General features: G+C 38.6%; 1 protein-coding gene and 1 pseudogene across 1 annotated transcript; one reads left to right on the top strand and one right to left on the bottom strand.

The window, feature by feature from the left end:
- Positions 1 to 10920: 10920 nt before the first annotated feature.
- LOC122661001 lies at positions 10921 to 18689 on the bottom strand (annotated as a pseudogene).
- A 6889-nt stretch (positions 18690 to 25578) lies between these two features.
- LOC122661897 (probable protein phosphatase 2C 55) lies at positions 25579 to 47438 on the top strand. The gene is made up of 4 exons (XM_043857409.1): positions 25579 to 26503; positions 38060 to 38384; positions 39886 to 40035; positions 47044 to 47438. Exons 1-4 carry the CDS (start codon positions 25740 to 25742, stop codon positions 47356 to 47358), a joined length of 1554 nt encoding a protein of 517 aa, XP_043713344.1. The 5' UTR covers positions 25579 to 25739; the 3' UTR covers positions 47359 to 47438.
- The last annotated feature ends 24651 nt before the right edge of the window (positions 47439 to 72089 follow it).

A 72089-nucleotide genomic window follows, 5' to 3' on the forward strand; every position in this document is an offset into this window, starting at 1 on the left:
TATGGAATTATGGATCAATGTGACACTCTTAATTGCAAATTTTAATGGAGTATTCAAGGTTGGTTTTGAACATTAAAAGCAAATTTCCAACTACTGCTAGACTGTGTTAATTAATGCCCTAATTTATCATATTATTGTTGTTTCTATTCATAGAGCTGCAAGGGGACCTCATTCTGAAAGACCATATAAAATTATAAATGCCTAGTTAGCTTCGTTTCCTTATCAGTAATGGCTTCTGTATTTGGCAGTTCCTCATATAGAACAACAATGAAATTCATGCAACCACAAGGACCACGATCAGGTATGGGTGTTAAAGTGCATTTGAATCCAATGGGTCCAAGTTGTGGTAGCCTTATCAGTAATGGTTTCTGTATTGGATGTTTGTATAGTTTTGAATGGAAACATGTAAATGAATTTATGAATTTTTTTGGTGGAAACAAATACCCTAATTGAATACTTATGTCGTGCTTGGTATGTATTCTAAGTCAATTTCGCATTCTCAAATGATTAAAAAAACAAAAAAAAAGTTGTTTACGATTTCAAACGCTTTCAACTTATAGTTGTGTAGTTCATTCTCTTTAATTAATCTCGGTTTAGAGTTGAGATCTTCAAGGGTGAGATGCCTGAAACTCACAAAATGTTGGGCTTGAAAAGATGAGATCGATAACAAATATAAATTAAATAACGGAAAAAGACAGGGATGTAAACGGATAGGATTCGCCTCGGATAGTGCTATATCCGCATCTGCATCTGATTAGCTTTTGGACGGATTTGGATAGTACTAAACAGATACGGACACGGATATGGCTCGGATATTTTATCCGCTTACATGTAAATATAGCTTTTTGGATAGCTATAGCCTATCCGTATCCGCATCCGTTTAGCTTTCGGTTGGATTCGGATAGTGCTAAACGAATATGGATACGGATACGAAAACAGATTTCGACTATTCATTTACACTCCTAGAAAAAGATCTCTACTTGGTGGTGTTTTCTATGCCCTCTCACAGGACACCATGAGATGACACCTCTGCCCCCTAGGTAGATACCCAGACATGCTCACCATTAGCCCAGATGGTTGTGTAGAGACCATGCGACCAAGTAGAGATCTCTTGCCCATTAAATAAATAGTAGTCCCAAATATGTATATGATCATGGATGGAAGATAAAGGCTGTGTTTGATATAATTACTTCGAATGCATTTCAAGAATACATGCTAAACTTAGCCTAAGTATGCTTTTTAAAGAAATTAGGTTGAAATTAAACAAGGACCGACCTACAATTCTGACACCCTCCAATTCCCTACAATGCCTCACATGGCAATGGGTAAGTGGTCATTTCACTCCCATGTGAGGCATTGTAGGGAATTGAAGGGTGTCAGAATTGGAGGAGATAAAAATTCCTTGGTTGAGAGCAGAGACATGAGAGGCATACAAAGTAGATTGGGTCAAAGTCAAACACTCTCTCCAAGCATATATGCCCATGACCTCTGGCCCATTATTATTATCTACCCCTACCAAAAGTGCTTCTTATTGGTATGAGCCATTAAAAGCTCCAACCATATCCACCCTTTTCACGTATATATGTTTCGAATCTGGCGGCATTTTATAGCTGCTACAAGTCTACAATGAGAGGAGCAATTTATTTCAAATTCTTTCAAAACTTTAGATGGGTGTCTTTAATGGGATGTTTCTTCCCTCAATTTCCTCAATTCCATATAATAAGAGGTGGAAATGATCACCCTACCCTCTATTCGAACACACTGTCCGGGTGGAGTCCACCTCCCTTTATTAGAGGGAATTGAGAAAATTGATGGGCAGGCAATTGGAGGTAATAATTTTTCGTCTTTAATGAGATCTCATGTGTGCCCCTCATCTCCCGGAGAAAAAAAAAACACACAAAAAGGAGAAAGAACTTTGCCCTGTTGTGTGGCCCCTGCATCAATGCGGGTCAATGAGAGTACATGCAAGGCAAGGGCATCAATATATGTGAGATTTTCGATTTTAAGGGGGTGGGTGGGTTGTAATTTCATGAAGTCCTGTGTAAGGGTGTCAATTGGTTGGGCTCGCTTGGGTCTAGACAGGCTCGTGCTATAATCGAGTAATATAATCGGACCTTATACGGTGCAGAATCGGGCAATATGTCTATTCAGTAAATGGGCCGGAGCGGGCAAGCTCAGACGAGTCTGCCATGCCGTGCCTAGAATTGACACCCCTCACTCCTATGTTTTAGACATGGGCTCCACATGACTTGCAGTGTTCTTTCCCACCAACTGTGATCATGGTTCATGATCTTGGTATCGACTGGATCAGGATTGGATCAGCCGATACAGATCGAGATCGCTCAAACTTAGGCAAATATGACACTTTTGTCCCTGTTTTCCTATTAAAAAGCTAAATTTTTTACATTTTTACCCTTGTCCATACAGCTGGATTGGATCGGTATTGGAATCGGTCTCGATCAATACCGACCCGATCTAACCAAAATTGACTGATCCGATCCAACCAAAATTGACCGATCCGATCCGATACCTCAAACCATGGCTGTGATACACCACAGCACAGAAAGTCATTAAAGTTCTTTCAATACCAATCTCCATTTCCTTGACAAGGTTTAAAATCTCTCAGATAGGATAGTGGACCGATGGGTACCCGAACCGACCAAGATCAATAACCAACGGTAAAATCGTCCCAAAAACCGACATTGGCATGATCATGGGATATGGGCTATTGGCCCGTCAATAAATCCCTTGAGAAATATATGGGCCTATATGAGAGCCCATTAAAGAATTTCCATAAGAGCACCACTAGGCATGATTAAGACCGAACAACCGATAATTGGCCTGAATATGAATTGGACTGATTATATTGTTTATAGCCCGTTTGGTATGAGCCCAATTAAAGACCAGCAACCGATCAACCGATTATAATAAGTCCATGTCGACCTTACGAGTAACGGTAGGGTCAAGGTGCATGCATGGTTCCCAGTATCGGTATCGTATCATCCGTATTGGGCGATACGTATCGGTTTTGCTAGTCACCGATATTGATACCGTGTCAATATTGTATCAGTAGCACGGTACGAACAAGGTGTAAAATGGTCAAAAAACTTATTTTTTAAAGAAATTCAGAGGTAATTTTATCCAATACAGCCGATCCAGGCCAATACCATATCAATATCATATCGGTGTTGCATGTTGCTGATATCCGTTCCGATACGAGCACGCCAAATTTCTTTTTTGGTACCAATGTACCATATGTTTAACACGGCTTGGAAGTTGAAAAGTACTGTAAAAAATAGAGTCAAGCATTTCATGAACGGGAGAGAAAGAAAAATGGGCTAGTACATGTTTTAAACATGGGAAAAAGTTCTCTGTTCGGGAGTGTGGCCTACGCCAGCACTCCCATGAGTCTATCTCTCTCCTCCCCATGTGAAAAGACACTTCTATCCCCTTGTTTTAAGGCGGAGAGAGATAGACACATGGGAGTGCTGGCATAGGCCACACTCCCGTACAGAAAACTGCTTCCCTTTAAACGTTTATATTTAAAAAATATGGGACCAAAAAAATGACAATATGGCTAGGACCAATTCATGTCATATTAGTTAAATAATAATATTTAACATGTGGACCATAACCCTTTATAAAATTAAATTATTTTTTGAGAAAAATTAATTTTTTTTAGGTGCCATTTTTTGCAACAAAAAAAAAAAACGTAATATACGTTTTAAACTCATTTAAAACGTTTTCCTATTTTTCCTTATCATTGAAAGCAATTTAAAAAATAAAAAAATAAAAAAATCAAGGCAATTAGGAAGAAGCTATGTTATCAAAAACGCGTTCCTGTTTTTTTACCGTTTTAAACACGTTTTGTCAAATGTTTTCCAAACATACTGTAAAAAAAGGCAAACATTCCAGTTTTAAACGCATTTAAAACACATTATTGTTTTTTTGAAGCTCTTTAAGATCTTGGACTTATTGAACAATAATTTACTTAACTGACTATATTTCTCTCTCTCTCTCTCTCTCTCTCATTCATTCTGATCGGCCTGATTCTTTCACCAATGTAAAGATGACTCGAAGGGCTACATTTTTCATGATATCACTTTCAACTCAAGGTCAATGCACGGACATCAAAATTAAAAGCATGTATTTAAAATAAAAATTCCTCAATTTATATGAGAATAATGCCATTTTTTTGTTCCATTTTTTTATTTTTTGACATATAAACGTTTAAAACCTGTACCATCCGTTTTTCGTTTTTACCATTTTCTATTTTTTTGACCGTTTTATTTAACAAACCGTTTGTAATTTTTTTACCGTTTAAAACTCATACCGTAAAACTTCGTTTTTTTGTCATAGTACCATTAAACCATTGAAAAACCATTGTTAGTTGTTGACTTCTCACCATCTTTCTGGAGCTCACTCAATCAAATGGCAAACTGTGTTGTAATTAAACATATCATGGGTAGTTGGTGGTGTGGACAACATGATGATAAAAATTAATCATCAAATAAATTTTCATTCGATCGATCGATGAAACCCAGCTGGTGATAGAGGAAATGAACAATATTGTTATGAGACATTCATTAGAGAACATTTTATGAAAAATGTTTTTAATATGTGGAGGAGAGAGATAGACTACTGGAATATCGGTGTAGAGTCATACTCGACAGAGTTATTTTCACATAATTATTATACATGTGTATTCTTATCAAATTAACTATCGCCAACGCAATTGTCTCCCACTATTGCTTATTAAATTCTAAATCTAGATACTTGAGATACATATATAATATATGTTGAGATACATAGTATATACTTATTATTCATATGTATTCTCCGTCCTTCGGTTCGGAAATAAATAACTCAATATGGTTCGGTTCGTACCAAATGGTTTTGTCTTAGATACCAAAATCGTACCGTACCGAAGAAGATTCTATTTCTAGATACCAAAACCATACCGATCCTTTTTCGGTTCAGTTTGGTGAGATTTTAAATGGTCGATTCGATTTTGATATTTATAGATGAAAATGCCCTTTCCTAGTCTAATCCAATGCTTAAATATCATGGTTAAAGAGGTTCTCTTTTCACTGTGGGTGAAGAAAACCCGATCCTCTTAAGATTTATATGAGCTTGATCCAAATTACATTTAGGCATGGGCTAGGCTGTTAACATCCTTGTGATGGTTTCAAATATCGATATCAGATTGGTCGATCCATATCGGTGGAACGGTTCTTAATAGAAATAAATTTGTCCAAAATTTTAATTTAATTAAAAAGGAAATGACAACATCTCATGAATAGCCAAACTTCCATCCCTCCATGGTTTGGTAAATCGGATTAGAAATTGAAGAAATTGGCTAATTCGAAAGGGAATCCGCCGATTCCTATTCAGGTTTAGGAATCGTTCATGAATGCAATCTTTACAAGAATTTTGAATTAAACTCTCTTAAAAAATAACAATGGGCTGCTTCTAGGGTTGCAACCGGGCTGGGCCGGATTTCTTATGACCCCAGCCGAACCCAAGGGCAGAATTGGATATCGCAGCCTAGGCACAGTCCTATCAAGCTCAACCCAATCAAACCCTGCCCTGATTGACCTTGGCAACCCCAATTTTTGCCATTTCAGGGCTAAGCAAGGCTGGGCTAGCCATGTTTTTGACCTTATGTATGATATTATTACATATAACTGCAAATTTTATAGTTTTATATACAGGGTCAGGCCGGACCAGAGTCAACCCAAGGCTTTAGCGCAGACCCGGCCCAGTCCTACCTGGACTTGCAAATCTCAATCCTAGCCCAGACCGCATGTTGAAAAGCCCAACCCAGGCCCAGTCAGGCTCAGGCGAGCTTGAGCGGTCTCAGGCTCACCAGGCCAAACTTGCACCCCTATTTGAGGCCAAGCCTTCTATGATTTGAGCTTGGCCTTTGGGGCTCATTACTGATCTTCTGTTGAAGCCTGAAAACCCATATGGAGCTATTTGTGGGGGCCAAGGCAGATGAGAGATATTCATTGTAAGCTCTTCCGGAAAATTATCATCTCAATTTGCCTGCCCGTCAATTTCCACAATTCCCTCTAATAGAGGGAGGTGGACCCCACCCGGGTAGGAGGTAGAGTGGTCATTTTCAACCCCCTATTAGATGAAATTGAGTAAATTACCGGGCAGCCAAATGGAGGGAATAAAGATCCAAGCTCTTCCCAGTCAAAGATCTTTAAAGCCTTTGTTGTTGCCCTTCCTTGGTGTATTTGATGATTCCTGGCCTAAAGCCAACATCTCCTCAAGGTGAACTCCAATATGGAATTATGGATCAATGTGACACTCTTAATTGCAAATTTTAATGGAGTATTCAAGGTTGGTTTTGAACATTAAAAGCAAATTTCCAACTACTGCTAGACTGTGTTAATTAATGCCCTAATTTATCATATTATTGTTGTTTCTATTCATAGAGCTGCAAGGGGACCTCATTCTGAAAGACCATATAAAATTCTAAATGCCTAGTTAGCTTCGTTTCCTTATCAGTAATGGCTTCTGTATTTGGCAGTTCCTCATATAGAACAACAATGAAATTCATGCAACCACAAGGACCACGATCAGGTATGGGTGTTAAAGTGCATTTGAATCCAATGGGTCCAAGTTGTGGTAGCCTTATCAGTAATGGTTTCTGTATTGGATGTTTGTATAGTTTTGAATGGAAACATGTAAATGAATTTATGAATTTTTTTGGTGGAAACAAATACCCTAATTGAATACTTATGTCGTGCTTGAATACTTATGTCGTGCTTGGTATGTATTCTAAGTCAATTTCGCATTCTCAAATGATTAAAAAAACAAAAAAAAAAAATTGTTTACGATTTCAAACGCTTTCAACTTATAGTTGTGTAGTTCATTCTCTTTAATTAATCTCGGTTTAGAGTTGAGATCTTCAAGGGTGAGATGCCGAAACTCACAAAATGTTGGGCTTGAAAAGATGAGATCGATAACAAATATAAATTAAATAACGGAAAAGACAGGGGATGTAAACGGATAGGATTCGCCTCGGATAGTGCTATATCCGCATCGCATCGATTAGCTTTTGGACGGTTTGGATAGTACTAAGCGGATACGGACACGGATATGGCTCGGATATTTTATCCGCTTACATGTAAATATAGCTTTTTGGATAGCTATAGCTATCCGTATCCGCATCCGTTTAGCTTTCGGTTGGATTCGGATAGTGCTAAACGAATATGGATACTGGATACTGAAAATGCATTTCGACTATTCATTTACACTCCTAGAAAAAGATCTCTACTTGGTGGTGTTTTCTATGCCCTCTCACAGGACACCATGAGATGACACCTCTGCCCCTAGGTAGATACCCGACATGCTCACCATTAGCCCGGATGGTTGTGTAGAGACCATGCGACCAAGTAGAGATCTCTTGCCCATTAAATAAATAGTAGTCCCAAATATGTATATGATCATGGATGGAAGATTAAGGCTGTGTTTGATATAATTACTTCGAATGCATTTCAAGAATACATGCTAAACTTAGCCTAAGTATGCTTTTTAAAGAAAGTAGGTTGAAATTAAACAAGGACCGACCTACAATTCTGACACCCTCCAATTCCCTACAATGCCTCACATGGCAATGGGTAAATGGTCATTTCACTCCCATGTGAGGAACTGTAGGGAATTGGAGGGTGTCAGAATTGTTGGAGATAAAAATTCTTGGTTGAGAGCAGAGACATGAGAGGCATACAAAGTAGATTGGGTCAAAGTCAAACACTCTCTCCAAGCATATATGCCCATGTCCTCTGGCCCATTATTATTATCTACCCCTACCAAAAGTGCTTCTTATTGGTATGAGCCATTAAAAGCTCCAACCATATCCACACTTTTCACGTATATATGTTTCGAATCTGGCGGCATTTTATAGCTGCTACAAGTCTACAATGAGAGGAGCAATTTATTTCAAATTCTTTCAAAACTTTAGATGGGTGTCTTTAATGGGATGTTTCTTCCCTCAATTTCCTCAATTCCATATAATAAGAGGTGGAAATGATCACCCTACCCTCTATTCGAACACACTGTCCGGGTGGAGTCCACCTCCCTTTATTAGAGGGAATTGAGAAAATTGATGGGCAGGCAATTTGAGGTGATAATTTTTCGTCTTTAATGAGATCTCATGTGTGCCCCTCATCTCCCGGAGAAAAAAAAACCACACAAAAGGGAGAAAGAACTTTGCCCTGTTGTGTGGCCCCTGCATCAATGCGGGTCAATGAGAGTACATGCAAGGCAAGGGCATCAATATATGTGAGATTTTCGATTTTAAGGGGGTGGGTGGGTTGTAATTTCATGAAGTCCTGTGTAAGGGTGTCAATTGGTTGGGCTCGCTTGGGTCTAGACAGGCTTGTGCTATAATCGAGTAATATAATCGGACCTTATACGGTGCAGAATCGGGCTATATGTCTATTCAGTAAATGGGCCGGGGCGGGCAAGCTCAGACGAGTCTGCCATGCCATGCCTAGAATTGACACCCCTCACTCCTATGTTTTAGACATGGGCTCCACATGACTTGCAGTGTTCTTTCCCACCAACTGTGATCCTGGTTCATGATCTCGGTATCGACTGGATCAGGATTGGATCAGCCGATACAGATCGAGATCGCTCAAACTTAGGCAAATATGACACTTTTGTCCCTGTTTTCTTATTAAAAAGCTAAATTTTTTACATTTTTACCCTTGTCCATACAGCTGGATCGGATCGGTATTGGCATCGGTCTCGATCGATACCGATCCGATCTAACCAAAATTGACCGCTCCGATCCAACCAAAATTGGCCGATCCGGTCCGATACCTCAAACCATGGCTGTGATACACCACAGCACAGAAAGTCAACAGACCAATCGAGTCACGTTGATTTATCATTAAAGTTCTTTCAATACCAATCTCCATTTCCTTGACAAGGTTTAAAATCTCTCAGATAGGATAGTGGACCGATGGGTACCCGAACCGACCAAGATCAATAACCAACGGTAAAATCGTCCCGAAAACCGACATTGGCATGATCATGGGATATGGGCTATTGGCCCGTCAATAAATCCCTTGAGAAATATATGGGCCTATATGAGAGCCCATTAAAGAATTTCCATAAGAGCACCACTAGGCATGATTAAGACCGAACAACCGATAATTGGCCTGAATATGAATTGGACTGATTATATTGTTTATAGCCCGTTTGGTATGAGCCCAATTAAAGACCAGCAACCGATCAACCGATTATAATAAGTCCATGTCGACCTGACGAGTAACGGTAGGGTCAAGGTGCATGCATGGTTCCCAGTATCGGTATCGTATCATCCATATTGGGCGATACGTATCGGTTTTGCTAGTCACCGATATTGATACCGTGTCAATATTGTATCAGTAGCACGGTACGAACAAGGTGTAAAATGGTCAAAAACTTATTTTTTAAAGAAATTCAGAGGTAATTTTATCCAATACAGCCGATCCAGGCCAATACCATATCAATATCATATCGGTGTTGCATGTTCGATATCCGTTCGATACGAGCACGCCAAATTTCTTTTTGGTACCAATGTACCATATGTTTAACACGGCTTGGAAGTTGAAAAGTACTCGTAAAAAATAGAGTCAAGCATTTCATGAACGGGAGAGAAAGAAAAATGGGCTAGTACATGTTTTAAACATGGGAAAAAGTTCTCTGTTCGGGAGTGTGGCTACGCCAAGACTCCCATGAGTCTATCTCTCTCCTCCCCATGTGAAAAGACACTTCTATCCCCTTGTTTTAAGGTGGAGAGAGATAGACACATGGGAGTCTTGGCATAGGCCACACTCCGTCTAAAACTGCTTCCTTTAAACGTTTATATTTAAAAAATATGGGACCAAAAAAATGACAATATGGCTAGGACCAATTCATGTCATATTAGTTAAATAATAATATTTAACATGTGGACCATAACCCTTTATAAAATTAAATTATTTTTTGAGAAAAATTAAATTATTTTTTGAGAAAAATTAAATTTTTTTAGGTGCCATTTTTTGCAACAAAAAAAAAAAAAGTAATATACGTTTTAAACTCATTTAAAACGTTTTCCTATTTTTCCTTATCATTGAAAGCAATTTAAAAAATAAAAAATAAAAAAATCAAGGCAATTAGGAAGAAGCTATGTTATCAAAAACGCGCCTGTTTTTTTACCGCTTTTAAACACGTTTTGTCAAATGTTTTCCAAACATTGTAAAAAAAGGCAAACATTCCAGTTTTAAACGCATTTAAAACACATTATTGTTTTTTAGAAGCTCTTTAAGATCTTGGACTTATTGAACAATAATTTACTTAACTGACTATATTTCTCTCTCTCTCTCTCTCTCTCTCTCTCTCTCTCTCTCATTCATTCTGATCGGCCTGATTCTTTCACCAATGTAAAGATGACTCGAAGGGCTACATTTTTCATGATATCACTTTCAACTCAAGGTCAATGCACGGACATCAAAATTAAAAGCATGTATTTAAAATAAAAATTCCTCAATTTATATGAGAATAATGCCATTTTTTTGTTCCATTTTTTTATTTTTTGACATATAAACGTTTAAAACCTGTACCATCCGTTTTTCGTTTTTACCATTGTCTATTTTTTTGACCGTTTTATTTAACAAACCGTTTGTAATTTTTTTACCGTTTAAAACTCATACCGTAAAACTCCCTTTTTTTGTCGTTCCCATTTTTGCTAACTATGGGAAGAAGACCACAACAACCAGAGGAAAATATATTCGTGGTAGAAACTTGGTGAGGTTATAACTGGCTATATCTATTATATACGCCATTGGTGATGATTGATGGGCCAGTCTTGGATTAGCCCAGAAGTTGGAGTTGATGGGCCTTCAGATATAGGCTTTAATAAGAGTATAGTAGGCCTTGTAAAAGGTTGAAAATAAAGTCCACATTCTCAAAATATGGGCTTTTGATACATATCAATCAAAGTAACCATACAAGTGCCTAATTCATATCTTTCTAAAGAGAATCTGAGCACCATATTGTGGTTGCATTGTCAAAAACTGCATAGGAGCATGGACATATGATGGAGATACAATAAAAGAAAATTTACTGATTATAATTGCTAAAACAATTTTAGTCTCAATCACAGCTAAATTCTGACCTACACAGATCCTGTGACCAAGTCCAAATGGGAAGAATGAAGCTAAATGCTTCCTTTGATCTTTAAATCTTAGTGGATTAAATTTGTCGGCGTCCTCGCCCCATAGCTCGACGTCGTGATGCACTGCGGTCATGGCTAGATAGAGTTGTGTGGCCACCGGAATTCTGAGAGACCCTGACTTAGTGTCCTTGTTCGTCTGTCGCATTAGCAAAATGGGCGAAGGGTAGAGACGGAGTGTTTCGTTTAGTATCATATTTACCTGTTAATGAAATGGATCATCATTGTTAAAAACTTGAGACCGATAGTTAGATGCAGCACAGTAGACTACTAGATCAAAGAATATAGAGTAAATTACTCCCCCCTCCCCTCGATTATGCTCTAATGACAAACCCCTCCCCTGGGTTTTGAGTAATGACTCTCCCCTCCCCTGCATTCCCAAGATTCTATCAACCGTACCCATTCCGTTAAAAAGGGCTGTTAAGTGATAGGAAAAGACTATATTACCCTTTACAGTTTATCTAAAAACCCTATTCTAACTTCTCTCTCCTTGCTCTATCGTCTCCCACCTATGGAAACGAGAAAGTGAAGATGGAGAGTGCATCTTCCACTCTGAAACAGCCATTGCCGCAACAACCCGCAACGCTTGGACGTGCATCTTCCATCTCCGCTTGGACCCGCAACCAACTCCCATCTCGGTTATTCTCTCACAGCTTGACCAAAAAGATGAGTGGAAAGTGGAAATTTATTGGTGAAAATGGCACTCCACAACATCCACCTGCTCAAATACAGATAAAGATACGTTTATGACTATTTTGAGTGCGTCTCTTTCTCACCATCACTATCAAAAACGTTTCTTTTAGAAGCCCAGACCCAAAAATCAACAAATTAATGCCAGACGATTAGAGATTCCATTCCATGCATGTATGGAGGTAAGAAATTTACAGTAAACTCTTCATTTTTTTAGGAGAATTAATTTAAAGCCATGGCCACCATTTCTATTGTTTGAGTACAAGTAAATGGATCAAAACCCGATTCAGATAACCTCTTAGATTCGTCGTTTATTGAAGATTCGAAAAAACACTTGAGAAGTTAGTTGGGAGCCAAATTGGCGGATTTCCTTTAAATCAGATTTCGACTTTTTATTTGCATCTTTGATTGGTCTCTATCCAACTTTAGGAGATCTGGTTTGAAGTTCTAAACTGCTCTCATATCTATTTGCCCCATTTGTGATGAATTTTTCAAGAACCTCTTACTTCTCCACACACAGTTTTGATTCTATGAATGATCACAAGTGGGTTTTTTGGGGAAGAAGATTTTATCATTTCTGTCCAAACAGAGTAGCAAACGATAACTATGATGCTCAGGACTCAGTAGTTCAATTCCTTTGTTCTTTGGAGTTATCCTAATTGGAAATCCATAATCTTTTCACAAACTCGAATGAAGATTGATATGATCCAGCTTCTCTCCGATTAATGAATAATAACTCATCGTTCTCTCTCTTTCAAATAAAACAAAATCGTATTAAGAAAGCGATTCGTCATTCTGGCTCATACCGTTAGCCATTAGCCAACCACTCGTTTCGTGCACATGGCACATGGCACAGGGCAGTGTCTCCACAATCTTCTGTGGGACACACTTTAATTGCACCTCTACTTTTGCTGAAATGAAAGACAAGGGAAGCTCATTGTGCTAAATCTCTTCAATCAAGAAAGTGCAGATCGTATCCCTGATAGGTTACAAGAAGTTTTGATGAATTAAATTTTCTTAAGGTCGTATGGTTTACCATTAATAGTTCTGTTCAATTGGGGATTAGAACTTATGGATATAATTGCGAGAAAATAATTCACCTTCTTTAAAAATGAATTTTGTGTTTATTGTCCGAGAACAATTCAATTTTAATGGTGGCAAAGCATCCTCAATTGTTTATTTCACTGGCAATCGTTGTTGTTCTTACCATAGTTAACCTCCCCTTGAATTTCCATTTGTTTGTATTTTTTTCTTCAGAGAAATTTTCAAACCTTTATCCTTTTACACATGGTCAATTCCAATCGGGTTCAAACTTAACCCACCTATAGTGGGTGATTGCACCAGAGCTGCCAACTTTGTTTGAACTTCTTCTTCTTATGGACTGGATATGATGATGAAACACCTTACCTTCAACAACTTGGTTGTAGAAGAATAGCCGGAGTGTTCATGAAACGAAGAAGAAGCTCTCGGTTCTCACGGAGTGTTCAACGAGAGGAAAAAGAGGAGAACTCGAACTTCTTGAAGTTCTCTCGGTTCGCCGGAGTGTTTGAACGAAAGAAATAAGATTCGTAATCTCCGATATCGCTGGAGTGGTCGAACGAAATGAAGAATATCTTCGCTGTTCTCACGAGTATTCGAACGAGAGGGAAACTTTACTGAATGTTGAACGAAATGGAGAAGAAGAAGAGATTTTGTCTATTTTTATTAAGGGGTATTATTGGTATATCAGAATAATAAGGGCATTTTGGGGTTTAAATGAAAATATTTTGGGTGATGTCATCACTTAACAGCCCTTTTTAACGGAATGGGTACGGTTGTTAGAATCTTGGGAATGCAAGGGAGGGGAGAGTCATTACTCAAAACCCAGGGGAGGGGTTTGTCATTCGCATAATCGAGGGGAGGGGGAGTAATTTACTCAAGAATATATTAAAGAGAAAAGATATACAGGATTAAAGTCCAGGCATATCCAAAGGGATACAAAATACAAGAAGTTGTAACCTTACTTTTTTTACCCTTATAGTATAACACCTTCCTTTTTTTTCAATGAGGGCAAATCATGTCATTTCCTATAGACAATGGCAGCCTTTAGAAATGAAATAATGATATATCACTTTCAAATTATTTTGAAAATATTTTTTTGAGCCTAACTTAAATAACTTTTGAGATTAAAACAATAAACAATAAAAATAAGGTTACAACTTCTCACTTTACAACATTAGTGACAAGATTCACCCATACTTATTGGAAAAGGGGGTCAACCCCATTGCATATTGGTACTTATCGGGTATAGAATAGATCTGCTTCTCTTTAGTCCTACGTGTTACATTATTACCAACGGAATGAAATAAATATTCACCCTTGCTCCAAGATAATTCAGTGAAAAAGGAAGATTCATAGCATAGTCTTTTCCAATGTGATAAAATTATGTAGTGTCTATTTTTATTTGATAAAGGGATATTTCCATGGGTTTGCCTTGGTATCGTGTTCATACCATCATATTGAATGATCTTGGTCGCTTGCTTTTTGTTCACATAATGCATACAACTCTAGTTTTTGGTTGGGCCGGTTTGATGGCGCTATACGTTTTTATAAGGTTATATCATTATTTCAAAGAAAATTAAGGGCTATAATTATATATGTGTCAAAGAAACTAGGGGTGTAGGTTTGACCCTATCGGCTTGAGCCCGCCCTGAGCCCGAACAAGGCCTGAGCTGGATTTTTCAACCCTGAGGGCGGGTTAGGGTTGAAATTTTCAAGACCTAGGTCAGGGTTGGGCCAAGGTTGAGGCCTCGGGTTAAGCCCAGCTCGACTCGACCCTGTGTTAGGTTATGCTTTACAATTTATTGTTTACATTTTGCAATTTTCGTTTAGTATCTAATTATTTATTGGTTTACAAAAAAAAAAATGTTAATTATCTATTAGACAAAAATATTTATAATTTTAAGATTTGGCTTATTTGACCCAAAGAAAAGTCTAATAGTCAATTTGAGTATGAAACAAACCAATACCTAATCACATGTGTCTCATTTTTTTAATGCAGAGGACAACATAAATGGAAAAAAAGCAGGGCAAGTCAGGGCCAACCCAGCCCAGCTTGGCTAGATCAGGGCTGGGCTAGGCTAAGCTCAGTAAGGTTGGGCCTGCCTAGGGCCGGGTTAGGCTTGGGTTGAGGTAAGAGGACTCAGGGTTTCACCCCTAAAAGAAACATTTATATTTGAGTGTTTGAGTTTTTGAATACCTAGAACTGTTAAGAAATCAAATCGGACTGCTCCGTTATTAAACGGGATTGGATCTTAATTTTGAGACGGATCTGGGATTGCCCCTAAGGAACCAGAGAACCGGTAAGGAACTGTCTCAATTACCCAGAACCATCTGGCCCGTTTGACACCCTTCATGTTGGGTGCATGGTTTAATGCAGTATAACAAATCTTAAGGTGGATGCTAAAGAATAACATAGCAAAGACACCAAAGAATACATTCCTATAACCACCACATATATGCTTTTAATTAAGGTTGTGTTTGGTATGCATTCTAGGTTGATTTCGCATTCTCAGATGATAAAACATAGGAAAGACACCAAAGAATACATTCCTCTACCCACCACATATATGCTAATTAAGGTCGTGTTTGATATGCATTCTAGGTCGATTTTGCATTCTGACATGATAAAACAACTATTTTTATCTAGAATGCCAAAAAATGAGAATCAAAAATTAAAGTATGGAACTCACTAGCTTGAGGTCACTCAAATTCTCTGCAGTTGGAAGGCCATTGTCACTGCAGACAAGATTGATCTCTTCACGTGCTTTGATCTGCCATTCTTGGTGGAGTGCTAGAAGTAGAAGTGCCCATGTTAATAGGTTAGCACTTGTTTCCTTCCATGCAAAGTAAAATGTCTTGCACTCATCTATGATTTCCTCCTCCCTTAGTCCTTCTTCTTCTTCTTCTTCCTGATTCTTGCTCGCAGACATCATTAATCCAAGTAGATTTCTTGAGTATTCATTGGTTTCTCTGTTAATCTTAATTAGCCTCCATAATGATTTTCGAATTTCCCTATCCAGTGCCCATCTCATTCTGTTTTTCTTTGTAGGCACAAACCTATATATCCATGGTGGAACAGAAGATCACAACATATATGAGTCTAAAGCTCTGTTTGGTATGCATTTTAGATCGATTTTGCACTCTCAAACGATATAAACAACTATTTTTATCATCCGAGAATGCAAAATCAATTTGGAATGCATTCCAAGCATGCATACCAAACGCAGCCTAAGTGATTGAGATCATAAATGGGAAAAAAGGGAAAATCACCTGAACCCAGGAAGGTAAAGGCTTTGAAAAGCCTGTGAGACAAGGTGCCTTTGCTCCTCTTGCAATTGGAAGATGAACTTCCCTTGGTCATAGCTACTCCCAAAAGCTGTTCTTGAACTGATGTCAGCACTCAGCAGTGAGATTATGAAACTCACGGTGCACATCAATCTCAAACTCTTCTTTTCCTTCCCTATTTTCTTCCCATTGCTCTAAAATTTTCAATGTGCTGGCCACTATTTCTGGCACCCAACCCTGCAATTCCAATCACCATAACCATGAGACATGGAGATTACACAGAAGAAAAAAGGGGGGGGGGAGGGGAACTTTTTTTATAATTTTTAAGTGTCACAAGTTTTTGTAACATTTCTAGGAGTCATAGTTCATTTTCATATTTTTCTTTGACAAAGTTTTTCTCAATTGCGTGATGAATGTTCAGCCACTATTCTAGGGTTCACAAACTCTTATAGGATTTTAGTATGTTTCCCAGTATATCCTCCCCATAACCCCCATGCGTAATGGATTTCCATTTACTAAGGGTGCCAAAAACCTAAATTGAACCGGTAAAGCCGACCCGGCCCAACCCGTTTGAGTCCGATCTAAACCAAACTGATGCTTTATCGGTTTGGATTCGATTTACGGGTTAGAGCACAATTTGGTTTTGGCTCGATTCGGGCTAAGCCGACGGGCCACCAATTGGCCCGCCTGAACCAAACCGAATACTACAACCAACCCCAAACCCTAAAAACTCTACCTAATCACTACCCAAAACAGCTTATACACGGGTTTCAAATCAAACCGAACCCGAGTCCAACCCGAACCGAAACCGAAAAGCCCTAATTGGTTCGGTTTTGATTTCCCTTAAACCCACACCGAAACCTAAAAACTCAAACCAAACCCAAACTGAACCGCCCGATTGACACCCTTACCATTTACCATGGTTGAAGGAAAACTCGATTATTTTTTCATATCTAGTTCATTTCCACAAATTATAATTTCAAACCATATGTTTTTATTCCTACTTAGAATTGGAAGAATACACAGTAATCACTAGAGGATTGGATCACATGCATGAACATACATGGAAAGTATGCCACTACATAGTCTATTTGATTAAATTAAACTCCAAAATTTGACACGTGGTTAATCTAGAAATATCATTTGTCCTCAAGAATAAGTGTCTTGTGAAGTTTGGAAATTAAATAATTTTGTGGCAATAATATTTTGCCTTTTATTATCATAGTTTTCTATTAGGTCAGTGCTGATTTGATCATTTTGACCATTCGCTAAACCAAATATCTTTGGTTTGGTGATATTAGGGGTATCAAAACCTAAACCGAACCACTCAAAATGATTGAACAATTAAAAAATGCGAACCAAAGCGATTCTTAATTGGACCGACTTCAATTTGGACTATAATGAATCCGGCTGAAAACTGAATGCACCGGACCAATAAAAATCACATTAACCCAAAACCCCACTGAAACCGATATAAAACCAATAACAATCCAAAAAACCATAAACAACATGTTTTTTTCTATAACTATGTATATATACATGGTAAACCAAATCCAAATTGAACCGAGCCTGAAATCAAACCAATAAGAGAGTAAGAGACCATTATACTAAATTGAACCTTCTGTTATCGGGTCGGCTTCAATTTCACCCATTCTAAGCTGGAAATCGATTAGCCTGACCGTTTGACACCCCTAAATATGTGATATGTCCAAGTCAACACACCTTCTTTTTTTTTGGTAAACCAAATGAAACTACTTTATCATGAATTCATGACACAATATAAAAAGATAGGCCATGGTACTAGTGTGCGGTTCCTCTCCCTATGTGGAATCCACTCTTTATATGTGTGGGACTCTTCTCTAGCGAGACTCATATCCCATGAACGGTGAGAGAGAGAGAGAGAGATGTTACTACTTTTACTCGACCTTTACTCGTTCCAAGGTGAAGGCCTGGCTTGTGATCTTTCTATGTCTCACCCAAGTCTCACCTTCCACTGCAGCAAGCCCATCTCCCATTAGTTGTTTAACGAGAGGGTTTAAGCGAACCTTCTCAAATGAGCCACTCGTATTAAAAAGCACCTCTTTGATCATTTTAGGGTCAGAAATAGCAAGCCGAGGTCTCGAACCGAACCAATACAAAAATGTCTTCCCATACATCTCCGACCACTTGTGGTAATGAGGAATGACTCTATGATCAATCTTATGATGGAAGGGCATGGACTTGGCTTGAGCTTCGTTGATCAGTTCACGATACTCTATTGTGTTTCCGGAGATCGGACGGTAACTAGGACCATTTATTCCTTGTTTCTGGAAGTGACGTTGGATTCTCCATGGAACCCAGATGATGAAGTACACAGATCTTACAATAACCCACACCAACAGAAGAACGAAGGAGAAGACGGAAGCAACCAGAAGATTATTCATGGTGAGAAGAGACCGAGAGACTCTGCAAGAGAAAGAGAGAGCTTTATTGTCTATTTATTAAGGGACGTGCAGAGAGCACAATCCACTTTTCTATTTTAGACAGATTTTTTTATTTTTTTTTTCCCTTATTAAGGGACGTGCATGGATGAAGGTATTTTGTAATTTGAATCAGGTCCCCATGTGGGTTCAATTCTGAACCCTCTATGGGGGTGTGGGACCCACCTCAAGTATGAAGGGCTTACACCCCATGGAGCGCGAGATTTGTCCCCACGCGCGTCCCTATGTGAGGACCTGATCCAAACTCGAGATGAAGACAATTCACTTCTTTATTTTAGATTTAATTTTCAAAATGATATAATAAAAGTTCCCAAGATACCTAATGGACGAGATATCTTTATCCCCTCAATTTGTTTGACCTTCAATTTTCTCAATTCCATCTAATAGGGGGATAGAAATGACCATCTGACTCCTTGTCTGAACACACTGCCCGGAGTGGGGTCCACCTCCTTCTATTAGAGGGAATTGAGGAAATTGACAGACAGACAAATTGAGGTGATATTTTTCCATGGACGAGCATTGTGCGCAATGGTTGGGTTGCATTGTTATTAGGTTGAGGGTTTGAAATATGGAAATAGTCTCTCCATGTTAGGGGGTGTCAAATGGTTGGTTTAGTCTGGTTTCGGTTTCGATTTGAAAATGAGAGACCAAAACTAAACCATTCAGGAACTTTGATTTTCGGTCGATTTCGGTTTGGTCCGGTATGTTTTCGGTTTATTTCAATTTTCAATATTGAGTTACACCAGTTTAGATGAGCTTGATTTGTGTTTGAACCACAATGAAATCTTACATTCATTACCTATAGTGAGAAAATATTCGGTAAAATTATCTTTTCTAAATCAAATAAGTAAACAACCAGGAATAAGGAGTTCATATTGTAATTGGAACAAAAAGGAATAAATTATAAGGGGAAGATAACTCATATTGATAGGGGAAGTAGTTTTCTGTCCAGGAGTGTGGCCTATGCCAACACATCCATGTGTCTATCTCTCTCCTTCTCAAAACGAAAGGGGCAAAGGTGTCTATTTATTTGGGGAGGAGAGAGATACACTCATGAGAGTGCTAGCATAGACCACTTTCTCGGGCATAGTTCTTTTTCCCTATTGAAATCAATGGATAAATAGAATTTATAGCAAAATCATTGTTTATCATTGTAAGGGGCAGATAACTAATACTGAAATCAATTGAAAATTAATTAATTAGTGATAAGATAACTAATATTGAAATCACAAAAAGAACCCTATTATCACATCTTTCATTTAACTGCCCAACTTATTTTGTATAGTGAACAAGGATTTCAAAATGAAAGCATTGGTACATATCAATTTTCCTATTCATAGCCTGATACTCATTGATTTGGAACATTTCCCCTTACAAGCAGAAATCTTCTCACTAATATTGAAATGAATGGATAATCTTGATGAATTTTTTATCTGTTTCATTCAGTTCGGTTTTCGGTATAGATATTGGTTGATTCAATGCGGTCCGATTTTCAGCCAGTTCTGTCATACCCCAATCCAAAATCAGTCCGATATGTTTAGATTCAGTCCAAATTTTTGGTCAGTTTTACCGGTTTGAGTTAGGTTTTGACATCCCTAAATAAGGCTGCGTACATTTGCCCCTCACAAAACATTGCGGGAGTCTCGTGCACTGGATACTATTTCTTTCTATTAAAAGTTTTTTCTGGTGAATAGAGAATCTTTTTTAATTTTAGAGTTTCTTTAGATTGTTTGAGGAATCAAGATACATCTAGTATTCTAGTTGAATCATATCGAATAAAAAATTGACTGATTTCTAGTGTTCAGACCAATTCTGGTTGATTTTGCCCTATCCGTTGCAGATTCCACTTCCTCAAACCATGTTTCTTAGATTACATTAGAAGAATGGTTAAGGAGAAATGTGTTACCGACAAACCATATAATTGAGTTCAGCTTTGAAATTTGATAGTTTGCATAACCATATGGTTTCTGATTTATCCAACCGTGAATCAACCTTTTTCAAGTCTAATGGTTTAAAATATAAGGATAAATGATCAACAAGTAGGGCTTGTGGGACTATGTGAACTAGAATGATAGTTTACAAATTAAGTAGAAAACCTCATGTACAGTGGGTCATATGATTGGTCTAGTCACCAAATTTGATATATGATTTATTTAAGATTTTATTACAGATTTTTATGGTGATGGTACAATGCCTTATTTTTTTTTTTTGGCGGGGGGTGGAATTGGGAGCTTATATATATATATATATATATATATATATATCCGGGAAAACTACTTCCCATATATATATCTTACTTTTTTAAGGGGAGAATAGGGAGGGGGGAAGGTACCACCCAGGAGACTTGAACTCGAGACCTCCTGGTGAGCATGGGCATGAAGCGCATCACAGCTCACCAACTGCATTAGACAGTTGTTGATAGTACAATGTCAGCTCAAAAGTGAAATTGCACCCCCCCCTTACATATCATTGTTCATGTTAGGGGGTGATATGTCATAAATGTCTCTCCCCCTGCTGTCAGATTTCAAAGGGGTTCTCTTATTGTTCCAAAACAGCACGAGCATTGTAGGGAACCCTCTCCCTTAAATTATTTTTTTTGGTAATCCATAGCTAAGAGATTAAGTTTACATAATGTCATTCATATTATGAGAAAATGGTTCCTACATTTTTATTTTTGTTTTGATAGAAAAAAAATGGTTCCTACATGATCGTGGTAGGAACCCACTCCCACACGCTTAATATTTTTTTGTCACATGACAGATGATGTAGAAAGTCCAACTGAATGGATAGAGAAGTCTTTAAGAGTATAAGTTTGGCCCGAGTAACATGGAAGCTAATAAATCGAATTCAAGTAACATATAACACTATCGATATTTGTATCTGATTAGTTTTTAAACGGATTTGGACAGTTTTTAAAACCATATTTTTTGTATACATTCCTCTAAACAGATATGAACACGAATCAAACAGATTTTTAATATTAGGTGATAATGGTTTATCATTAAAAGGGTCGATTGGTTCGATTTTGTTCAAAGTGTGAAGGGTATGGACTGAAACCATAACGTTTATTTAATGGTTCAAACATCCCAAATCAAAAACCAATAAATGGTTCCAGTTAAACGGTTTCAGTTAAATTGTTTTTATCGGTTTCAATTTTATTATTTATTCAAGTTAACAATTTCGATCAATTGGGAATGAATCTATTTTTTTTTAAGCTCAATAAAGAAATCTAATGATGTTGAGCTTGAACTAGACATAGACTCAAATTGTGACTTAAGAAATAAAAACACTGTAAAGTAATTTTCATGGTTTAAATCCATTATAAGACATTAGGAAGCACATCTAGAATGGTTTAACCAGATTTTTATTGGTTTAGTATGTACAATCGGTTCTGTTCAATCTTATTTGGTTCAAAACCAACTATTTAAACGTAAAATAAAAACTGAACTGTGAACCTTTTTTTTTACATAAAAAAGAAAGGATGAATCCTCTGCATGTACATTCACCTACACAGACATCTCATGTATTTCATGTGCCAACACGTGTCTCTTTTACTTCCATATGTGTACCCCTCTTCACTGTTTCAATGACAAGAAGTGAGAGGGCCAGTTTGTTTGCAAGAAAAAAGGGGGTGGAATAGTAAAAAAGGTGGGATCCATCTCTAATGGGGTAAGGGAACAAGAAAGGCAAGGGAATGGAAGATGGGAATTGTGGGCCTCACGCCTCACATTTAAAATATTCAATTTCCTTTTTACCCCTCAAAGTTTCATCCAAAATGATTGGACATTGGGGAGGGGTGGGATGGGAAAATGGGCTGCCACTTAGGCAGGCAACCCCCCTTAGATTAAGCATTCTTGTCCCTTCAATTCTTCCACCTGTGTGGTATCCAAACAACAACTTATGGAATTTTATGAAACCTATAAAATTCTCTACCCATTTTTTTTCCATCTCATTTTTTTCCACCTCATTCTTTCTAGCAAACAAATAGAGAGAAAAAAAGGGATGTTTTCGGATCAAGATCATCCCTACGGAGCCTAGTGCCTAGGGCACACCCAGGTGCATCCAGCAATTGAGCTGTAGCGTACACATCTCATGTCTGGATCCTACTGTCGATGTTTTCACTTTTGAATCTGGATCATCTCCTGGACCTTTATCCCCTGAGGTTCGTTGACCGGTACGGTTGTGCGGTTCTTCTCATAGAGGGGGCTGAAATGACCATTCCACCCCCTGACCGAACATGCTGCCCGGGTAAGATCTACCCCCCTTTTATTAGAGGCACTCGAGAACCGTACCGGACAAGAGAACCACAAGTGATAAAAATTCTCATCTCCTCGGCCAAAGAGAATAGTTACTCTTCTGCAACCCTTAATAAACAACACGTGGCAAATCTTACACCGACAACATTTGCTCCCTTCTTCTTCCTCTCTCTTCTATTAGCGTTTTTATTTTGTTTAATCAAATGATGGGACCCACCTTTTGTTTATTCTTCTTCTTCTTCTTGCCCTAGCCATGTCCTCCGGTCTGCAACTCCCACCAGCTCTATCCTCTGTTCCACAACCCGCATCATAGAGCATGTGAGACTGTGAGTAGTGATTTATATCTGATAAATACTGTATTTCCTCAAATGGAAACAAATAATAGCAATAAAAAAAAACCCTTTGTTAATTCTGGAAGATGGGGAAAATATGAAAAGAACTTTGCATAATGGAAAGAATCCATTTCCATTAAAAGGGAACACATCGATTTTCTATCAAATGATTTCCCCTTTCTTTAATTCATAATTTTCACAGACAATGAAATGGATTCGATTGAGATGGCATGTGAGTTTTTTTTCCACCTATCGTTTGCTCTCCCCTTTTCAAACCCTTGTTCCTCTTCTTCTTAATAAAGATTAAAATTTCTAGAAATAAATTTTTTTATCAAAAAATCCTAAATCAGAATTCTTGTTTCTACAGTAGGATCCTGAGGTGAGATGTGTACAACGTGGGAGGGAGATGAGCGAAAAATATTCTGAAAACAATGAGAGTAGAGGGTGGGGGGGAGGTATTGCAGAGGTGGGTTGGGACGAAGAACAAGGGATTGGGGTTAAGGTACGAAGTATGCGTATGGGGGTGGATTGCTGCTGAGAGTGGTGGGACGGGGGCAGATTGGAGAGGGTGAGGGTGGGAGCGGGATTGAAAGGGATGGGTAGTGGTGGAATTTTTATCTTCTCAATTTGCCTGCCCGTATTTGACGTCAAGTACATCTAATAGAGGGGGCAGAAATGACTATCCTATCTCCTGCCCGAACTAGATGTACGTGACATCAAGCACGGGTAGGCAAATTGAGAGGATAAAAATTCTAGTACTTGATGTCAAGTACATCTAATAGAGGGAGGTGGACCCCACCTCGGGCAGTGTGTTTGGGCAGGGAATAGGATAGACATTTCCACCCCCTCTATTAGATGTACTTGATGTCAAGTACATATAGGTAAATTGAGAGGATAAAGATCTATGGCGGTGGCTCCATGAGGCAAAATGTGTTTCAAAAGGAGAAGAAAAAGAAGAAAGGAAATAAACAAAAGGAAATTAGTTTTCTGTCTGATAGCGTGTCTCTCTCTCTCTTTCTTAAAATAAGGGGTAAAAATGTCTTTTCAAATGAGAAGGAGGGAGATAAACTCATCGAACTAGATAAAGAACTTTCTCTCGTTAAAAAATAAAAGGACTGAATAAAGAAACAGGACCAGTGAGGTAGGATCTTTATCACCTCCAGTTGGCTGCCCGGCCCAGATCCCCAGTTCCTCTAACAAAGAGGGGCTGAAATGACCTCTCTACCCATGCCCAAACATTCTGCCCGGGTGGGGTCCACCATCCCCCTATTAGAGGAACTGGGGAACTGGGCCGGTCAGCAAATTGGAGGTGATAATTTTCCAGTGAGGTACGTTTAAAAAAAAAATTTTTAAATTGATGCGATAGAGTTGCAATAGAGTAACCACACTCTTGGCACAAGAGATGATACCAACCGGGGAACTTACACGTGTAGGGAAACTTTTTCGTGTGGTGGAAAGAAACTATTTCCGAGAATCTTAAAATTTTCTCTAGAAAACGTGATGCATTTAATAAGGGTATTGTAGTAAATAAAATTTAATTTGGATTATGTCCATTGCTTAGGGCTTCATGAGAATTGAGAAGCTTACACGAACTTTCCTGGTCAGCACGTTATCCTCGCCGACTATAAATAGAAGAAATTGAAGGTCTCGTGTTTTCTACGGAATCCTAAGGCCCAGACACCACCGTCTGTCGTCGTTGTGTGTTTCTCTTTGTCTTCCACAATTAAAAGGGTTTTGGTATATAAGAGAGGTGATTCGAATTTTTGGATCTTCATCCATTGATGATCTATAGAGTTATTTTGAGTTTCTTCCTTAGGGCTTCCGGCCTACCTTAGCTCTCTGATTCCTCTCTGCAGGTGCGTGTTTGATCCTCTTTTTTCGATCACTTTAGCATCGGAAGTATGCGTTCTGTTTCTTATTTATATGTTTATTTTTTCTGGTTTGAATTCTGTTTTGTTTTTAATATTCTCTTGGAACCTAAATTCGTTTCTTAGCTGATTTATTTGTGGTTTTAAAATTTTTTTGCGAATCTGATTTGAAGTTAAAATTCTCTTTTTTCCTCTTTTTGCTAATTTGTTTCATTTTTTAATACCTTTTTCTTTACTAAATAGTGGTTCTTTTCCGATTCTATTCGATCTTTTGTGTAGAATGTAGATAGATTAGTTTTGGATTTTCGGTATCTGATTCATGTCTTCCTTGTACTTTTAAGAGAAAGGCTTGGCCTCTCACTATTTGGCTCTTGGTGGTTTCTTTCAATTCTCAGTTTGTCAAATTCTCATTGTTTGTTGAAGGGGCGGAAGTAGGGTTTGCTGAGTGCACACTGATAATTGGAGGATAGATGTATAAAGAGTTATGAGATTTTCTGTTGTACATAGTGTTAACGGTCGGGTTATCTGCAATTGTGGAATTCGAGCAATTCTGTTTTATTTGAGAGGGTAAGATGCCATCATCTTATTTTAAGAAGCTGAACCCTGAGCTGCGGTCTGGTATCCGGAGACTGATTGTAGGGCAACAAGTAGAGCTCCAAAGCTCTGTGGAAGTTCTTCTTGGGCAAGGAAAATCGTTGTTTACGAATTCTGGGTTGTCTCTTGTCAGACCAATTTCATCCATTGGTGAGGCGCTTTTATACTTGAGACCTGATGTGATTTCTGCTGTGCGGTCAGATCCTAAAATAGTTAACAAACGGAGGAATTTGTCAGTTGTTGGGGCAGTGTCACGCACATTTTCTATTCCTTCGGTGTCTGGACCATCTTGTCAGGTTTGTGAGTACCATATCGATCGCCTCTTATCAGACTCTACCCCAGTTTTGCTAAGCAGTCCGGTTCGGCGGACACTGATGGCTGCCTATGGTTCTGGATCTTTATTGGGTCAGCACTTCCTGGATAACATAACATCAAGGAATGATCATCTCTCAAACTCCATTAAAGGAGCTGGCGTTTCTTACTGCAATAAAAGTCTTGACTGTTGTAGAAAAGCTACCATGAGTTTGAGAAACCGAGAACCATCCAACAATAATATGATATATGGCTATTTCATTTTTGACGTGGCAAGGAGCTGCTGCTCCAATCCATTAATGAGTCCAGGAACAGAAAAATTTTATAGTTCATCTTCCGCATGTTACTCTACTGGGGCTGCTTCTGAAGTATCATTTGATGGCTCAGCTCGTGAAGAACAGCTTCCTAGTTCTGTGGTTTCACCTGATCAGTATGTCCTTTCTTCTTCTTCTCTACCTTTTTTTACTTTTCCTGGAAATTTATCAGAATGAATCCATTAAATCCCTGATGTTGATTATATGGAATATTTTGCTACTTTATTGGTAAACCTGGTTGTCACAGTTACTATATTCTGCTGAGTATGACCTACAAGCACAATTGAAATTTCACTAATATTTGATTGGGTCATTGCTTTCCATTTGACAGATATTAACCAATTTTATAATTCCACCTTGATGGGATGGCTTTTTCCAATTAAGATCTTTGTTTTAGTATTCTTATCAATGCAAACTAATGTTTCTTTCATCATTGTCATAGCCTATGGTGTTCAAGTTCTCTTGTTAGGGACAGTGATAGAAGAAAAGAATTTGGTTTCCGTTTCTTGTTCTGGTGCTCATTCATGAGGAATATTCATCAAGGGGGAGGAAATAGTAGGAAGCCATGTAATGGGTTTCTAGTCACCTAACTGATTAGGGTTTAGAAAACTGAGGAAATTCCAAAATTGCAGGGATAAGGAACAACCTGATATAGAGAAACTTCAGTAAGTTGAATTAGACAAGTGTGATTGCCCTAAAGTCTTAACCAAGTGGTCAGTTTATCAAGGAGAGTAAGTCTGCTGAATATGATGTGAACCTTATGATTGGATTTCCACTTATGGATAAGTACTACTGTAATTAGGATTGATCAACATGCAGATTCAATAGCCAATTCGAAGGGCTCATTTAGTGTTTAACAAGTAATTAAATATCAGCCTGAATCTAGAAATCAGAACAGGAAAATTAGAAATTTAAAGATCGACAGAAACATATTTTAAGAATGAAATCAGAAATCGATTGGGAATTTGTGTTTGAAACGAAATTCTGATTTTAAGAATTAAGTAGGCAATTGATAGCAAATTCTGAAGAATAATTTAGCAATTAATTCTGTAAACAAGTCTCAATTTAATTTGAAACCTGAAACTAGATGATAGCTGGGAATAAAGTGGAGAAATCTGACCTCAAACTTGGAAGAGCGAAGATAGGAGGAGGATAAATTAACCAGTTTTGGTCCTAACTGAAGGCCTGGAATTCACCAGATCCTGCTACTGAATCGACAGCAGCCCTCACTCAGAATCCACTAAGTTCCACTCCTGAATCCACAGAACCAGCAAAGAAACAACTTTTATTCACTTGAAAAACTTCTGTAGCCCTTTACACTTATTTATAGAATTTTTTAAAGCTGTCTCAGACTCAACATAGGTGAGGCCTAAGCCAATCCTGACCAGAAAAGGAAAAACAAATCACAAACTGACTCTTAACACTCCTCCCATTGACCAGCTGCTTTGTAGGAGTCCTAAATTGACTAGGATTTTGGTAAATATAGGAAAACTGACTTAAAATAAGTCTGGATGTATAATTTCCTAATCCAGTCTTAACTGGAACAGAGAATAACAATGAAAATAAGACAAACCCCCCTCCCCCCCGGATGGACTGATGCAGATTCCTTTCCAATATAAGAAATCTGGAAACTAGGAGAACAGGTATGTTGGAAGCTTAGAATTTCTGGCTTCAGGCTCTAGCTCGCTGCAAACTCTTTTCTTCTTCCTGGTATTACAAAGCTTGGAAAAAAACTCGTCCTCAAGCTTGTAGTGGTGAAGAATCGACATCCTGTGAGTAGCACATCCAGATTCAGCATAAAACAAAGTCCTGGTGGTTCACAATCAATAAGTGAGGTGTTATCACAGGCTCAATGAAATCTTTGACAACAAGTACAGCATATTGACTATTCAGTATTCATGACTTCACATGGATTGTTCTTGCAGTCTCCTTCAATCGTGACCTCCTCTTCTACCATTTCTTCAACCTTGTTTTCTTCGATCTCCTCAACATAGTCTTTGTCTTCATTATTCCTCTTTCTTCCTCCAGAGGATAGGTGTCATACTCTTAATATGTGTCGTCTTTCTCTTAAAGGCGGCTGCATTGGTCTTCCTCTTGTTGGGACAAAACCTGGCAGTGTGCCCCATATTGTGATGTTATTCAACGTTGTTGCTACTGTCTAAAGGTGCTTTGCCCTTGTCTGTACTGGTGACTAAGTGTCTTCCTGTAGTGTCAACATAGGAACTTTTTTGCACTCCCCAGCTTGAGAGCTGAACCTGAGGAGAGCTTTAGTTATCTTCTGATCATAAAGCCTTCTGGGAGCAGTCCTGAAGATCATATAAGTCATGGAAGCTGATCTCCTTTCTAATCTACAACAGAAAGGTTATCCTGTCTATGGGTGCTGAGCTTGCCATGTAGTCTAGCTTTGAATGTAGGGGAAAGATATCTAGACTTTAGCTCTTCCTTCATCTCCTCCCATGTGGTAGGTTCTATTGCTGCAAACTCATAGCCGTTGCTTGTTTGTCCTCCACCACTCCTTGGCTAGACCTACTAACTTGGCTCGTGCTAGCTGTAATTTCCTCTCCTATGATGAAGTCTAGAGAAGTAAGTTGGAGAATACTTGGGGATCGAGTTTCCTGTTGTGTTATTAATTGTTGAATGATGCTTCATAAGATTTGATCCTGTCTCAGATGAGTTCATGTAATGTTATTGTGTTATACAATGAAGTGTGCAAAAAAAAAATAAAAAATAAAAAAATAAAAAAAATCCAGAATTTACAAGTAGCATTGGCGAAGTTTAGCCATTATAGATGAATTTCATCGACACTAGAATCTTTGAATTCTTTACAAATAGAATCCCAATGCATGTTTTGAAGCAACCCTATAAGTTGGTTTGACATTATCATGAGTGACCACTATTCCATTCTAACCTCCCTCTCCATACAACAGCATCTAAAAGTGATTATCATGGTCATTTACTGCTGCATTTCTGTGGCAAAGGTGTTAATGTAGTCCTAGATAGGTAGGAGACCTACTAGGAGCCAGATAACAGAATAAATAGCAAAAAGGGGCTGCTGGTTCACATGGACAGCCTAGGTTTTAGCTTAATTCTAGGGTTTAGGATGGGAATTTGGGAATGGGTCTTATATGGTTTTAATATGCAGGTTTAGGGCATTATTTTGGTATAAAGAAAACTAGATTTGGTTAGGTTTTAAAATTCTGCAGATTTAGGGTTAGGGTTTCGGGTTTTAGGGTTAAGGGAAACTAACAAAACTAGGGTTTCAAGTGGGCTGTGAGAGCTGGGTTTGGGATCGAAGGTAGGGGACTGTGAGAGGAGGGTTCGACCAGGACATGGTCCAATTCTGATGGTCAGAATGGGCTGTGGGCAATTTAGGGCTTATGGGGCTCTTATGGAGAAGAAGGATTTAGGGTTTTGGGGGATGAATATGGGCAGCAACTGGGATCGAGTGTAAACAATGGTGAGGGGGGCCTGTGATCAAAGTTTGGATGGTTTCTGATGGGTAAACAGATCTGGACAGAAGTGAGATCCTCCTAGGGTTTATGCAATTAAAACAAAAAATTAAAGGATCGAATGGGGAATGAAAGGAAAGATAAAAACAGAAAATTAAGATTCAAACTCACATTGGAATCCACCGGTAGTAGCTTGAATGTTTGAAGGATGAAACCACCTTCGAAGAGAGATCCTCCCAGCCGTCATGGCGTAAAGAGTCGCAGGAATCCACCCACCCTTCCACCTTGAAGTCCACAAGGATGCACACTCACACAGGGGAGCAAGGAACAGCAGCAATGGCAGCCACGAAATCTGTTTTTTTAACTTCAAATAATCTGTGGGGGAGCCCTCCACGATCTACTTTATTTATAATAAAGGCCTAAGCCAAATCCTAGTACAACTTAATGTCTCTTCCTTCTAAAATCGTGGAAGGGAGAGTTCTAATCTAACTTAATTAAATTAAAACAGTAAATGTCCTAACTACCCCTACTAACTTAAAAACAACTAATTTAAAGTAGATTCCATATTAGCCAATAGGATATAAAAACCTATTAACTAATAGGAACACTTCACTTAAATTAGACCCATTGAACCAATTGGATGCAACCAATTCTAAACCGGTTCAATCTAAAAACAAGAAAATAAACTAAGTATGGAAAATAATAAATCCTAATCTATGGCTCCCTATTCAAACCCTAAGTTCAGGGCCTCTTCTTCTTCCTCTTCCTTCTTGGAGCTGTATCAGGTGTTCCATATCTTATGCAATAAGAAGACCCAACATTTCGCGTAGTCTGTGATAAGGAGAAACTAGGCCTCATGTCCATAGTGGCAGAATGGCAAACAGTTCGATTCATGTATTATACTTTATACCGACCAATACACATCAGCTAGATTGCAGATATTGGTGATGTACTATCCTCTTCTGATAAAGTGATCTATAATTATGATCTGATCCAGAGCAGCTGGGCATGCAAAGAACTAAGTTTTGATGAGATTCCTGATGTGAACCCGGGTTCCAAAACCCTTAAATTTGGTCGCTATGGGCCCCACCCAAGTGTTAAACAACTCAAATGAAATGTTTGATGGCAATTCTGTAATTTATTGCATGCCACAAAAAGGTTGGCAAGGGCCGTAAATAGGAGAATTTTAAAGGGGTATTTAGATAGATGAAACAGCAAGGATAAGAAAGGAATTAATAATTAAAGGTTAGGGACAAACTGGACATTGAAACAATGAGTACACAATATGAATAAAAGAAAAGGGGAGGGTTAATTTTGGATAATAAGGAAAATGGGGTTAAAGACAGCTCACGATAGAGGTTGTCTTCAACCTCTCGACAACCTTGCCCAACTGTAGAAGCAGACCTGCCTTTGAATGGGAGTTCTTACACATCAAACCACAGATCAATCTAAAATCCCGGGTAAGGAAGCACAACTCACTGCCTTCTTGAATGCACTTGCTAATAATCCCAACAGATCATAGAGTTGAGGATTATACTATTCTGCAACAGGCCCTGGCGATAGGAGGAGAAACATAACCCACTACAGAGAGAACTTGAGGGGCTGCTACTCGAGGGATTGAATTGCCCTAGAGTATTGAACTAATTCTAATGTAAGGATGATCACGAAGGACCTAGCCTCAGGCAGGATCTTCTTGCACAAAATTTATTGCTGGTTTGGTCTTCAAAAGCTGGGCAACGATTGATGAACTTGTAGCAGATATTCCTTAATCGATCGCAGAACTTGTAGCAGATCACACAATGAAAATAAAAAAGAAAACTGAAGATAAGATAGAAGGTGGATAATTTGGATTGAGTATCCCACTATCCCTTGTGTCTCTCACCCACGGCCCCTCACCGTATTTTGGTTTTTCACCAACGACATCTCACCATACTCTCTCACAGAGCAAAGCACAAAGCTGTATTTTTTTTCCAATCTCAATAATCAAATTCGTGTTCAAGGTTGTAGTCCCTTATAAACTTACATAAAAGACTAAAAAACAGACTCAAACACTAAAAAGGAATGGCCTAATACAATCCTTAACTAATAAAACTAAAATAATGAAAGAAATAGACTTAGAAAAGGACTCTGACTAAACTAATAAACTAAATCCCGTTTTCCTACTTTCTACCCATATTTTAGGCTCATTAAATTGGCCAATTACAAAGTAAACACATGGAATCAAAGGCCCAATACATATATAACCCATAAAAGATGCAGATACATCACCAACAAAGGCTTATTTTAATGGGAATAAGTCTAGGGTTGGGTTATATATATGTTGGGCATTTGATTCATTTGGTTTTCTATGTAATAGACCACTTTTATGGTCCTAAAATATGGTTAATTAGGTTGCATATGGGATTCTTTACCTAGTTTATTTTTATTTAATGGGTTTTTTACAATTACCACCCCAAAAACTTTGATATCTACAATTACCCCCCTAAAAACTTTCAAACAACTATTACCCTCCCCTGTTGCATACTAATAACTAACTGGCCCCCACCATTACATTTCCGTAACGAAGAGGGTTAGTCGTGACAGTGTGCCGTTGTCACGGATTTTCTAAGACCAAAATGCCCTTTTGGGGTGGTAATTGTAAAAAAAAAAAAACCACCCCATCACCGTCCCTTCTCCTCCTCCTCCTTCTCCTTCTCCTTCTTCTTTTTCCTCCTCTGCAACCCCAAACCTTGTTTTCTCCACTTGAGGTCCTAATCTAGAAAAAGCGAGCAAGAATCAGAAAGAATATATGGGATGAAGAGGAATTTCATACCTGTAATACAGAGAAAAGCACAGAAAGAACATAACTGTGAAGCACCATGGAAACGTAGATAGTACTCACCATGCAGCCAATGAATCCCAGCGTACAACTTCTATTCAGAGAATCATTGACCACTACCACCAACAACCACTGAAGGTTTTAGTTTTTTTTACACATTTTTTCATACCCAAGCATCTCTTACTGAGTCACTGCTGATATTGTCACAAAACATCTGTGACAAAATAGAGAAGCTGGAAAATTTAGTTTGATCCCTGATCAGCCAGGACTTCTCTTAAGTTCTTTACAACTGCTGTGCCCCCCCCCCCCCCCCTTTTTAATTTTATCATTTCAACAATGATTGAGATTTCATAGAAACTACAGGTATTTAGTTGCCAAAAATCCACAAATCATGAACGGCTAAAGTAATTTTTAACAAAATGTGGCTAAAGGTTCATCCAGATGCATAGAAGATCTGCAAAATGGAAAGTAACTGCAGGAGGAACAGTGACCGAATTATAAAAAACACATTCTTTTCGATTTCCTTAAGGCCATTACCTTTCTTTTCTGTATAAGGTTTCCTTGATCGTTGGACTACAGTTGTGTTAGGCTCAAAGGTAAGACTTCTGCTCGAGTTGAGCATCCCGGATTTCAAACAGGGGGGGAGTTGTGATTCAGATCGAGTCTTCTAAGTAAAATCAACAACGCCAAAATAGCATCAATTCATATGAACTGATAAATATCAAATTATTAGCTTCATAAGAAGGGCAGAGTAACTTTGGTGAGCTTCCCCTCTACTCACGACATGAGTACTTCGTTCCTCATCTCGGTGAGACCCCTTGGACAGCTCAACCGTTGCCTAATTACAAAAGAGGTCGAAAAGTTTAGTCGAGAATGCCGCCCAATACCTAGCGTAGATGGGTAGCCCCACTCTATGGTTAAAGGCTTAAAGCTAAAGGTGCCATTTTTCCCCAATTTGAAGAAATTGGCAGCATGATTTGACATACACATATGGTGATGATGTTTGGAAAATTAGGTTCTCATTGATCATTCAGGCCATTCTCCCATTCTCGATTCTGCTAACATGGTATCAGAGCTGTTGTAACCAGTGATTGATTCTCTTCTGGTTTGGAGTTTTGAGAGTCGTTTCAAAGTTCTCCAATTTATGGAGAAACCCTAGTTCATAGAAAGAAAAGAAGAACTAGGGTTTCCTGCCCATTTAATCTTTATCGATTTGTTTTAAATCTTTCACGGTCGTTTGTTGGTCTTTACGGGTTCACGCTGAAGATTCATTCAGTGGATATTTCTGGAATCCTTTCTGGTATTGCAACTGCTATCGTTTCTGGTTTTCTGGAGTCGATTGGATTCCTGGTATGATGGCTTGATCTGGAGGTGTTTACAAATAGGATTTCGGCCTGGTTATCCCCTTGGTTTTCGCCGGATTTCCCTCCAGTTTTTGAAAGTGGGTTGGTATAAACCCTTTTCTCTCATGATATTTTTCTGCCATTGATCGAGTTTGGGGCATAAGACGACACTGCAGGTGGTGTGGAATTATTTTTCTCCTTATGCGATTCAGCAGATTTGTTATATTATTGCCCTGGTTTGCTGCTGTGCAATTTCCGTCTGGTTGAAGAATCCTGCTGTTGATTTCTGATATTTGTGGAATCAAATTCTGCTTTGATTGCTGCTGTCGATTTGTTTCTGTTTCCCTGTTTTCGACTGCTAGTCTGCGAAGGAAGAAGACCCATCGCTGGTTTTGTGAGGAAACTGCTTCTCTTTTCTCGCAAAGGGGGTGTTGATTGCGTGAAGAGGAGATCCGATATTTCAGAATGGGTTTCCTTTTATGAGTTGGTATCGATTTGAACTACCAGAGCCTTCTGAAGTGATATTGGTATGGTCGATCCCCAGGTTCTGCCTCTGGTTCAAGCTGAAGATGGGAGACCACTGCTATTCTTCGATTTTCAGGTTTTTTATTGCGAATGGGTTTCTTTTTGAGTTGGTTTTCCTGCCATTTGTTTGCTTTGCTGGTTCCGTGACTGTCAAGGAGAAGAAGACAGTCACGTTACCTTCTTGTCTCCTTATGTCCATATCTTTTTAAAGTTAGTTTTCCTCTTTAGCCCCTCACTTCTTAACTTAATCTCCTTATGTCCATATTTTACCATGCCTTCCAAGTATGTCCCCCATCTATAAATATTAATTCCCTCTATGTCCTTTGCTTTTATATATCACATGATCCCTTACTTTTTTATTTACCAAGGGCCCCTTGCAAAATTCTGGTTATTTACGAACTGCCATTACTTTTTAATACATTCCCCTATTTGACTACCCAATTGACCCTTGAAAATTCTTGTTTATTACCAATTTGCCCTTTGGCTTGGTTTGTATTTAAAAATGGATTTCCACCAAATTACAGCCATGCCATCCTTTTTTTCCAACACCGTTCCCTTTCAATAAGTCTAATTCCCTTCATATCCCATACCTTTGGCATATACCCATACACCCTTTGGAAGTTAATGGTATTCTCTAATTTGCCATTTCTTCATTTTTTTTCCATTACCCTTAGCACCTCTTGGAAAAATCTGGAATATTATGTTTTTGCCCCATCTCTTACATCATCTCTGTTATGTCCACGTGTACTACACGTGAGGAGGGGATTATGTACAGTACACCTGCAGACATTGTAGAACGCAGAACTTGCAGGAACATTGGTGCAAAACATAGAACATCAGTTTTCTCCACCATTGCCATTGGGTATCCTTTGTTATTGGGTTGAGTTTGCCGTAAGGGGGAGATTGAAGTATTGAAGAGTATTGAAGCTATTTGGTTATTGCCTATTTGAGGACTTTCAGTTGGGTTGATATAGTTTTTTCCGTTGCCTGATTCAGTTTGTTTCCGCTGCTTGCTGCTCTAGTTATTTCACTTCAAGATTTTGTGTCACTATGACAATCTGAGATTCATCACTGGATAGCTATTGAAGATCGTTGAAAGCTGTCTTTTTTGGAAGACATTCCAGTCCCGGTTTGTTGATCACGCCTGTCCAAGTTTTGAAGATCTATTTTTTCAAGTTCTTGAAGGTTTTCAAATTCTTTAAGGTTTATTTGGGAGCTGCATTCATATGTCAAGCTAGATTCTGTTGCACCTTAGTTTTTTTCCCATTTTGTTCAAGTTGGGCATTAGTACATTGTATGCGCCAACTTGAGGGGGAGTGTTAGCATTATTAAGAGTTCTTTTTTTCTTTAGTTCAAGCTGGATCTTCTTTTTTTACTTATTTGTATAATCCAGCTTGAGGGGGAGTGTTGAAATATGCAATCCAGAATACCGTGGGGGGTATTTTGGTCCTTTTGGGGTTAGTTTATTTATTATGTTATGAGGTACAGTCGGCTATTTGAGGATTACAGTGCCTATTTGAGGATTTATAGTTGGGTTGATTCAGTTGTTTCCGCTGCTTGCTGCCCTAGTTTTTCATTTCAAGACTTTACGTCACTATGACACTCTGAGATTCATCACTGGACAGCTATTGAAGATTGGTGAAAACTTTGTTGATCAAGTCTGCCCAGGTTTTGAAGATCAATTATTTCAAGTTCTTGAAGGTTTATTTGGGAGCTTCATTCATTCGTCTATGTGTCAAGCTGGAATGGAATTTGCTACAACTCTGTTACTCCCTATTTTGTTCAAGTTGGGCATTAGTGCCGTATATGCGCCAACTTGAGGGGGCATGTTAGAATGTTGGAGTGTTAGCATTTTTTTTTCTTATTAGTTCAAGCTGGAGCTTCTTTACTTATTTGTATACTCCAGCTTAAGGGGGAGTGTTGGAATATGTACACCAGAATACCATGGGGGTATTTTGGTCTTTTGGGTGTTTTATTTATTCTTTATTTATGTATTTATGAGCAGGGGTAGAAATGTAATTAGGGTTGTGATACTGTTCACATGAACAGTACATGAACAGTGTCGTGAATAGTGTTTCCCCTTGTAATCTCTTTTATTATTATAAATAGAGAGCTTGACTGATCTCATTGATCATTCAAGCCATTCTCCCATTCTCGGTTCTGCTAACAGGTCACAACAACAGATTGAGAATTTCAGATAATACTGAAACTCAGTGAGGGCTGGGTGAGTCCAGAAAAGACGACCTCTTCCGCAGTCCCAACTCCAACGGAGCAAGGTCAAGCATTGATAAAGGAAACGGAAACAGGGAAAGTTATTAGGGTGTCTGTTACCTTTGTGGAATCGACAGTGATGGGGAAAGAGGGATCAAGGGAAGCGCTGATGGCGGCAGCAGTAGAGTCGTGGGAGCGGAAGGTGATGAAGCCAAGACCACCACGGTTTGGGGTTGCAGAGAAGGAAGAAGAAGAAGGAGAAGAAGGAGGAGGAGGAGAAGGGACGGTGATGGGGTGGTTTTTTTTTTTTTTTTTTACAATTACCACCCCAAAAGGGCATTTTGGTCCCTAGAAAATCCGTGACAACGGCACACTGTCACGACTAACCCTCGCCGTTACGGAAATGTAACGGTGGAGGCCAGTTAGTTATTAGTATGCAACAGGGGAGGGTAATAGTTGTTTGAAAGTTTTTATGGGGGTAATAGTAGATATCAAAGTTTTTGGGGTGGTAATTGTAAAAAACCCTTATTTAATTAATGGTCATGTGATCACTTAAGTGATAATGTGACTTGGTTAAGTTGGGATGGATTAGGACTTTATAAGTCCAGCCATGTTTTGAGTCTATTTCCTTTAGTATTTCAGTTTCCTAGTCAGTTTAGGTTACTTGATAGGTTAAGGATTGGATTAGGCCTTTTCTTTTTAGTGTTGGAGTCTATTTTTGAGTCTTTTATAGAAGCCCACTCAATGATTCTCTCAAGCTTTGATGGATTTTTGTACTTTTGTGGACCCAAACAATGATAACATCATCCAATGCCTCTGTAGTGGAATTTTTTTGTACTGGAAATGCAGTTATGTAGACAGCTTCTGTTCGAAAATAATGTGAATGTAGTTCTTGTGACCCCTACAGATCCAAAAAACACCGGCACACTGTAAATAGCTTGAATCCTGTTCTAAGTTAGCAGCTTTTGTTTGAAAATAATGTGAATGTAGTTCTTGTGACCCCTGTAAATCCAAATAACACCTGCTGACCTGCACACTGTAAGTAGCTTGAAACATGTTTCACGTGACAAACCAATTCTTAAAATAGCAAAGCTGGGTTTTCTCTGTAGCCAATTAGGGGTGTTTTGCCTGTATGATTTAGAGGCTGTTCCCTGCTTTGAGGACCATTTCTGTACTAATTCTTGCGCTGTTACCTAATCAAAGACACAGAAAGTTACTGTTTGTGGGTCATGTTCAGAGATTAATTGCATTGAAATAGCTTATTATATGCACCATGGAATTGCCCCATCTTCTCAATTTGCTTACGCTGCTTGGTATTAACTACAGGAAAAATCTAGGTGACAGAACCCTGAAGTTGCTTTCAGGATCATGTTATCTACCCCATCCTGACAAGGAAGAAACTGGTGGGGAGGATGCTCATTTCATTTGCGTAGATGAGCAAGCCATAGGTGTAGCAGATGGTGTTGGTGGCTGGGCAGATCTTGGTGTTGATGCAGGACAATATGCCAGGGAACTCATGTTTAATTCAGTTAATGCAATTCAAGAAGAGCCTAAAGGCTCCATTGACTCTGCAAGGGTTTTGGAGAAAGCTCACTTAAGCACAAAAGCCAAAGGATCGTCAACTGCATGCATTATAGCACTCACAGATCAGGTTTGCTATTTCTGATTTTCACAGATGAGGTAGTTCTATAATTAAGAGATTTGGCCATTCATTTTTTTTTGTGTGGGGGGGGGGGGGTAGGGTGATGAATTCAAGGAAGAATCTAGGAAAAGGAATTTTATTAAACGGTACACAGTGTTGAAGGGATGAAAGATTTTAAATTTCTTCAGCTACTTTGTTGACAATGGCCAAAAATTGCAAATCCTTCTTGAGTAAAGAATAGTATCTGCTCTATTTGCTTTCGTATGGACATTTCTTACCATCTATGATCTTGCAGAGAACCACTACTTATGAACATCTTGTATTAACTTGTCAAGGTTCAATCATTTCCCTTTGTCCATGCGTGTGTTTGGAGTTTGAAGTTTCTACTGCTTCCACATCTGCATTTTCTTGGTCATTCAATAATAGTTGAATTGAAATTTCAGTTGATGGAAAGAAACCTTAAAATTTTGAAGGCCACTCAACTGTATTAATTCCTCTTTGCCAAAGTCTACACTAAACCGGATTCCAAACCAGACACTACCATCTGGACTTGCATGGGGATTTGTTCAGGTGTTCTAGTTAGGAAATTTCGCATATTGTAAAAATTTTCAATTTCTTTTAGTTCCCTTGCCAGATTTGGTGGAATTTTTGCTCCTCTTTTCTTCACTTATTCTTGGTTTCCGTTTTGGGTTCTTGAAAATAATGAGTTGCGCTTTCTACTCAGCTCAGATGCTGTGATTGTATTTATTTTTCGATTACTTTTTTGTCTTGATTTTTCGATTACTTTTAACTAGCTGTTTCTTGTCCTGAAACTTGGTTGTGTATATTTTTCCTTGTGCATGGCTCATGCAGAGTAAGTTAATTTATAGGCAAAATATTAGTGTCACTAACTGATGCAATATCACTTGGCTGGTTGGACCAGCATGATAGGATCTGGAGACCCAAACCCAAACAGAACTGGTCCAAGGGTTTTTGGTCCAACAAGGGTTGGAATTAGTTATTTATTTTATGTTTTTTAATTGTTTGGGTCAGCTATGTAAGATTCTTATTTCAGTTTTAGAAAGCTAGTAGGATTTAGTTTCTTTATTCATTTGAGTTTCCAAGTTAGAGTTAGTTTCCTTTCTTGTTGGGTTTCTTTTATTTAAATAGATGTAACCGTGTTGTGAGAACTCAGATTTGATTTATGAGATTTTATTAGTGAGGGTCTGTGTGTGTGTGTGTGTGTGAACGTGAGTTCACTCTTCCCCCTCCTAATTCTTTTATTGTTCTCTCTATGAAGCCCACCATAGCAGATCACCCTCTGGGTCTGCATTAATAACCATGTGTAATCTCAAAACATTACATGACAGAACCACCCAATTATTATAGTATGGTAAAATCTAGATAGATATCAGGGGTAGAATTGTATTTTCCTCTATCTATCTTCTCTCTTCCTCAATCAAATCATCTCCTCCTTTGATATTCCTGATTTATTCCAAGACATGATTGGGTCATTTGCTTCTTTCTGCAGGGTCTGCACGCCATTAACCTTGGGGACAGTGGCTTTATAGTAGTAAGGGATGGATGCACTGTCTTCCGTTCTCCCGTACAGCAGCATGGGTTCAATTTCACATATCAACTAGAGAGCGGAAATGGGGGTGATTTACCTAGCTCTGGTCAGGTTAGTTTATTCACTGTATTCTAGCACACTATGTAAGTCTTTGTTTGACTGCATGCATGTGGTGATGTTATTGATGATGAACATGGAGAAAAAGAAGGTAAAATAAGCATGCAATTTGACTGTTAATATGGTATTGAAGAAGTGAAAAGATGCTCTGATTTCTCCTAGTAGTTTTTAGCCCATATGGAGTTACGGACTTCCTGTGTACTGTACATATTTTGTACAGCATAGGTTTTGGGCGAATATTTACTGTATGACATGCATATTTAGTCCTTAATTTTATTATATATGAAGTTATCAGGTCCCTACATGAACAGTGTGGGAGGCCCTTCCCACGGGGACATCTTTGTTGGGGTTAGGTAGGATGAACCCTAGGTTCAGGTTACACGGCCCTTATAACAAGATCCCTAGTAAAACTTCTAAACAGTATGGTCAAATTCAACATTTTCTGATGGAGGTCATAATTTGACCAAAGTTCACATACCAACAGACTTACACACCCAAAATACTGCCATGTTTTAATGGTCAGATTTAGAACAACTCATTCAGAATCAAACAATAAAAGTTCCATACTTTGGTGATTTTGTGTAGCACCAGATCAGAAGCTATGGTCTGCTTAATACCATGGTCGAAGCCCAAAGGTCAGTCTAGGGAACTACTTTATTGCCCCAAAATATCTTCCTTATCTGATGGGTGGATCTCCCTTTATGATGAATATCATCTCTGCTCAAATATGCCCCAAAACAGAGCATCCACTTGATATTCTTAAAGACTTTCTGGTATATGGCATAACTTATGGATCTGCTGTGAATATCAATTGATAACGTGAGGATTAATCTATCAAACCGCAGATCTAATCACATCAATTGATAATGTGAGGATTAATCTATGAAACCGCAGATCTAATCACAATACAGCAGTGCCAATCGATGGAAGAGGTAAACAGAAACTAACCTGTAAAACAAAGCAACAACAATGGAGATATTACTTGATTTCTAATCACAATACAGCAGTGCCAATGGAAGGAGTGATAGAAACTAACCTATAAAACAGAGTAACAGCAATGGGGATACAACTTGATTTTTCACCAAGGAATCCCTCCAATCGAATCATAGTTTCCCTCTCTCCCACTGTTTCTCACAGCCAACTGAATCTCTCAGCCATCAGACAAGGAATCCAACTTCATTCTTCAATAATCAAAATCATCTGTGAGCTTGTGGCTCTTACAATGTCTTTACAGTAAGTCAGTAACTAACAAACTTAGTTACCTACTAGGAAACTAACAAACTTAGTTTCGTACTAGGAAACTGAAAGTAATTCTAAAGGTAGAAGGAATAGGAAATAGAAGTCTAGAAATAAATTAAAAGGCTCATAGAAATTAAAAAGCAAATAAACAACTAGCTAATAGCTAGTCTCGATAGTGGCTGGTGAGGAATAGGAAATAGAAGTCTAGAAATAAACTAAAAAGCTAATAGAAATTAAAATGCAAATAAACAACTAGCTGATAGCTAGTCTCGATAGTGGCTGGTGATCCCAGCCCCCATTCTCCTAAAGCAGCCTACTAAGGCCTTTTTATAAGGGCCTCTTTTAGGCCTATTTGCCTCGAAGACCTTTAAGCCCTCTTTGCCTCCTGTGGGATTAGGTTTTAAACTCACATGCATCAATTCTCCCAAGCTTGAAGGGATTACTCAATGTGAGTATCATGAGTATAGATGGCCAGGTCTTCTCATAATCCCTCAGCGTAAAGGATTACTCAAACTTTGATTGACGACCTTTGTCTAACCATCTGTCTGTGGATGTAAGGCAGTAGAGAATTGCTACTTGGTATTCATATTCATACACAATGTCTTTCAGAAATGACTCATAAATTTAACATCTTTATCTGAAACAATCGACTATGGCAACCCATGTATACATACAACGTCTTTGAAAAAGAGAACTACAATGCGAGTAGTATCAAAGGTTTCCCGACGTCGAACGGAGTGTGCCATCTTGGATAACCTGTCAACCATCACGAATATAGAGTCGTGCTTGTCCTGAGTAGTGGGCATGCCAAGCACAAAGTCCATGTTGATGCGAATCCATGGGGTGTGTGGAACTGGCAGCGGGGGGAATACAGACCAGTATTCTGCTTCGTTCCTTTTGAGATCTGACACGCGCGACACCGACACTGCTTGAATACATACTCAACATCCCTATGTGGCCAATAGTAGCAGTCTGTCACTTGGAAGAGGGTTTTATCATGTCCAAAATGTCCTCCCAATCCTCCTCCGTACAATTCCCGTATAAGATGTCGTAGAGATGAAGCGGGGGTGCACAATCGAGTACCCCTGAAGAGAAAACTATCATGAAGTGAATATTTAGGATCTCGGTCTCCTTGCTGTAATTTTTAATAAATAACGAAGTCCCAGTCTGTAGGGTAGCATGAAGTAACACTTCTTCAGGTTAATGTAGAGTTTCTTAGTCCCTAGTGCTCGCATCACATGTCGCAAGTGGTCAAGGTGGTCAGACTTATCGTTGTTGTGTATTAGGATATCATCAAAATAGGCAGCAAGAAACTTGCCGATGAAGGGGCATATTACTTATGTCGTCACCCTCAAAGTGTTGGGGGCATTGGTGATTCCGAATGGCATAACCTTCCATTCAAATAAGTCATCATTTTGGTTTGAAGGGTATGACTCACAAGCTCATATCCTGTACGAGATCAATTGCATGTTGGATGTCTTGCATTGGGGGCAGCTCATCTGGAAGCTCCTCAAGTACTAGATCTGCAAAATGAGATAACAACTCCTGAATGGGTTTTCTAGAAGTTAGTTCAGTTGGAGGAGTGACTTCCTTTGTGACCAAGACCAAGACAAGGCTGGTCTTTTTGCTGGTTTGTAAGAACTTTCGCTATGGTAGTGCTAACAGCTTGGTTCCACTAGTTTCTCCTTTCTCCAGCTTCCTTTCTTGCTTCTTTGCAGGCTTGGTGTTGGCTTTAGCATCATGCTTTGTCTTCTCTGCTGGAACATTTATAGGGGTTGAATACAATGTTTTTACCCTTAAATTTGTATGTGCATTGATTCTTTTTGCCTCCAAACATAACATTATTGTTGTAGATCCAAGGCCTACCAAGAAGTACGTCTGTCATCTACATTGGTATATCACACCAGACTCCTTCGTCTTAGAAATCCAATTTAAGAGAAACACCCACAGCCTTGTACGGTTTCCATTGAGGAGAGAAACTGTATATGACTGGATGTTTCTCTCTTCGCAGATTTGCTCTCTGAGCGAAGAGGTGAAACTATGTTCTCATAACAGCCGTTGCACTATCTTGGGTCCGCTTGCCATTCTACATTGATTTCTTAAGTTTGCATCCCATCGTCATACTCATCTGTTGGTTGATCTTCATTATCATCCTCGACAGGAAGTTCATCATTAATTTTAACATTTTCCTCAGTCTCGTTGTTTGCATTAATGGGAGCTTCCCCTTTATGGGCAAATGAGGGAGCGTTGCTCGGTCTACTAGAGGATGGAGGTGGTCGAGTAGTAGTTGGTGCTGGGCCTCTTGTACTCCCTGACTAGATTTCCCTAAGGTCTGATAGGAATCTTCAGCATGCCCTTTCCCTCTAATGCCCTCTATTAACAGTCTTGAAGATCTAGACAATAGTTGTTCTCATTGTTCTCTTGTCTTCTTTCGTAACCTAAGCTTGTACCGAGATATCAGCTGCATTTCGTCTCCCACTCCTGTCTGTGACAATAGACCTCCGAATTTATCTGTGTATTCAGACAAATATTGTATGTAGTGTATTCAGCTGATCATGCAGGTGAATTATGAATGACTGTGGGAGCTGGGAGGTACTTGCCCTTTAAATCAACTTTCATATCATGCCAAGTAGTAATGGGCGTGCCTCTATCTTGATTCCTCCATTTTTGTAATCGCCACCACTCTTTGGCTGGTCCAACAAGCTTAGTCTTGACTAAACTTGATCTTTTTAGCTTCTGCCATGTCATACCAGTCGAAGTAATCATTGCATTTACCCAGTCAAGGAACACGTTTGGATCAAGCTTCCCATTATTTTCCTTCAACTCTACTTTCACCTTTAGTGAATCATCAAACCGCCTAGGAGAGAAACCAGTGTTGTCGAAGTATGTTCTCACACAATACTCAAATGTAACCAGTGATGCCTGTGGTGTAACAGTTCTCTGTGGCAACCTTCCCTGGTATTGGTGGGTGTCTGTGACACAGCCGATGTAGGGTAATGCTCATCTCTATGGTCTTCTAAAGCGGGCTGATGTGGTGACACTGTATCAACACGTTGATCCATGCACACCATTCAATCAGACGGATTCTTAATCATTTCAGCATGTTGATGCATAGTAATCTGATCATCTCTTGATTCTGCAGGATTAGAACTTGGAGTAGTATAGCTCTGATACCAAATCGGTGTGTGTGTGTGGGGGGGTATAGGTAGGATGAACCTTGGGTTCAGATTGCACACCCCTTGTAACAAGATCCCAAGTAAAACCCCAAAACAGAATTTAGGTCAGCAGTATGGTCGAAGTCAATCTTTTCTGATGAAGGTCAGAACTTCATCAAAGTTCACAAACCAATAGACTAACACACACGCAAAATACTGCCGTTTTCTAATGGTCAGATTTAGAACAGATTAATCTTCAAAATTTTATTCCTAAGTCTGAGTCCAAGGTTCTAATCCTAGTTACATTATGTTTCTATTTTCTATCTCTTATGATTCCTAGTTGTAATGGGAATTATTGGTTGTAAGCTTGACATATAAATAAAGCTATGGGACAGGGGGCTGATCAATTCGATCATCAGTTTCTAATTTGTCCTCTTCTCCATTCTCCATCTCTTCTCTTCACTCTCTCGGTTCTGGTGTTTTAGGGCTCTGCCCTGTTACAGGTGATTTTGTGTAGCACCAGATCAGAAGCTCTGATCTGCCTAATGTCCTGGTCGAAGGTCAGTCTAGGGCAGTACTTTATTCCCCCAAAATATCTTCCTGATCTGATGGATGGAACTCCCTCTAGGATGAATATCAATTTTGCTCAACCCCCAAAAGAGCATCCGCTGGATATTCTTATAGAGTTTCTGATATATGACAGTCACTTGTGGATCTGCTGTGAATATTAGTTGATAACTTGCAGATTAATCTATTGATTCACAGATCTAATTACAATACAGCCATGCCAATGGAAGAGGAAATAGAAACACAGGAACAGCTATAAAACACAGTAACAGTTATGGAGATATAACTTGATTTCTCACCAAGGAATCCCTCCAATCGAACCAGAGTTTCCTACTCTCCCACTGTTTCTCACAGCCAATTGAATCTCTCAGCCATTAGAGAAGAAAGCGAGCTTCATTCTTCAATAATCAAAATAGTCTGTGAGCTTGCGGCTCTTACAATGTCTTTAAAGCAACTAACAAACTTAGTTTCGTACTGGGAAACTAAAATCAATTATAAAGCTGTTAAGGAATAGGAAATGGAAGTCTAGAAAGGACTCTCCAACGTTGGAGGAGTCTGATTAGATTTGGACTTTAAACTAACAAGCTAATAGAAATTAAAAAGCAAATATACAACTATCTTATAGCTAGTTGATAGTGGCTGGTGGTCCCAGCCGCCATTCTCCTAAAACACCTTACTAAGGCCTATTTGGAAAACTGATTTAAAGGGTCTCTCTAAGGCCCTATTTGCCTCCAGGACCTTTAAGGCCTGTTTGCCTCTCCTGCTGAGAGTAGGTTTTTAACTCCCCTGCATCACAGCTTTTCTGGCAGATAAAATTGTAATGCCTCCTTCCGGTTGCATGTAAAAGGGAGGGAGGGGAATTGCAATTGATTTAAGAAATAAAAAGTTTTGTAATCTTTATAGTCCTTTTCAAATCAAAGGGATTTGATTGCAAAGTAAATAGTTTATATCCATATCTAGAATGTTTTTGGAGTTAGTTACTCAATCATGTAAAGTAATGAATTAATGATTACAAAAGTTTCTATTTTAGTATTGATTTGATTTTACTTCTCTTCTTTTTATATCTCTTTCAACCAAATGGAGCCAAACTGTTTGTAAGACGGAAGTCTCTGGTATAGATGATAGGTTGAATTTGATGATCCATGGTAATTAACCAACCATATGGGCCATGGGGCTTTTGTTCTTCAAAACAGTCCCAAACATACTTGATGCTTTCCAACATATTTCAGAGTTTCATATTGATGTGTAGATGCAAGTTTGGTTTTTAATTGACCCATGACTAGATGCTGACATGCACAGTATGTTCCAGAGTCTAATACTGCCATGTGGCAGATCATACTTCCCATGCACAGTATAGTTAACCTGCTCTCAATCCATATTTTAAGGTTTTCTTTTTTCCTCCCTCTGGTATGCCATTTGCTTCCGATGCTACAGGTTTAATATCCAGTTCATACCCCATCTACAAATTTAATAAATTGTTCTAATGTCCGAAGAGAAATGTCCATGGCTTTGGCCGTCTTGTGAGCATGATGAAGTTTGTAAGACGGAAGTCTCTGGTATAGATGATAGGTTGAATTTTATGATCCATGGTAATTAACCATATGGGCCATGGGGCTTTTGTTCTTCAAAACAGTCCCAAACATACTTTATGTTTTCCAACATATTTCAGAGTTTCATATTGGTGTGTGGATGTAAGTTTGGTTTTAAATTGACCCATGACTAGATGCTGACATGCACAATATGTTCCTGAGTCAAAAACTGCCATGTGGCAGATTCTACTTCCCATGCATTGCATGTGGTTAACCTGCTCTTTTTCCATATTTTAAGGTTTTCTTTTTCCTAATCTGGTATGCCATTTGCTTCTGATGCTACTGATCAATAACATGTACAAATTTAGTAAATTGTTCTAATGTTCAAAGAGAAAAATGTCCATGGCTTTGGCTGTCTTGTGAGCATGATGAAGTTTTCTTGGATGTTGTGGAATGTTTCCTGTTGAATGATATGTGTGCACTAACAAAGGATTAAATCTGAAAACCACCAGATCTTTACGATCCCTGTAGCACCGGGAGATGTGGTGATAGCAGGCACTGATGGACTGTTCGACAACTTGTACAACAATGAAGTGACTGCGGTGGTGGTCCATGCCATGAGGGCTGGGTTGGAGCCTCATGCGACAGCTCAGAAAATAGCAGCCTTGGCACGCCAACGAGCCCAGGATAGGGACAGGCAGACACCCTTCTCTACGGCAGCCCAAGATGCTGGATTTCGCTATTATGGTGGTAAGCTTGATGACATCACTGTTGTGGTGTCCTACATCACCAGCTCCATTTCTACCTCTGCCTCTACTAGTACATGAGGTGAGAGCTTTCTTCTTCCCTTCCACACACTTCTTCCTCTCGTCTTGTGCTTCATATGTACCTTTTCCTTTTGTAAATTTGCACTAGGGCAGGGAATTTTATTTTTTTTGGTCTTTTTTATCCTTTTTTCCCCCCTCTTTCGACCCTTTGTAATTTGTCCACGTATGAAAAATAAGTCTTTTATGTGTGGACAGATGTGGGAAACAAGTCTTTTTATGTGTGGCAAAAAGTGCAGATCTTTTTTGGGTATAAGGTACAGAATTGCCGTTTCTTATGAAAATGAAAAAGACCGTGAAGGACTTGTGTTTATTAACCAAGGGTTTAAGAAAACTCTTATGTTTTTGAATAAAACGCTTTTGCCACACTTTTATTTTTTGGTAAGAAGAAATTTTATTGCAAAGGACAAGCAGAGCACAAAGACTCCTGATTATAAAGGTTCAAGAGCCAAGGAGTGGAAATAGGCCGTATTGTCTTGCTTGGTACAGACAATGCCTTCTTGCTAGAAAAGCTATTCGCAAGCTGATGAATGTCATCGATAACACCATCAAGTTCAAAAGCATAAGAAGCTGTGTTTCGATTGAGAATACTGATCAAAGTGGAGTTGTCCGATTCCACTAAGATCAGAGGGAGATGCGCCTCAGCTGCCCACCACAAACTCGATCTGATTGCCATGGCTTCTCCAAGGATTGCACTTGAAATGGTTACTGGTTCTGAGCAAGCAAGCAAAGGAGACCCATTGTGATCACGAGCAATAATTCCCAAATCACTGTCACTTGAGTCCAATGGGAGAGTAGCTTCACAGTTGATCTTAATGGAATTTGAAGGAGGACATTTCCAACAATTAGCACTACAAGAAGGGGGAGGTGCTTGCTGAACTGTTGGCTGTGTATGCCTTTTAGACCGAGTGGAATTGTCCCAGAATTCTTGAAATGCTGTTTGGGCTTTACAGGCGACCTCCTCAGGGGACCAGGTTTTTCCATTGAAGATGAGGTTGTTTCTCGCCAATCAAATGTGCCAACAAACAAATGAAACCAGACAAAGGACCTCCTTACCTCTCTCCTTTGATGGAAACCGAAAATCTTACCATCCTTTGAGTAGTCCTGCTAATGATGTGGGTCGGTTGTTGGGCACCAAAAAACTCAGATTGCATCCAAACCAAACAGCTCTAGCGAACGGGCATTTGAATAGCAGGTGATCACTGGTTTCAATTTCCTTTCCACGCTGACGACAACTTGGATCAATTGGTATCCTTCTTCGAACTAAGCCTTCTCTTGATGCAACTCCTGCGCAAATACGCCATAGGAAGTTCTTAATGTTTGGCATCATCACACAATGCCAAATCCGTTTCCAAACTCTGGTTGGAATATTCTCCCATCCATGGTGTCTTGAAGATGAAGCATGACTAGTGGCAAGAAAGTCTCTCTGGTTCAACAATAATGGTACAGAGACTTGGTTGAGAAAATCCCATTAGGAGCAGCCCCCCATATCTGTTTGTCTGCATGCGGAATGAGAGCTTGATTTTACGGATGGCCTGAGCTTGATTTTACGGATGGCCCCTGTCTGTGGGATGAAAATACCTTATCAGCAAGTCTTCCTTCCAAGTGCGATTGGCATGATCTATTAGGTCTGAGACCTTTATGATTGGGCAGCCAGCCGGTTTCGAATGGAGAATGCGAAAAGTTGGAAAGGTTGGCACCCAATTATCAGACCAGATATCAATAGCTTCCCCTGTTTCAATTTGCCAATAGAAGACCATCTTTGAGCACCTCGCGACCCACTAACAAACTTTTCCAAGCTCATGAAGGGCTGTTACCACAAGCAGCATGAAGAAAATCAGACCGGTGAAAGTAAATGGCTTTAATGAATTTCGCCCATAGGGATTCAGGTTCAACCCAGAGCCGCCAAGCAACCTTACAGGGGAGAGCCTTATTGTGAAGAATAGGATCCCTAATCCCCAAGCCACCACGTTCCTTGGATTGACACAATCTGGACCACGAAATCCAGTGGATCTTGTTTTCACTCTCCTTCTGACCCCAAATACAGTTAGCCATAGACTTTCGAACCTCATTATGATGGGAAGCTGGAAAGATGAAATGAGCCGCTGCATAACTGGAAAGTGAACATGCCACCGATTTAATGAGAGTAACTCTACCTTCTGAGGAAAGTAATTGGTTCTTCCATCCCTGGATTCACCTACAAGTTTTGGTGGTTAACTCCGCCACTCTTTATTACTAAAAAAAACAAACAATGACATTTTTTTGGGAAAGAGAATGCTACCTGGGCGTGTGTGGTGCGCTGCCTTTGAACCCAGACAAAAGTTTCATTTTTAGGCTTAAAATTTTCGTTTTCCTTCCCTTTAATTTGCATTGCAACCAAACAGTGTCTAAAGTTAGTTATTAGGATGCGGTACAAAAATAAGATTCAATGTTCTTAACATTGTGATTTTAATTAACTAATGTCAAAAATAAGTTTCAAAGCCTCCCCCCCCCCCCTCTCCGCTTCATTCTGGGATTTGTATCCTCTGAGGCCTGGGGTTGAGTGGCCATCGTGCTACGCTCAAATCCCAAGCTGCCACATCAGATTTCATGCCGATCTAACGGTTAGTAGACAGGTTCTAATCATTTTGAAATTTGAGCTGTAATTTTGAATTTTAAATTGAGCTTGTCTATCAACCATTAGATCGGCATGAAATCTGATGTGGTGGCTTAGAATTGGGTGTAGCATGGCCATGATGGCCGTTGAGCCGCTCAACCCCTTGCCACAGAGGATCCAAATCCCTCATTTTGGGGTTCTTCCTATTTTTTCCTTGGTAATTATTTAATATTAATTAAAGAAACAATATTATGCTTCTATCATATAATATGTATTATATTAACATTGCTAATTAATCAAGTATGTAAAGAAGAAGATAAGGGTGTTCATTGAGAGAGAGAGAGAGCGAGAGAGAGAGTGCGAATACTAATTCTCACTCCATCCAAAGTTTGAAAATCAGATCACATTGGATTGATAACTCGGGCCGATCAAAATCAGAATCATTGAAGACCAATCAGGATCGGATTGGTCCTGTAAAGTAAAGGTTTTTGGAATTTTTTCTGATTTCCACATATTTTGGCTGATTTTGACAGATTCAGATCCTGATTCGGGGTTGGGGTGGGTCATGGTTTTCTGTTAGCAAAAACGTGTTTGTTTTAAATGCGTTCCCCTTTTTTACTGTTTTATACATGTTTTGCGTTGGGAAAAGGGCAAATGACAAGCATTTCTGTTTTAAACACGTTCGCATTTTTAAGACTTTGGATTTGTTGAATAATGACTTACTTAATTGACCATATCTCTCTCTCTCTGATTGACCTAATACACCGATGTAAAGATGACTTGGATGACTACACTTTTCATGATATCACCTTCAACTCAAGATCAATGCACAGACGTAGAAATCAGAAGTTTGTATTTCAAATAAAAATTCTTCAATTTATGTGTCGTTTTTTTGAAATATAAACGTTTAAAACCTGTATCGTCTGTTTTTGCGGTTTTTACCATTCTTTGTTTTTTTGACCGTTTTATTTGATTGTTTGCTATTTTTACCGTTTAAACCCATATTGTAAGATTCCCATTTTTTACCGTTCCTATTTTTGCTAACTATGTTATGGTCATTTTGTATGCCCATCTAAGGGTAGTTCATTCCAAGAATATATTAATTTGTGATTAATTTGCTTACTAGGGTCTTACAACTCTTACCCCTTCCCCCAACCAAAAATTAACCGTCTTTGGATCAGGATTGTCTCCAGGGAGCGGGGAACGCTCAGGGTGCTGCCAGCCATTAGGTTGTGCTGCACACATCCCTAGGCGTGTGCCGAGATGTGTGCGGCATAGCTCAACCGTTGGATGCCCCTGGACGCACGCCTCCCTAGAGACGAGCTAAATTCTCTTACTAGAGTGAGATTATTAGACTAAAAGATCGTCAAAGCAAATAGAACCGATATAATGGGAACATGCGCCCCTATGTTCTTGATGGATGTGGGAGGCTTCATGAATGAAAACCATCAATCAATCACCTACCCCTCTGAATTTTTATCTGCTGCTGTAACTGGAGCGCTGGAGTGCGCATCGTGCGATGCAGCAGTGGCCATGTGTGCACAGCGGGTCCCACCGTGCACACATGACATCTATTGCGCCGCACGATGCGTACAGTAGCGCTCCAATTACAGCAGCAGATAAAGGTCCCTACTCCTCTACCTAAGAAAGAAACTTCTTCTACTTGTTTCCTTCTAAGCCATGTTTGAAACCCTAGAAAAGGAAAAAAAAAAAGATTTATGCACAAATTTCTTAGCTCCAGCAACGCCATGGCCTGAAGAAATGGCTTTTAGCTCAAATTTTAAATAGAACTAGGACCAAATCCTTTACGCCATACTTTCATTAACAAATTAGTTCTAGTATGCATTTTTAAAAAGGATAAAAATAAAAAATAAATAAAAAAACAAAATAGTCTAGTTACTGTTATTTGTATTTGTTTGGTAAAAAACAAATTTAAAATTAGAGAGAAGGTTAGGCATGTCGCTAGCTTTCGGTAAACTAGCAGTATACACCATTGATCAATGCTTGATTCAACACATATAGTCAGGGCTGCAAGTAATCAGTGACGGTGGTTCAACCGTTTCACATCGGACCAAAATGTTTAGGTTTTAGTTTTCTATTGAACCAATCATCGACCAATTCTAATTCATATAATCTGGTTGGACCGTAAGTGTCTAGGACAGTTGCCAAGGTGTAATCGATGTCATTTCATAACATCTGCTTGGATCTAGATTACCATGGCTATCCAATGATATTATTTTCATATTTTTTACTAAAATTCTAGGACTGATATGTGAACCCTAAGATGGCGGGTGAACTGTCTTCTATGGGTGGAGGAAAACTTTGTCCAAAATTCTATGAAAGGTACATGATACCTATTTTCGTAGTTTGGGGTTTTTGGAAGTATGTTGGTAGCACGGAATAACACACCTCTCTGTTTAGGGATTAGGACTCTGGTTTTGTTAGACATCTTGACATAAGAAACAATTTATAAAAATTGTTCTTCCTGCAAGTTTAGAAATATAATTCTTTTTTTTTTTTTTTTTTTTTTAAATACAAGATTCAAAAAAATTCTAACAACCATGACTCAAGGGAGTGAGAAAATATAGTCTAATAAAATCCCTTTGAAAAATTGTAAGCTAAAGAAGCAAATCTATGAGCTAGACATTCATTTAAGCAAATAAAGTAGAAATAAGAAGTTCCTAATATATAACAAATTGATGGGTTAGGGCTTGAAAATTTTCTTGCCAAGATGAAACCTGGCTAGGTTATTATTGGAGATATGTACCTAAAGATAAATACAAACTTCCAAGAGATGAACCCAGAAAGCTCAATACAGTCAGAGATAGTAGAGCTAGTCTGCCTAAAGGTATGTACAAACTTCAAAGAGATGAACCCAGAAAGCTCAAAACAGTCAGAGAAAATAGAGTGAATCCTCCAAGGGATAACAACTGATGTACTGTTAGGAATATTCATCACCAAAGAAGAATCACTCCCAAAAGATAAGCTCTGATGAAATCCCTTGGATATGGCGATTTGGAGCACCTGTTGAACTGCTAATGGATGCTTCAGTAACAAGAGCAAAAGTGTATCCAACAAATTCCGCAAATCCACGAAATAAAACTGTCCATAATGATCTCGAAAAAACCCATCACTGATACCTGCATGACCAGGAGCACCCATACAAGAACCATCAACATTAGCTTTGAACTGTTAAAAGGGAGGAGATTCCCAGACAAAATGTAAAATTTCAGTAGTAAATTGCTTCTGGTTATGATCGAAATAATCATTGGCGAAGTTCTAGCCAGCATGAAATTGGTTTCTTGGGTCAATCCACTCACATTTACTCTCTACAGTTTGGAGGAATAGCTCAAACTGTAAGAAGGGTATTCCCCTTTTAAGCTTGAAAGGTATTTATAAGCCAGAACACCTAGCAATGTTGATCAGGCTAGGATAGAGGATGTTGATGTTACCAGATTCCTAGTGGGTTAAGGTGTTGAAGATTAGGTACTTCCCCAATGTCTATTTGCTTGATTCTAAAGCAGCAAAGCATGCATCAAGGGTTTGGAGAAGTATTGAATGTGTTATCCCCATTGCCTTCACAAACAGGTATGTTGGGGGGAGTAGGGGACATGCGATAATTTACAGATATCTGGTTAGATCCTTGGATACCTAACATTGACATGTTCCATACACACTACACCAACGCCAGCCTTCAATAAAGTGAGTGATTTACTCAATCATTAAACTCCTGGAACATCACTCTCTTACACATATTGTTCCCTCCTGACATTGCCAATGGAATCATGTTTATTACTACTTCTCTCTCTCTCTCTCTCTCTGTTTTTTCTCATCAACCAAGAAAGAATTGGACTCTCCATTTCTCTCTCATGTCAGGAGGTTAATCGTCCCTCTTCAATAGCTTCAAAACAGTTTTCTACTTCACTTCTCTCTGTTTCTCTCTCTTTGTTTTTCTCAACAATCGATTATCTTTCTATGTATGTGCAGCATGTTGGATCAGCAAAATTAAAATTTCTTACTTCCAAAATAAATACAAAATTAAAAATCATACAGAATAGTGTGTTGTTCTACGAGAGAAACATCCATGAAAAACATAAGCCTATGTTTTATGAGCAAATTACTTACAAGGTAAATGAACTTTAGGCTATTTTAAGTCCCATGATGTCCTTATGGACTTTGTTTTTCTTGCTTGGGACTCTTTAGGACAGAGTTGACCAAGGCATCAGTCAGTACTTATTTGTATAAGGTTATCCAATCAAGTTTATTGCCATTTAGTCACAGTTTGTTACACAAATCCAAAGCTTTCTCATAGTGTAGCTATAGTGGCATTCCAAGAACAATGGAAAGCTACTGATGTTTTGTTAAGAAAATTCATCACCAAAGAAGAATCACTCTCAATGATAAGCTGATGAAATCCCTTGGATATGGCGATTTGGAGGGCCTGTTGAACTGCTAATGCTTCAGCAACATGAGCAAAGGTGTATCCAACAAATTCCGCAGATCCACAAAAAAAAACGAAAGTGTCCATAATGATCTCTAAAAGACCCACCACTGATACTTGCATGACCAGGAGCACCCATACAAGAACCATCAACATTAGCTTTGAACTGTTAAAGGGAGGAGAGGAGGTTCCCAGATAAAATGTTTGGTTGGAATCTTGGAAATCAAGACTTCCAGCGGCTAGTGTACTCATAAGACTGAAAGCTCATGTTTGGTTGGAATCTTGGAAGTCAAGACTTCTAGAGGCTAGTGTACTCATAAGACTGAAAGCTCTGCCCCAATTCCTTCTTTTGCCAATACAATCATGTCTATTAGTATTTTTATCTCTCTTTTTTTTTTGTTTTTTTCTCATCAACCCAAGAAAGAACTGGAATCGGCACGGATCGGCCAATTCCATAGATCCCAGTGATGGATTCCCACCCAAAAGTTCTAAAATGGATCCAAGAGGAAAGGTAAGGAAGCTGAGCAAAAAGTGAACCATGTCTTCCCCAACTTCAACATACAGTTATTTGTTCATTTTCTTACTAATTATTAACTTCATAGTAATATCTAGTGGATAACATCTGGATAAAATCCATCTACTCTTAGTAGCCACTTCATCTCTCATCTCAAATTTTAAGTCTTCAGAAGTAAATCCTTGCTTTCTATGAAACACATCTGTCAGAGGTGTCTTGGAACATAACGATCCCCTGAGCAAATTCAGTATCTATAAATGAAGAGGAAAAATGTGTACTCATAATACATGAATCAATGAATAGCTGATTTAAAGGATTCCCAACCTAAAAACTGAGTGGATTCTTGACTACACAGTAAAATAGACTAAATAGTAAATGTGCATAAAGACCTTAATGGAGTGCAGGAAACTAAAAAGAGTTTCAAAAAAAGAGAGGATGAGAAGAAGAAAATACACCAATGGATAAGATCTTTTCAATTTCTTTTATTCCCCTCAAAAGTAAAGAACCACCCTCCTCTGCAGCTTCAATTTAATGTAATTAAAGACTGGCACTACAAAGAGATGAAATAGGGATATAGTACAGTACATGTGAATGGTGTGGAACAGGAACAGGAACCAATGGATGACAAGGAGACCAATTCAGTGGAACCCAGTACTTTGGAACCACAGGGATGAAGAGAGGTTGTGGCACAAGTGGAACCCAGTACTTTCTTATACTTCTAAAACTAATCCCATAGAGATAACCCTCATATGGACCTTCAACCAGATGATAAACCTTCATCATCTCTGAGAACACATTCCTTGTCACCAAGCTATCAGAACCTGCTTGATGAGACTCTCCAACTCGCTTCACCTCAAGTATTTTAGCCAAACGTTCCAAACCCAGTTCTCCACCATACAACCCATGACAGAACCTGGCCATAAATTTCAAATCATAAAGCCTAGGAAAGACTTCACCAACCATAATCATGAATTCTTGAAGCGAACCAGGCATGGGTTTATTCATATTCAAGACCTTGATGAAATAAGCAATGTCATAGACACCATGAAATGTGACCCATTGAATCCTGTGAGCTTCACACCTTATGATCTTCCTGAACCGATCCGAGAATGCTTTGATTTCAACTCCTTCTCTCTTGTTCTTCTCCAAATCGAACCCATTACGACACAGTAACTGGATGGATTCAGTCACATGAAGGTCGATGGCAGGATCAAAATCGGCAAAATTAAATTGCCAGACACCACCAGAGTGAGGGAGATTTCCGTGTGCATCAGTGAATGTGAGACCGAACTGGATGGGCTTCAAGTTGTTCACATTGAACTTGATATCTTCATAGCAATCTGTTTCGGCTGCATTTCGTGGTGTATTACGCAGAAAACCTGGAAGTTCAGTATCCAAAGAAATACAATGATACTTGTGAATGATGCTTTCAATGGAAAGCATTTCTTGCTCGAAGTTTGAGCGCCAAATCTCTTGGATCATTCCCATAGCTGTTCAAACTTGAAGAAGTGACGATGGGAGATACGAACTGCAAGTTTAGGAGATGAATTGGTTAGTTTCTAAAACTGAACTCCCTTTTTAAATTGTCAGATTCTAAAAAGATCCTCTAACGGTAATCTTGAACTCCCATTCCCGCGTGCGGCAAACTTGAATGATGTGGTGATGGAAGATAAGAATTGCTTGGGTTTTAAGTTTACGAGATGAATTGCTTACTTTCTAAAACTGTTTAATATACTTCCAAAAATTATGATCAGATTCTATAAGATCCTGCTAACGGTAATCTTTCTGATATTTTGATTCCCGCGGGCGGCAAGAAATTGCCCGATTTATTCAAAAAAAGGTCCAGCCACTTTTTTTTTATTTTTGTAAAAAAATGGTCCATCCAGTTTAATAAGCTCAATGTCTGGTTGAACCGTTTTTTTTTAGCCTGGTTCTTGGAAATAAGGCGCGGATTGCGGATTTGAAGTGGGCCCGTGATTTGGATGGTGGTGGGGCCCACCCATTATGACAATATGGGGGTAGAAAGAGAGATGGGAGAGGACGAAGGAGTAGGCTCCGAGCAGCAGAAGTGGAAGGGCACAGGATAACAGATTAACAGGGGGAGGTGAGTGGTGGTTGGAGTGGAAGGCTCAGGGAGATGATGGAGACCACTCGGCAGGCTGACAGCGAAAGGAGAGGTAACAGAAGGAGCAGGCGTCTTGGAAATGGTGTTGTCGGAATCGTCGTCAGGTCTGTAGGCCCAAATTGTTCAGCGATCGGGGATGGTAACTGGACTAACGGAAGGATAGGCGAAGGGAATTAGGGTGTGATTTTCTCTCCGGATTGGGGAGTGGGGGAGAAGGGTTTCAGAGGTTGTTGGATGAGGGTGAGTGGGTTGGGGCTGGGGAGTTACAGAGGATGTTCGTAAACCCTGGAGGTCAGGCAGTGGTGAGGGAGTCAGTCATAGCGAAGCTCTTGTGTTTGAAGGTGCGGCCTTTGTTGTCGGTCACTATGATGGAGGCAGGGGGAGTGGAGTCTGCGTAGCCTTTGACGCATATACGAGAACAAGGGATTTCCTAAAACTGACCCAAGGATGCTTAGGCGGAACATAGGTTGAGTTGCAAATATTTGGGATAGTGGTGGCGATGGGGCCTGGAGGCGGCGGGGCCACCCCCAGGAGGGCTGGGCATAACATCTCCAAAATCAATTGCACTCAGCTGAATGTGAGATAGCTTGGCCCTTACATGGTACTCAAATCAAACATGTTCTCAACTCCTCATTCTTTCGGAGAAGGTATTTGATTTGTTATTTAAGAATATGTGAAGTAGAACCATCGTAATTGGGTGTTAGTTAGGTATTACCTGACAAGCTTGTTCGGTATAATTTCTGGGAAAGTTGTGGAACTCATTGTAGTGTAATTTGTTTTTGTGGTTTATATAGTTATTTCCTTTACTAACACCTCTGTTTTCTGTTCTGGTTATTTTTTAGCTCATTCAAGGTTTATTGTTCAATTTGTTTACCACTGGTTGACATAAAAACTTCTCATAGAGGGTTTGGTTTTATCACATTTGCTGAACTGATCTCAGCCGAGTATGCTTCTCAAAAAGTACAGAAGGTGTGTTTTAAGATAATTTTTTGCCATTTGTTGTTTGATTTATGATGAAATTTCAGCTGGGTATGCTTCTTGAAAGATACATAAGATTCTAGGGCAGAAGCTGTTTCTTCAAGATATTTTGCTTTAGTTATTGAGAATATTATATTCATAATCACCTGTTTAGTGAATATTTTAGTTAAGAGTCTTGTTAACTTAAGAGTGACTGGTGAATCGATGTCACTGTATTCTAATCCTGCATGAGCTCTGCTGGAATCAGGCTTTGAACTGAAGAATCTGTCTTTAGTCAATCCATTGACCAAGTAAATCTTCAGCTTCTATAGGATAAAATTTAGCTGCTGCCCAGGTTGTAGCTAAGTAGCTGCAACAGCTATGTGGCATTACCTTAGTGCAGTTACATGTACATCTCCTATAATTTATTTTACCCTTTAGTTTAGGGTAAAACAGAAATTAGATTATAGTTAAAAAAATCCCATCTCCTGTACGTCTCTTCTTCTTCTTCTTCTACCTTGCCTCGCAGCCCAGCCTCGCCCCACTCCCTTTCTTCATCCCAACCCACCGTCCCACCAGTTCTGCAATCTCATAGACTTCATGAAAATCAATCAAGTTAGGTGTGACAAGTGGTGCACTTGAAAAGTTGCAGATTGATCCTCATTAGAATGTTTGGATTTTGAGTACATGTTTCTACTACAAGTAATTCATTATTCCAATCAACATCGCCACTTGTCAGATCCTTTCATGCATATTCCATAGTTTCCACTTAGATTCTATTTCTTCAAAAAAAAAAAAACAGGAAACCGTGTCATAAACTCAGAACTGGTCCTCTAAATATCTATTTCAATCTAATAGAGTCCAAATCCAAGACTTGATCACCTTAGCTGGTACCCCATCATAGAAATCAAGAAAGATTACAGGGTTATTCATTTTTTCAGTTTGGTGTCCTTGTTCAAAGATCTGAAGTTGGAAGCTTGATTCATAATAGTCAATTCTTCATCGCAATCCCCAAGATGGCTCAATCATGTCTTCATGAATTTCAGATCCCCTGGGCTTCATCACAAGTGATCTGCATATGAAATTGACAATGTTGACAAGGAGAATAGACCTCTTCATGTCCTCATATCTTTGAGAGACCATTATTTAGGAAGAGAAGTGGCCGTGGGTGCTGCCATCATAATATAAAAAAAAAAAAAAAAAAAAAAAAAAAAAAAAAAAAAAAAAAAAAAAAAAAAAAAAAAAAAAAAAAAAAAAATAAATTCCTCTCCTCCCCCCCCCCCCCCCCCCCCCCCCCCCCCCCCCCCCCCCCCCCCCCCCCCCCCCCCCCCCCCCCCCCCCCCCCCCCCCCCCCCCCCCCCCCCCCCCCCCCCCCCCCCCCCCTCCCCCCCCCCCCCCCTTAAGTAAGGGAAAATTTCACGGACACCTCCTCTAAGTTTTCAAATTGATACGGACTTATCAAATTTGGTCAAAATGGCAACCTTTCCCTTGACGTTAAGTACAGTTGGCAATCAAAACTGAAATGTCCATTTTACCCCCATTAGTTATTTAAAAAACCAGACGAAATGTCCATCTTAACCCCAAAATTAAGATGTCTATTTTAACCTTAAAATATCAACCGTCCCCCCTTCTTCCCCCAACTTCTTCTCCGGCAACCATCATCTACGGGGAGTGTCAAGTGCTGCTACTGTTGGCTAATCTTTATCAGCATAATCAATCAAATTTTCCTTCACGGTGATAGCATGAAATCTGCATTTCCACTAAGTCTAGTCTTTGATTTTATTTGATGTATCTGTTTCTATCATCGAACCTATTGAATCTAGTATCCACAGAAGTTTAGGATTAGAAATCGCAACCCTTGTTCGATATGATGGTGTAATTTGTGGGTGGGTATGGATCTGCTTTTGTTTGACAAATTAGAGATTCTGTTGCACAAGTAATATAAGTTCAGAATCGAAAGAGGTATTAGATGATCATCGTACTATGTTTTGGTTTACACGATGGATGTGGTGCTAATCTACCTCCCCATGGAAATATATAAATTCTACTGCTTTTCTATTTACATTTTGTTGAAATCAGATCATCGTACTATGTAATTTGTAGGTGGGTATGGATCTGCTGGGGCCTCGGTTGATTTGGGTTCTCAACCAGCTGCAGCTGTGTCTTCATTGGAGCCGCCTCAGTCGGAACCTGTGAAAGCGGAAAGCAATACGGCATCTGATCCGAAGCCCTAGAACTTAGAATCTGTGATGCAGATGAGAGGAATAGGACCGATAGAAGTGGGAAAGTATACCATGATGCTTCGACGATGTACCTTAGTCTGAAATCGAAGCCAAATTCCGTGGATTGCAGGTTTTCATCTGCATTTCAGTCCCCTTCCCTGTTCTTGATTCTTACGCCTTCAGACCAACGAAGACGATGGAGAATGGTTTATAATTTGGTTTTTTACCCTTAAGGGTATTATGGGAAGTTCACACTGTAGTAAGGGTAATTTCATCATTATAAAAGACTTAACAGTACAGTACAGACGTAACGGAGTGGACTAAATTGAAATAAAATCATAAAGTAACGGTAGTCTTTGATATTTTTCCAAAGTTTGGTAAATCCGTGACATTTCATATACTTACAAGGGGTGTCCGTGAAATTTTCCCTAATAGTAAAGGAGTAAATTTATCTACTGCTTCATTTGGAATCTTGTAATTAACCTGTTGTTTCAGGTTTGTGTGGATTTCTAGTGTGGATTTTTAGCCATCAGCTGTAGTGATCTCAGTGTCTCATTTGTGTCACAAGCACAACTATATGCATCTGATTTGCTTGAAAATTGTGAAAATTCTCCTATAATTGTAACTTTGGTGGAGCTATCTTTCCTATGTTTAAGCAGATGACAATATGAATGAGACCCGAATATGTGAGTATGTGGAACCACAATTTAGAAAATTGGACAGGACTGCCCTATCAAACCAGGTTAAACCAGAAAACCAAGCCCCATCCTGCAGGTTTGCTGTTCGGTCAGGCATCAGGGTTCTAAGACTATCAGTGAAGCTGCATCCTGATAAAGGAATGCCCTGAGCGCTGACCAAGAAGCAGTGCCATAAATTATTCATTCGGGTATAGCCTACTGAGAAAGTAGCCTTGAAACGCAAGTGTCAGGATTTTTCTCCTCTCAGGTTCTTTGACCGGTCAGGTTCGTAGGTTTCTCTCATAAGGGGGGCAGAAATGACGACCTCACCCCACCCGGGCAAGTGTCAACATTGGATAGTTGAATTGTAGATTTCTCACAATGTTACTTGTAATAATGATCTTTCTTAAAAATTTATTAAGGTCCCTACATGAACTTTTCTGCTACATGGAATTGTAACTGTTCGGTCTAATTGCAAGTGAAAGGTTTGGAGAGGAATAGAAATTGATTTTAAAAAGGGGTCCTCCTATATATCGCTATGAAGAGTGAAGTAGTTCACTTCACTATATTTTTATTTACCCTCTTGAATCAATTTTGTGAGTTGAGATGAAGGGGTAAAATTTGTAAAGTCGCCCACAATAGAATCTTGTAGGCTCCGTTTGATCGCAAGGGGAATTAAAGGGAAGCAAATTTTTTAATTTAAGTAGAAAACTTTTGTAATCATTATCCCATGTGACTATATCATTTACTCTAAATCATTCCATATTTGGTTATTAAATTTCATTTTACATCCAATTCCCTTTCGTTTAACAAGTAAAATAAAAATTACATGTACAATGTATCATTACTAAATATGGTATGAAATTTAAGTAGTTTATACAATCACATGCGATAATTATTACAAAATTTTATTTTTAAGATTTGAAAATTTTCACTTCCCTTCCTTTTAATTCCCTCTGCAACCAAACATAGTCGTAGGGAAAATTTTACATCTCTTCGAGAATTTTTTGATCTCAACTCCTCCTCTCTTGTTGTTCTCGAAATCGATCCCATTACGATGCAGTAACTCAATGGATTCAATCACTAGGAGGTCGATGGTAGGATCAGAATCGACAAAAATAAATTGCCAGATGCTACTAGAGTGAAGGAGATTTCTGTATTTATCAGTGAATGTGAGACCAAACGGAATGGGCTTCAAGTTGTTCACACTGAACTTGACATCGTCATAGCGCTCTATTTCAGATTCATTCCGTGGTGTATTTCAATATCAAAAGAAATGCAAAGCTATGATGCTTTCAGTGGAAAGCATTTCTTGCTCAAAGTTTGTGTGCCAAACCTCATGTATCATTGCCATTGATGTTCAAAGAACTGCTTAGGCTTCAAGTATAGGAGATGAATCGACTTAAGTGATCGATCGAACCAATCCAGTCCCACTCCTAGATCGACTTAAGTCGACTTAATATTCCACCAACAAAACCTTTTACCTGAAAATTGAGGAAAGTTATTTTTTTCCATGAACAGTAACCATTTGATGGGATTTTGAAGTACCACATCATTGAACAAAGCATTTATTAATGATTTTTCCAGAGCTTTTGTAAGTTCAAAAACCCAAATTAACCAAACAAGATGAGGGAGTGGGATTTTGAAATGCTACATCAGTATTTTCCCACCCCAATTCTCCCACCTCAACTAAGTCCCCTCAAACAAATGAGGCCTTGGAGAAAGAGAAAAATATGTCAAGGCAGATTCATACGGAGAAGATTAATTCTTTCATACGTAATAACTAATATAATTGATATGTTATTTAAAAAATGCAAGATCATTGGTCGGCATGATCACAATAAAGGATTAGTATTTTAGACATAATCATGAATTTGAGGGTATTTCTAACACTTCGGATTATGTGGGAAAATATTAATTTTATTTACGTAGTCTATTACTCTAGAGCATGGTTTTAGGTATCAAATCGACTATAATGGATGATTAGTATCGATATCGGCCAACACTGATATTAATACTTGGCTGATCCTGTATCGATGGAACAAGATTAACCAAGGGTAAACTTATCAAAAAAAAAAAACCCTGATTTCTAAAAAAAATTAGAGATAATAATGTCAGAAAATTGCCAAATCCGTGCCAATACCCGATTTGATACCGTTAGGGTTATAAGAATTCGGAATCGGTCGATTCAAATCGAAATCAATTGTGACCGATCCCAGTTTCCACCGATCCAACACTGTCGATTCACACTAGAAAACCATAAAAATTCTCTGCTTTTCGATCTGAGGACCGATTCTAGGATTCTTCTTGAACAATCCGGATCGGAATCACCAATGACAAATTCCATCCTTGATTCTGTGTTTTTTTTTTTGGTAAAGATTATGTGTTTTAAAACCCTTGAAGGTCGTGCTTGGCGCGTTGGTCAAGTGCTGACTTGTTCAACGCTTGGTCACGGGTTCAAATCCTGGAAACAGCCTCTCTGGAAATAGGGGTAAGGCTGCGTACATTAGACCCTCCCCAAACCCTGCTAAACGTGGGAGCCTTGTGCACTGGGTACGACCTTTATAGACCATGAATTTCCTTAACTGTACTATCTAATACGAACTTTTGCCAAATTAAAAAAATAGAAAAATATAAGGGAAAAAGATCTCTACTTGGTGGTGTTTCCTACGCCCGGGCACCATGAGATGATGCCTCTGCCTCATAGGTAGATCTCCACTTAACCTAAATAAAATATCGAGTTTTTTGAATGGTAATTCACTCACTGTGGGCTTCAGATGGATGCGAGAGGATATTATGAAAAATACATCAAAACCCCCTAGGAGTTTGTGAATTCAAGGATGGTGGTTGAACCTTCACAATTGGTACTAAAGGTAAAACTCTCTCTAAAAATAAATAGAAAAAAAAAATTCTATGGAAAGTGTGCGTCCTACACCCTAACACAAAGAAGGTGAAATGACTACCCCACACCCATGAATAACGAGATAATGGATCATCTCCATGTGCCAAAAGGTGAACGTTAGAACGTATATATGAGAGTTAATCACATTTTAATTTTGTTTTCATAAATATCCTTCCTCCTCTCGTAAATGGTAAAATAAAAAAGGTGGTTGACTCTCACATGTACGGTCACCTATTGATACATGTAGAGGAATCGAACTCAAATTACGATAATGACCATCCTGTTAATGCTGGCGCACGCTCTCCCATTGGCCCCGCGCATGCGCAGGGCCACTCCCCCACCACCACCAGAATAGATGCTTTTGAAATAGAATGGAGACCGATGCATCCATTCGACGGACCTCAAACTTCCATCCTAAGGTGGGGCCGTGGGGGTGGGACCCACACTCCATTTGATGGATTGTTAGAAACTTATTTAGAATAAAGGAAGAAAAACAAATGAAGAAAGGTTTTCCTTGGGGGGTAGAGGCCTGGGTGGGTCAAATCTTGTTGACGGGAGATAGACTTTAGTTGGGTCCCATAGATTGCGGCGTCAAAAGATCTACTGAAAGAGAGGCGGTAAGCGAAGGATAAGTGGGACCCAGTTTGCGGAGTTTTGTCGGCTATGGCCATCACCGAAAGAGAGGCATCATCATCATCATCATCATCATCATCATGGATACATGCATGATGACGATGCAATTTGGGCTTTCCTTGCTTGCTAAGTAGTGTGAGAGCGTATATATTACGCTCACGGCTCACCACTAACACGACCTCAAAGCTTTTTGCGGCGTGGAGATTTATTTCAAAAAAAAATATAAAAAATAAAAAGAAAAGAGAGAGAGAGAAAGAGAGAGAAAGAGAGATCAGAGATGAGATGACATCATCAGAAGAATATGTTCGATTGGCTGTGGGAGTCCATCGCCATCTGATGGGTCCCACTCATCTATCTTTCTGATCCCTTCATCTGTACCGGTAAAAAAGATGCAAAATGTCGATACCTTTTCTTTCCTTTTCCTTTCTTCTTCTTCTTTCTCGCGCTTTAACAAAAAGAAGAAACTTCTTCTCTTATTAAGATGATTAATAGTATTCCTAACTCCTAAGTAAAGATTATGAATCCATTGAAAAGAAACTACTAGTGTAATCTTAACTTCTTAATCCTAATTATTATGCAATGGAATATTTGAAAATCCATAAGATCTACGGAATATTAGAATTCCATGTATACTTCCACTCTCCCAAAAGCAGAGATATTCATGCTCCCTTTCCATGGGGAAGGAAAACTAGGGTTTTGATTCATGTTTGTGCAACTATTGTTAGTGGGTTTTCTTCTCACCTAACAAAGGACATAAATAAGGTTATTAGGAGAAGGTATTCGTACACCAAAATTCTCCCAACAACTCCATCAAACAAGGGGTTAAGGGTTTTTATGACATTTCACAGCATTTAATAATACAGATCGTGTACATACACGATCGTGCATGAAATTTTTTGTCAAATTATTATAACTCCCTTATATATGATTACTCAAATATTCCTACGTAGAACTTTTTATCTCTTCTTTTCCTCTTATAATTTAAAATTTCTAAATTACCCGTCTAACCTCTCACTTATATCATCTTCCCTCCTTTGCAAGCCCAACCACCACCTCCTCGCACTGCATGAATTTTGTCGATCCTCGATCACCATCTTTTGTATTTCGCATCTTCCTTGCGATATCATCAATCATGATAGATAAATGAATTGGGTGTTCGTAAGATTTTTTTCACAAAATATTATCTTAACAACAAAGGAGATGAGTTATGTGATAAAATAAACTTAAGAAGAGGCTTTAGACTTATTTCCATACCCAAAATGCGAAGTAAGGACTCTTTTTTACAATAGTTCTCATAACCATCGTCAATCCTTCCATCGAGGAAGTGAGATGGTTACTGGTTACATTCCAGCTAATTTGGGAATCTCTCTTACAACCAATAAAGGTTATACTAATGTAACAATTTAGGCCATATCAACCAACATTATGATCCATTTAGACCTTGGATCGAATGTGGGATGGATTTGGACCTTTATTCCCTGAAGTATAGTATACCCTCAGGTGCACCAAAACGGTACATCTGATGGTACACATGCACTTGGATAGTGTTTTAAAACAAAAGCACTTTAAGGTGCACTGTCAAATGTATCTTTTTGATGCACTTGAGGTGTATTGTACTTGAGGAGATAATTTTCCGAATGGATTTATGGCATGTCTTTGGATCATTAAAGGACAATAGAAATAAGATTTGGAGAAGGGAGGGGGTGACACGAAAGTAAAGTTTTTTTTTATTGAAATTAAAGGGAATTCATAGCACTTCACAAACGAAGAATGGGATTATAGTAACAAAACTGTTCCTTCAGCATAAAACATGAGCTTAATGGACAAAAGACCCTACAAGCAAAAATAGTAATAATAATAATAGTTAAATAAAAATTTAGGGGTGGGTTCCCCACAATGTCAGGTACAGTCACCGATAAGGAAAGAGGGGTATGAAGCATCTAATAGGAGTGGATATTTAATAAAAGGCCAATTATTCTCTGTGTTGGAAGCGTACGCTGAGCCCAGGCACATGGGGATGGGCGAAATGATCAATCTGTCCCCTTGAACGGCAGCGATACCTAGCTCCTATGTCTAGGCACAGCCTATGCTGTGGCACAAAGAACACCAACCCTTAATAATAAAAAAGACAGTGTATAATTCATGGGTGAGGCATGAGCTTAGTTAGTAAGTTCGGGAACGGCAATTGAACGGAAACGGATACGTACGGCAATTAAACGGACTAGACGGTAATAATACTTTTCAAAAATCCGGCTTCATAACACGCATACGATAATAATATGGTACACGTTTAATATGGGTATAATACGGCATAGACGGTAATAATACTTTTAAAAAAAGGGACATATATTCATTATATAATATGCATTCATCACCTAATAAACAAAATAATATCATGATTTTATGAATTAAAATAAACACAATAATATAATATGCTATATAACATCTCTGAGATTATCATTTAACATACCAAAATATTAATAATCTACAGGAAATGAATGTAGATTGTCTGAAAATGAGATGAGCAAGTTGATTACCTTATCATTAAATCATTCTTCCAACATTACATTTCTTATTATCTACAATGAGATAACCATATATTTTTAACCAGATGTGTTCTTGTGAAGGGGGATGAGTTCCCACTTCCCACTAATTAACCAACACAAGACAAGAGGGAGAATTCCAGATATGGATCTCCACTGTACACGTTAGTTACAAGAGACAGAAAAACAAGAATAAAATAGAATAGAGATTGAGCTGTTCTCGCCAATATCACACCAGATTCATTTGCTTCACTACCACCATCAAAGTTCAAAGACCAGAGAAACAAGAGGAGAGTACAAGACTTAAGTGCCGCTTTGTTGAACGGAGATGGGGAGGATGATTGGAGATGGAGGGCGGCTACTGTTGCCTGCTACGGTTGGATGTTCAACGCAAATCGAAAGGGACGAAAGGGAAAGTGAAATCATTTCCCTAAATTCTAATCTATTCGGTATTTTTTTTTATTTAAAAAAAAACATATAATACGTATAATACACGTATTATATGAGTATAATACTCGTTTGATTAAAAAATGCATTTTTTTATAAAAATACGAAAAAATACAAAGACGAAAGTATTATACGTTTAAAAATTCGAATATACATATAATATGCGTATTATATGCGTATTTACTAACTAAGGGCATGAGAGTGTGCGAATCTGCACACTGACGTCATGCAGTTCTTTTTTTCTAAAAATTTATAAAAATCTGAGTACCGAACCTTTGAATTTCTTAGAATACATGTAAAAGGGGGAAAAAATGTTGTGAACCAATGGAAAGCCGTTCCAGTTAAACTATTTTATGTGCCAATGGTAACTTCCACGTTTTATCAAAAACAAAAAAAAAAACAACTACCACGGACGTTAAATGGAGATAGCTTTTTTTTAAAAAAAAAATGAAAAAGTAATGGTTAGGCCACAGCATAATTAATCCATATCTAATTATTGTTCTAATCTCTTTTGTTACTGAAAAAGTTGTGTACAATTCACAATATCATCGAGCCATTGTTAATTAAGTATTATTCTAATTTTTTTATTTTTGATGTTTAACTATTATTCCAATCTAAATCGAGCCATTTGTTAGTTAATTATTATTCTAATCTAACTTTGGCACTTTTTATACCTTTAAACAGTTGCAATACAATCTAAATCTCATTAGGTTTCAAGTCTGAGATCTCTTGTTCCTAGTCTAGTTTAAGATTCTTCCTCGCACGGTCTAGCTAAGCAAAAAACAAAAAAAAAAAATCATGCCTTTTTCCAAATTAAATTTTATGTAAAGAAATCTATGATTAGAATACAAAATTTTTTTTTTTTTTTGAGAAAAAGAGAAGAGAGATAGATAAACACATGGACTTGTTATTTGTATCATAACGATTTTTTGTCCTATTATGTTTTTTTATATTGTTCTTTTTTAACTTTCTTAACTTTCTGAACAGACAACAAACAAGGTTTAAAATTTATTTGTATATGGTAATCATATAATTGAGATATGACATTATTATTTGACGCATGGTATATTTAACAAAATATCATCTATCAAATGGTTAAAATAACCAGCGGGAGATCCTCCTCTGCTGATTTCCTTTAATAAAATTTTAGTCTTTTGTCCCAAAAAAAAAGTTCTATCAAATGGTTAAAATAACCAAAACCAATCTATGTTGAAGAAATATATGTAATACTATCAAAAATGCATTAAATTATATTGTTCCTTGTAAAATAAATATAGTCAATATACACCATTTTAAAATAGGAGTGATATGATTCACAAAATGTTTGGGATAAAGTTGAGTTTGTTGTTGTTGTATAATTCACAAAATATAGTGAATAATCGTCATTTTCACAAGGTCACGATTTCTTGTAATGTTACAAATTTTGGGCAGGTTTCTGTGATAGAGAATTTATATTCATGTCACAAATGAGTAAAGAAGTTTCAGTTTTAGCATATTTCATGCACTTCAAAAAGAAGGCACAACAGAACTTCCTATTGTAGGCTTTATAGGCCAACAACGTTATCTTTTTTTGACAGGTTGAGAAAAAATAATGGATCCTGTAAAATCATAAAGGGAGAGGGTTTCTTATGAGGGTAGTATAAGAAGAAATCTACACACTACAATCAATGAGGTAAGAGTGTCAATTTGGGACCAGAACTGGGAATCGTCCTAGAACCCTCCCATTAATAAATGGGACGGTATTGGAATCTGATTTGGTACCGAAAAATAAATGGGACGGGATGGTTCTAGGATGAGATTTCCAATGGTACCAACACCAAAATACCAGTTAGGTACCGAAACTATGAGTACCCTTTCAAAGGGTATATTTCATGTTATTGCATTGAAGGTATATGGCAGTAGTTTGATGTATTTTCGTATATTTTCTCTTATGGAGATTTTAGCCAATGGACTTTTAGTTCCATTTCTCTAAACTTGTTTTGTGAATGCACTAAAACCATATATGAGCTTGTTTATTTCGTCCTTATTAATTTTTAGACATTGTTTTGAGAAACTTACATGTGATTTTAAGGAGCTTGAAGAAGTAAAATCATAAAATTCATCTTGAGTTCATACTCTAAGTTGCTTTCTAATAATGGAACCATCTCGGAACCATTAAAGTTCTTATCCCTTTTTTACTGGGCCTAGAACCATTTAGGAATTGGTACCATCCCATCGTGTTAATAATCGGGACTGGGACTTAGGTTTGGTCCCGTTTACTAAATGGGATGGTACTGGGATTGACACCTTTGATACCAATACCAGTGTGGACCCAACCCAAATACCGGAAACCGTCTCAATTGACACCCTTACATTGAGGTATCGAAAAATAGTCTCATCCATATGAGACCCACATGATCAAAATATATAAGAAAGAAAAATATTAATATGGATTCCACTGCTTATTACGTGAAGAGGGTAAAAAAAAATCTATATGGAAAAGTGTAGCAATCTTTTTACCAACAATAAAATAAAACTTAATTAAGCACATGTTCAAATATTACCAATTTTATGGCAATTATCATCTAAGCATATTGTTTTGTTGTTATCCAATCGGCTATGCATAGATGGGTCTTGTATCTATTTTGAAGTACACGGGCTTGACGCGTATAGTGGAGAAGGGTTGAAGAGGAAAAGGGGGGGCTTGTGAGTCACAAAAGAAGGCATTGAGATTCTAATATATGTATAGGCGATAGCCATCATCAATCAATATTAAAGAGAGAGAGATGGTTATCGATCACTCATTTCCCAAAAGAAAGTGTTTGGCAGTCGTGGAGCTTATTTGGCCATGTTAAAAGCGCTTAAAAGTGTCACTTACCTCACATATGCCATCTATCCCTAACCTTTACTACGTATAGTCACACTCGTATCTTTTCATTCGCTTCCACTTCTTTAGAGCCACTACTAATCGCATCTTCTTGCATAAAATCATAATTCACACGTCTCACGTGTATACTAGAGGGTTCTAAGTATCGGTATCGTATTGTATTGATTGTATCAATATTGTTTTAGATTGATATGGATACTGATATGAATTGCTTGTGTTGCACAAAGAAAGATGCGAGGTTTTCCTTTCTGCAACACAAGAAATTGTATTAGACATGAAGAACTCGGCAAAAATCTTTCTTGATTGACTCAGTGATTGATCCTTTTCTTATGGCACTATGGTCACTATTTATACATGTTTCCCCTACGATTCCCTTTTGAAAGACGCGCGAGATTGTTTTCCTTCTTCTTCGGATGATTGAGTCATTCTAGGCTTTAGATTCCCCTTGGAGGAGTGATTATCTCCTAAATTTCAGCTATTAGGAGTCTTTCCATACATTGAATGCGGTTAACATTCTTAACGCCATTTGGATTCTTTCCAACTAACTTTGTTGACGTGTCTATCCACGTTTTACTTTGCCTCTTATGATACAGGAATAGGAGTCTTCGAAGGAATATGCTTCTTGGGCCCCACTCTTCCACGTGTCACCTAGCAACTGGTTGGATACAATATGTTGTATTAGGTTACATCAACTAAAAAGGGTTTTTTTGATCTCGAATCAGCCCAATTTGTATCGAAATCAGTATCGGTACCAATAGTGATTGGTACGGTACTTGATTTCATGTTTTATAACATTGGTTTGGTGCATAGAGAGAGAGAGAGAGAGAGAGAGAGACCCCCTTTAAGAAAAGGTTTTTTCGTCTATCTCCAATAAGGTTTGAACCTATGACCTCCCAATGTTGTTTTTTGTAAAGCAAAGGAGTGGGAATTGTTTAATCAATTAATCCTACATTACTTATGGAAGAGGCGAAGAGCCAAAGAGCCAAAGAGAGTAGAGTAAGGTATATATTGTATGGAAGAAAGTTTGTTGTGCGTGAGCATGGCTCCCGTGCTAGTGCCCATGTGTCTGTCTCTCTCCTCTTCCTACAAAATGACTTCCTTGGTCCCCTTGGATTAATCCAAAAGAGAGGTACTAATTGGCTCTCGTATAGGTGTAGGAACTACACTCCCGGATAGAGAACACTTCCCCATATTGTATAATAGGAACCACAAGGATAAGGTTCCTTGAAGAAGGTTCTTTCTCCTTTCTTGTCTCTAGGGTTTGGTTTCACGCAAGAGCATGTTGAGCCAGGTTGGTTGTGGCAAGATGAGGCCTTGGTTCTAGTCTTCTTTTTGCCAACATCGGCCAAAGAGTGCTCAAGGTCGGTGTTTGTCAGGAACCTTACCAGCATACATTATTGCTCTTTGTCTGATGTTGAAAGTGCTTTTTTGATGTCAATGACCTTTTGTTGTGTGCCATCCAGAATGCTTTGGACACTAGTAACGACTAGTTTTATATGTCTTCTTTCTTTGAGAGACATATTTTGAGCTCCTTTGGATAAGTGCATCCGAGAGGTAGAGATAAATCTAACTGTTCTAAACCCTCTCTCCTCCTCACATATTCTCTCCAACCTTTACTTTGTTTTGCCTAAAATTTTTAATGTTTTGAGAAAGTGATTTTTGTCTTGGTTGATTCCCGAGTGTGTCATGACATAACCTAGTAAGTGAGTGCAACAGCTACTGGAAAGGTCTATTATGATTGTTTCATCTTGGAGGCTAATTCACATTACCTGAATTGCACTGTAGGGGGCATCTACAGTCTTAAGGAGACT

This window comes from Telopea speciosissima, chromosome 5 (genome assembly GCF_018873765.1).
Source record: "Telopea speciosissima isolate NSW1024214 ecotype Mountain lineage chromosome 5, Tspe_v1, whole genome shotgun sequence".
Taxonomy (NCBI): domain Eukaryota; kingdom Viridiplantae; phylum Streptophyta; class Magnoliopsida; order Proteales; family Proteaceae; genus Telopea; species Telopea speciosissima.

What these genes read in the sequence shown, in the direction of transcription:
- LOC122661897 (XM_043857409.1), top strand. Translation starts at nt 25,740, where the DNA reads ATGCCATCATCTTATTTTAAGAAGCTGAACCCTGAGCTGCGGTCTGGT. An exon ending in TTATAGCACTCACAGATCAG is followed by an intron (nt 38,385 to 39,885) that starts GTTTGCTATTTC and finishes TTCTTTCTGCAG; the next exon opens with GGTCTGCACGCCATTAACCT. An exon ending in ATTTACCTAGCTCTGGTCAG is followed by an intron (nt 40,036 to 47,043) that starts GTTAGTTTATTC and finishes GAAAACCACCAG; the next exon opens with ATCTTTACGATCCCTGTAGC.